We start from the raw sequence: 72089 nt of genomic DNA, 5'->3' as shown, positions 1-72089 counted from the left end.
GTATAGATGTGAATGGGAATGTGGATGTATGTATGTATGTGGATGTGGATGTATGTATGTATGTGGATGTGGATGTATGAATGAGGACGTGATAATGGATGTATGCATGTAGATGTGGATATATGGATGTGAATATGAATGTGGATGTGGATGTGGATGTATGGATGTGGATATGGATGTGTATGTATGAATGTGGATATGGGATGTGGATGTATAAATGAGGATGTGAAAATGGATGTATCCATGTAAATGTGGATGTATGAATGTGAATGTGAATTAATGTGTCGTCGATATGAGGAAATGGATGAGAATGAGTACACATTGAATGGAATGTGGAATAAGTAATGTGGACTAAGGAGGGATAATGTGGAAAGACGAGAGTTTGATTTAGAAACTGTATTTTGTGACTGTTTGTAAATGACTGTTTTATGTCAAGAATGCTGGGGAAGCATTTTGACCATCTTGTGGATTAAGGTCATGAAGACCTAACTGTTAAAGTTGCAACTGCTGACGGAGAGTCAATGGAGGACGTCTCGCGTAGCAAGGTCGACCGAGGTCTTGACCAGCCTCGGTTCGATTTAAATGGTGAGCTTCCAGTACGGTGGATGAGGGACCAAGGAAGCGGCCTATGAGTGAAGCGCTAGGTCACCTGCGAAGGATCCTAGAGGGTGCTGACCATACGGTGCTCGGGCTCTGGGTCGCCCAGGATACCCACGCGTGCGTCGAGGAAGCTATTGGAACAAGGAGTAAGAGTTGTTTTGTGAAACCGGGCATGGATCTGGTTGATTGACCTTGCTGGTCTTCAATGGATGAGTCCATGGCTCTTTATATGGATGTGTTGGTTGATCTTGCTGATCTTCAACGAGAGTCCATCTTGATTTTTATAAGTGATTATATTGCCGAGTATTATGGGCTAGGAACTATTGAAAAGGCCCCTGTGTGGACAGGTGGTGAGCGTTCTAGTTGCCAATGATGCCATAGATACTCCGATGAAGGAATGATGGGAAATTATGAATCAACCGGATAAATTGGAAGATTATGATCAGTGGTACTATGGTTTCATTAAAGGATTGTTTTAAAGTTAGTTGATGCTAAGAAAAAGGCAATTTCATATTGGGTGTGTAAGTGGTGTGGCTAGTTCTATGTTTGCATGAACTTCCGGCTAGGGGGCCTTGGAACTCTTTTCCTTGGTACCCGGGACAAAACCTAACCAAATTCCAAAATTGGATCCCATCACTACAGTGGTTGGGCGGTTGGCTAACCCATGGGATCGGATGGGGTTAGGCTGGACTGATGGATCCGTAAATCGAGATTTAATTTCTATTATTACGATAGATGAAGTAAATCCCGGATAGAAATTGTTCTATGGATAGGAATCAACGGCTGTGCCTCTTGATGGGGAAAAAAGCGTTGATCCCAATGATCCAAGTGCAAGTTTCTTCCTTGATTTGACCAAGTACCGTTAGAGGTGCAGTCAGATCAGTTGATCCGTAATGATCTTGACTACGTTAGAGTAAAGAGTTATCCTGGTGGAATCGCCCATGCTTTCCGGGTAAAGGAAGTTTTTCCGGTTTCGGTTTTGGACAAACCGACGGATTAGTCTCTTGTCCGGATATTCGTGGGCGAGGCCCCGAGTGTGAGACCCCTACCCGCGCATGATGTGTTACTTCCGCTGCCAGTATCCTGAATCCGTTGCTCAGTGGGAACAGGGATCTCACAGTTGGTATCAGAGCGGTTTTGAAAGCTAATAAAGATAATTAAATTCTTATCTGAAATTGGTAATAAGAATTCAGAAACAGCATTTTCATAATGTATTTTCATTCCGTAAGCTTCTTTAATGAAGAAATTTTAATCAAAGAAATTGTTTTTATAGATGGAAGTTCCCCATTTATTAGGTATTCCCGACCTCACCCAGTCTCAAGATATGATTGCATTTGCCTTCGAGCATCTCATCTCTTCCGCTTCAACACGAACAAGCCGAGCAAGACTCGCACGCCATTTTGAGGAATTATATTTTCCTAACCCAGTGGAGAGACAACAGCATAAGTGGGTTGCAGGGCTATATATATCCACGCCTCTTATAACCGGCGTGCAATGCTGAAGCAGAACCTCTCATTGGCCATGATTTTGATAAAGCTGAAAATGACGTGTGGTGTCATTCTATATCTTTCAACGCCTCAAAATTTCAGACATGCTTGCCGAGTTTATAGACTCCTTAGTCAATTTATCCCTAAGGAGAAAATAATAGCTCCCTTCGCAGTTAGAGAACTTATGTAACAGGGCATGACTATGGCCCAGTACCGTCGTCTTATGCATCTCTCGAAGAGATTTTGAATTTTGGAGCCGAGCCACTCTATGTAATTATTGCAACTTGTATATAAATATACAAATGTTTTTTTTTTTACGGACGATCGGATAACGAAAAATCTATTTATCAGACTTAAGTCATAGATCTCCAATAAGATCAACTGAGGAGCAAATTATGTCAAAAGTTTATCAAGACGCACAAAAAGGTTGTAATTGTTTGATATAATTCATACAAATTGTTAATTCAAATTGAAATTCGTAAATTAGTAATTGGGTCTTCAATTGGAAGTACCACAATTGTATGGAACCCTGACTTGCTTAAGACCTAGACATGATGGTATTTACCTTATAGTTTCGAGTATCATGACTATCCGTATATACCGAGGGTATAACTGCAGCTCTTTACCGACAGTATATACGAGTAAATCTAAGACTTGAAATTATAAGCGTTAATGCTATCCAGATGATGATTTTGAATGTGGTTGATATGATTTTTAATTCTGTTTGGGAACTGATGAATTGATTTGGATTCTGATTGAAAAATGATGATCCTTGAAAATGGGTTGAAATGTAATAAGCTGAGCGAAACCACAATGTGGATGATTGGGACGAGTCCCTGTAATGATAAATGATGAAAATGATTCAGCAAATCACTATGAGATTAGTGGATTATGTTGTCAAATTGCTACTGTTAATACTTGAGACGGTAGATCAAGTTAAGGGATGACAAATTGAGAACTTGCTTAACTTAAATTCCGTGGAGGAATGTTCAGAAGGAAATTTTCGGTCTAATGGACCATTATCGTGTTAAAGATATGAATGATATGATTTGAATGAATTGTTATTTAATGATGAATTCTATATAAGGGATATTTATCCCCATATTTTGTTGGGTTGACCGGAATATAAGGAACCCCAGAATAAATTGGATCTTAAGCAAAAAAGTTGTCCTCTACTTGCGAGATGAGGACATCTTGCACCTTTTAAGTGGGGTAGAATGTAAGATTCCTCCCCCAACCTTAGAGGTATACAGGAGTAAGAATCTCCCTTTCTGATCTTATAATTATTCTCTCTCTAAAATAAAAGAAAGATTCTGTTTAAAAAAGGAAGAACCTTTTTCCTGAATACTTCTCAAGAGTCCCACCTGTTTTAAGGATTCAGAACAACGAGTTCAGAAGTGAGAATCGATGTTTTGGATATCAAGGTTTTGGTCTCGAGTACGGCCCAAAAGAAGTTCTTTATCTCTTGGGAAGTATAAGAAGTTATCTCCCAGATATTGTGGACCAAAGAAAGTAGGTGATTTAGCTTACGAACTTCTTTTATCTCCTCATCTAAAAGTTCTGAATGCCTTCTATAGAAAAATGTGCCAAACCCAAATCATGGAAAGACGGTAAAACTTCAGTGGCAAGTTACCGTTGGCTTCTAAGTTACGCTAGCTCCTTCCTTTATATAAGTCGCAACTTTTACTTGTCGTTCACAGTAATCTTACTTCCATCGATCTTCTTTCTTTCTTAATCTCCTTCATGGCTTGGCAACAAGAATTAGTTTTATCCATGATGATTTCTCACCTTCAAGACGCAAGGGAGTCTGTGAAGAAAGATTTTATAGAGCAGTATGAGCGCTCACTTTTCCCTCACTTGGGAACTTCTGTAGCGCAGACAAAATGGCGGACCTATCAAGACATAACTAGGGTAACACCCTGGGGTCAGCAACACTTTCGTAACAATGTCCGCTTGACCATGGTTATTGAAGCTTTGGGTTTGGGTCCCCAATACTACTGCGTCATGAGATCAAGGCATCCTGGGTTTTCTGAGCGGGTCTTCTTACTGGCGTGTTTTCTTCCTCATGAGAAGATATGCCTTTACCCCGTTTTTGGCTTGCCTCTCAGAGGTCCTTTTGTTAGATCACCTCATACCACTGAGATAGGTGCGGCAATAACCAACAGAATTATTCCCATAGATGAGTTACCTTATACTTGTGCAGCTTGTGAGTGCTGCTTTTGTGATCATATGATGGACGGGCTTATGGAAGTGTAAAGAGTTCTTCTATCTTTACTGTATAAGTTCCGAGAATGAATAAAGTTTAAATCTTGTTCTTATCTTGAATCTTGCTCTCTTGAGACTTTTTTTAATTGGTGGTTAATCTTAATTAAAAAAAATTTCTCTCAGTCTCATACTTGTGCATCTTGCGAAATTACCCCCAGTTTGCGAGATGAGGGCATCTCGCGTTTTTTAAGTGGGGTAGAATGTAAGATTCCTCTCCCAACCCCTTTTTGATGTCTAGTATCTTCCCCTGTAATCAACCCCTCTTCAGAAATATAAAGACCTTGCTTCTGACTATTTTAGCCTAGAGAGAGAAAATATTATAGAGAGAGAATATTCAGATTTTGAATATTTTTGGATAGAAAAATATCTCTTATAATTCAGATGAGTTCCCCTGAAACAGAAATTCAAAAAGAATTTTCCAATGTGCAATTGGAATTAATTGGAAATAGGTATAAAGAACCTTAGTCTAAGGGTCTAGATTTTCAGAAATCTTTAGACTATGGTCCAATTTAGGTTCCTATGGGCCAATAGCATCAATCCATGTGTAGGGAGTAGATAAATCCAATTTGTAAAAAAGAAGATACCCAAAAATGAGTAAATGCTCACATAAGGTGAAGAGTTGAAAATGTACAAGGTTTATTAGTAAAAAACTATGAGCAATATTAAAAATATGAGATATTTTGGGAATAATGATTTTATTATGACACATATGTAAGGAAGGGGAGTCCCTTAAATGCTCACATAAGATGAAGAGTTGAAAATGTACAAGGTTTATTAGTAAAAAACTATGAGCAATATTAAAATGATTCCATTATGACACATATGTAAGGAAGGGGAGTTCTTTAAAGGATGTGCATATTTCACATAAGATGAAGAGTTGAAAATGTACAAGGTTTATTAGTAAAAAACTATGAGCAATATTAAAATGATTCCATTATGACACATATGTAAGGAAAGAGAGTTCTTTAAAGGAGGTGCATATTTCACATGCTTGAATGAGTTTTAAACTCATAAAAATTGAGATATTTCATCTCTCCTCTCTCCTCATTTAAGTCTAGTTCCAAAAAGTTAGCTTAACTGACCTAAAAATGGTCAAATATTGACCAAACTGATTTAGAAAATTCTAGAATCAGTTTGTTTGGTTAGGAGCTCAATTTTTCCTATAAATAGAAGCCTCCCCCTTGTTGAAAAATATATAGTGTTTATGCATCGTTACTCTACTCCACCTAAGCCAAGAACTGTGAATTCATTTAATAATTCACTAGTTTTTGGAGCTTCCCTCTTTCTTCAATCCCCATTAGTGGCTCCATCAACATACTTAACCAATTGATTGGTTGGGGGCCTCTACCGTGAACAAAGAATCAAGCAATTTGTAAGGTAATTAGTGAATATTGATCTTTCTATAATTTCTCAATGTTTCTCTCTTCTCAACCCCTCTCAAGCTTGAGAAGTTTAATTGGTATGGTTTTTTTTAAATGCTATTGAAGTTTGAATAGTAGTGAAGAGTTACATAATGCTATTGAAGTTAATTTTCATTTATGTTTAAATTCTAATGATTTTTATGTAAATTCTCTCTCTCACTCAAGAAATGGTCATACTCATGACCCATTCTCAATCCAAATCAAGCTTTTCATAAAGCTTTTCCTTAACCCAAGATTAAACTATGCTTGAGGCCAAATTAATGGCTTTTTTCTATGCTTTTAGTTTATGTATATTAATGATTCAATCCATTATGGATTAATAATCCAATTAGAGATTATTTTAATTATTTCCTTAATGATAAGCATTATCCCTTAGAAAAATTGAGATTTATCAGTCATAGCAGCGGAGCTATGGCAAAATTTTTATAAAAATTATGCATAAAATAATCTCATTCAAAGCATAAAAAGAGAACTTCCTACCATATTCTAGGAATTATCATCCTAGATTAATTGAAAGAATTTCATTACAATCATGGAGAAATTGAATTTTAATATCATGCATAAAGGATAAGTTTTTATATCAAAAGTGTTATTTTTACCATTTTTATTTCATGCATAGAAGTATGCATAATGGATAAATTTTTATATCAAAAGTGTTATTTTTACCATTTTCATTTCATGCATAGAAGTATGCATAATGGATAAATTTTTATATCAAAAATGTTATTTTTACCATTTTTATTTCATGCATAGAAGTATGCATAATGGATAAATTTTTATATCAAAAGTGTTATTTTTACCATTTTTATTTCATGCATAGAAGTATGCATAATGGATAAATTTTTATATCAAAAGTGTTATTTTTATCATTTTTAATTTTCATGCATAGAAGTATGCATAAAAGAAATTTTTTTTATATCAAAAGTGTTACTTTTATCATTTTTAATTTTCATGCATTGAAGTATGCATAAAAGAAATTTTTTTATATCAAAAGTGTTACTTTTATCATTTTTAATTTTCATGCATAGAAGTATGCATAAGAGTTGATTATTTTATTATAAAAGTGTGACTTTTATCATAATTGAATTTCATGCATAGAGGTATGCATAAAAGTTGATTATTTTATTGTAAGAGTGTTACTTTTATCATATTGGATTTCATGCATATAGGTATGCATAAAAGATATTCTTTTTATACTAAAAGTGTGATTTTTCTCATAAATGGATTTTATGCTTAACTTAGATGCATAAGAGAAATTCTTTTATTCTAAAAGTGTGATTTCCTACCAAACTGAATTTATGCATAAGAAGATGCATAAAAGATTGATTTTAATTTCGAAAGTGTTAGTCTCCTTAAATGGAATTTTTGTATAAATAAATGTGTAGAGAAATCTTATATCAAATATAAGAATTCTCTTTTAAAAAAAAAAAGATATGAAATGTGATAAGATGTGATAAGAGGTGTATGAGATGTGATAAGAATTGATAAGATGCGTATGGAAAGTGATAGGATGTGATAAGATGTGTATAGGATGAGGTAAGAAGTGTATGTGATAGAATAGGATGTATATGGGTTGTGATAGGGCGAGAATGGATGTGATGTAAAAGATTAGATGTGAAGACATATGGGGTTACATGAATGGGAATGTGGAAATGGATGTATGTATGTGGATGTGTGGATGTGGAGATGGGAGTATGGATGTATGAATGTGAAAGTGGATGTAGGAATGTGAAAATGGATGTATGCATGAAGATGTATATGCATAGATGTGAATGTGGATGTAGATGTGGATGTATAGATGTGAATGGGAATGTGGATGTGGATGTATGTATGTATGTGGATGTAGATGTAAATGTATAGATGTGAATGGGAATGTGGATGTGGATGTATATGAATGTGGATGTAGATGTGGATGTATAGATGTGAATGGAAATGTGGATGTAGATGTATGTATGTATGTGGATGTAGATGTGGATGTATAGATGTGAATGGGAATGTGGATGTATGTATGTATGTGGATGTGGATGTATGTATGTATGTGGATGTGGATGTATGAATGAGGACGTGATAATGGATGTATGCATGTAGATGTGGATATATGGATGTGAATATGAATGTGGATGTGGATGTGGATGTATGGATGTGGATATGGATGTGTATGTATGAATGTGGATATGGGATGTGGATGTATAAATGAGGATGTGAAAATGGATGTATCCATGTAAATGTGGATGTATGAATGTGAATGTGAATTAATGTGTCGTCGATATGAGGAAATGGATGAGAATGAGTACACATTGAATGGAATGTGGAATAAGTAATGTGGACTAAGGAGGGATAATGTGGAAAGACGAGAGTTTGATTTAGAAACTGTATTTTGTGACTGTTTGTAAATGACTGTTTTATGTCAAGAATGCTGGGGAAGCATTTTGACCATCTTGTGGATTAAGGTCATGAAGACCTAACTGTTAAAGTTGCAACTGCTGACGGAGAGTCAATGGAGGACGTCTCGCGTAGCAAGGTCGACCGAGGTCTTGACCAGCCTCGGTTCGATTTAAATGGTGAGCTTCCGGTACGGTGGATGAGGGACCAAGGAAGCGGCCTATGAGTGAAGCTCTAGGTCACCTGCGAAGGATCCTAGAGGGTGCTGACCATACGGTGCTCGGGCTCTGGGTCGCCCAGGATACCCACGCGTGCGTCGAGGAAGATATTGGAACAAGGAGTAAGAGTTGTTTTGTGAAACTGGGCATGGATCTGGTTGATTGACCTTGCTGGTCTTCAATGGATGAGTCCATGGCTCTTTATATGGATCTGTTGGTTGATCTTGCTGATCTTCAACGAGAGTCCATCTTGATTTTTATAAGTGATTATATTGCCGAGTATTATGGGCTAGGAACTATTGAAAAGGCCCCTGTGTGGACAGGTGGTGAGCGTTCTAGTTGCCAATGATGCCATAGATACTCTGATGAAGGAATGATGGGAAATTATGAATCAACCGGATAAATTGGAAGATTATGATCAGTGGTACTATGGTTTCATTAAAGGATTGTTTTAAAGTTAGTTGATGCTAAGAAAAAGGCAATTTCATATTGGGTGTGTAAGTGGTGTGTCTAGTTCTATGTTTGCATGAACTTCCGGCTAGGGGGCCTTGGAACTCTTTTCCTTGGTACCCGGGACAAAACCTAACCAAATTCCAAAATTGGATCCCATCACTACAGTGGTTGGGCGGTTGGCTAACCCATGGGATCGGATGGGGTTAGGCTGGACTGATGGATCCGTAAATCGAGATTTAATTTCTATTATTACGATAGATGAAGTAAATCCCGGATAGAAATTGTTCTATGGATAGGAATCAACGGCTGTGCCTCTTGATGGGGAAAAAAGCGTTGATCCCAATGATCCAAGTGCAAGTTTCTTCCTTGATTTGACCAAGTACCGTTAGAGGTGCAGTCAGATCAGTTGATCCGTAATGATCTTGACTACGTTAGAGTAAAGAGTTATCCTGGTGGAATCGCCCATGCTTTTCGGGTAAAGGAAGTTTTTCCGATTTCGGTTTTGGACAAACCGACGGATTAGTCTCTTGTCCGGATATTCGTGGGCGAGGCCCCGAGTGTGAGACCCCTACCCGCGCATGATGTGTTACTTCCGCTGCCAGTATCCTGAATCCGTTGCTCAGTGGGAACAGGGATCTCACATCAGCAATACAGCATCCTAAGTTTGCAAGACTTCGATCAGACATAGCAAAGCAATCCTTGCAGGAGGTGAGTGAAGCATTCACGCTTGCAGATGCACAAGGTATATGTGACATGGCTGGTATAAGCACAAAGTCTTACAGGATGTTGTTTAATAAAGTTAAAGAGGGTTTCAATTGCAAGCTTGGAAAAAAAACAGTAATTCCCATTCCAAAACCATTTCACGTAAACAAAGCTCGAAATATTCTCAACTTGGGAATGATCGAACTTGTTGGAGAGCCTTGTCACGTGTCTAGCACATTGACAGTGACTAAAAAGAGCGGGGAATAGAAAATTATAGAGCTTACAGGGTGGTTGCAAGATGAGGTTATCTAGTTTCATGGCGTGGGCGCCCTTGGCTTTAGCTGAAAAACAGGCATTTTTTCAAGAAGAATAGCCAATCTCTCATAGTTAGCCAAGGAGTTTCACTTCAAGGTCTTCTAATGAAACATCATATGCAAAGTTGGGCACCTAAAACTATAATCTGATCGAATATCCAATAATTGCAAATCCCCTTTTCTTTGGGAACCAAGTTTGTATACAGGCCCTGTCCTAGGTTTAGACAGGTATAGTGAATGTGAGTAAATTGCCTATAACTTTTACATTATTACTCATACGATGTTCCCACTTTGCATTTCACAAATACAAATAACATAGAGCTTAACTTGATTTATCGAGTAATTTTTGATGTGTTCTACTATTTTCTATATTATTTAAAAGATATTAGAATTGTTAAAAAACATACTATTTTATCCTCCCACCACATCTACCATTTAAAATGCTCAAATTGTATGGATCTAGTGATGATTAGATTGGGAAAGATTAGTATAATGTGGGTATAAGATAAAATTACAAATCTAACGGTTTGATTTTTGTAGATTTACTTTGGAAAATTTATTATGACTGTCAGAGGCCCATTAAATCAATAGTAATTTAATTCTAGAAAATTAAATATTGAATCTTTCAATCTAAAAACTCATGGGATCAATACTCTTGTTGCCATGAATTTATCAAAAAAAATTTGGCTTGATTTGAGTATGGGAAGGTCCATTTTCAATCCTCCCAAGTGAAAATTCCCATATTGTGTCCACTCTCCCCTTTTCAAGTCTAAAACCAATCCTAGTTAGGTTTGGAAATCTAGGCTTGGTAAACTTCACAGCTTAGGTTTCATTCCATGTGTGAGGCTTGGGTAGGCCCAAACCTTATACATGCATGCCACTTTATGTCCACGTGAGCATCGAGAGGATCCACATAAGCAGCTTGCCACCTCAGCTTGCCACCTCCACCTTCCATGTCAACATGGTCAACCTAGTTGACTCCCCACCTCATCATCCTAGTCATCATTAATGCCACATCATCTTGCCACCTTTGCATGCCACCTCGCACATGGTGACATGGCATGCCACATCATGGAATTGCCACATCAACCATAATAGTGCCACATGTCAAGAGAATGCCACGTGTCATGCACGCTTGTGACACGTGGCATCTCCTTCCCACCTCCCCTCTTTTTTCAAAAACATATTTTTGGAAAAGTTAATTTAGTAATTTAGAGAAATAAAATATAGAAATTTAAATAATAAAATATATGTAACTTATTAAATAAAAGAATTTAAAATCACTAATTTAAAAGGATTATATTTTGGGATTAGATCAATAAAAATATTATTAAAGATCATATTATTAATTTTAAAAAAATAAATTTTTTATTTTTATATTTCTTGAAAATTTTTTATGTAGAATAAACCTTTGAATAAAATATGAAAAAAATACTTTATTTAAAAAAAGCAGTTATATAATTATAAAATAAAAGATTTCTTTAAAGATATATTTATATATATTTATATATCTGGTAATGATAAATATTTAGACTTGTTAATAAATATTATAAATAATATTAATTTTTAAGTGGATAATAGTTTATCTTTAAATATCTTTATGTTTATCTTAGTTATCCAATCAATCTTAGATAGGAAATCCAGTGAGATTTGAAGTGGATAACCTATTTTTCCTATATAATCACACATCTCTAGTACTATCCCACACTTATCTGTAGTACTATCCCATCATTGAGCCCTTATAATATTTTCTCTCTTAGCTTCCTTGAGAATGGGTTCTCAAAGCCGTAGGAGTCGGAAACGTGATAGGACTAGACTCCCCCCCATCCACCAAGTTCAAGAGGAGGAGAGGAGAAGGGTAGCTCGTGAGAGAAAGAGAGAGTGGAGAGCACGTCAACGAGCAACACCTTCCGTTGGCGATGATCCAAGCCTTGCTCCTCCTCTTCCACTTCCTCTCCCTTCGCCCTCTTCCCCCCCACTACCCCTTAGTTTAGATAATCCACATGAACCCGCCCTTCTTGAGTCCTCTCTTCTACAAGAACCCACCCCCCCTCCTTTGGGCGCCCTTCGTGTGGATAGGAAAGAACTATCAAAGTCAGGGGCACATCGTCGTGCCCATGCAATCTTCCAATCCTATTTCAAAGACCTCACATCTTCATCACAGGCATGTGTGCTTGATGCTTTGATTGATCTGCCCAACATGGCCAACTGCAGGGCGCTTTCCGACATTGGAGGTCGAAGAGAGAGGAGAGCTGGCATGGCGGTGCTACAAAGTGTTCGTCATTCCTATATAGTTAACAAGAAGAGGAACTCTGCGGACGCTTTGGCTGCTCGACGGGCTATTGTGGCAGCCATAAGTAGCTCCCAAATGAAGGGTAAGGTTAGTGCCACATCTCGCATCCTTTCCATAGCACCACACGCACTTAGAGTTGGGTCTATTAGGCGACAAAGTTTAGATGCCAATGAGGTTGGTGCTATGTGGGCGAGTAGTGGTCGTGTAGCTAGGCATGATCGCCTACTAGATGAAACCACTAGAACCTTGATAGAAAGTTTTTGGGAGGAGAATTGTCGTGCATTGCCAGTTTTCAAGAAAGCTTTGCGTAAGAGAGTGACAAGAGGAGTGTTCATTGAGCACGGTGCTTGCTTTCTTGAAATGTCCCAAACTGAGTTGTATTCTCAGTTTGTAGCTTCGTATCCAGAGCTTAAAATTGGGCAAAGGTCATTTGAGGGGTGTAAGCCTTGGTTTGTGAGGTACTCACGTCAGCGTGACACATGTTGTTGTCGCTACCATGTTGAGTTCAATCTTTTTTATGATGTGTTCCGTTCTCTTAGTGGGCATAGAGAGTTGCCTCGTAGTCCACGTGATTTCATCCACTCTCTTTTGTGTGCACGCACGGAGGATGCCCAGTTCCATAGGATGCCTTGTGTGGAGAGCAATTGCACATCATGTGGTTCACTTGCACATCTACAGATGGTAGATCTTGATGCAAGTGACCAAGAGATAGTGGCATGGCAACGTTATGAGTATGTGACACACCAGCTCCAGAGTGGTGGACAGTCCAGGAAGTTGCAGCTCGTGGACAAACATACACCACGTTGTCACTTCACAGCCACATTTAGGGAGCAGATCTACCCCTACATACGGCACAGTCATTGTGCCAAGTGGCAGGATCGTCAGTTCCGAGCATGCCTAGCAGAGTTTCCTATTGGTGTGGTCGTCTCTGTGATTGATTTTGCAGAGAACTACACTTTCACACCTTTTCAGGAGATACAATCTGAGTATTACTTCTCAGAGCAGGTAATGGTTATATTTTGTACTATTTGTTTTATGTTTGAGCTTCATTACTTAATTGATTTTTTGTGTCCTAAACGTATGTATTGCTTCCCTCACCAGGTTGCTATTTTGGTCCACATTAGCTATCGACATGCAGAGGCTCATGTAGATGGGATAGCGAGTACCCCCGAGACCCGTGTCATTATTCGAGAGTATCATTTCTATATCAGTGATGATCGTTCACATGATGCACATTTTGTGCAACACTGCTTTCGTCTCCATGACGATTTTTTAGGAGATTGTGGGATCAGACATGTCCAGCGATGGGTTTGGTCGGATGGTTGTGGCGCACAGTTCAAGTCATCACGTCAATTCTATTGGCTCTACAGGTTGTACTTATGGCTTTCTTACATTTTCAATTAAACTAAATTCACTAGAACATCTTAAAGAAAACAATAACTAAGACTATCTTTTATGGATTTATAGGTGGCATGTGCAGTCTAGTATCCCAGTGATTTGGTCATTCTTTGAGACTGGTCACGGGAAGGGTGAGCATGATGGTGCAGGCGCGTGTGTGAAACGTGCCTTGAGGCGTCATCAGCTGCGACAGGATGCTCAGCGGTTCAGAGATGCGGGCCACGTAGTCGAGTGGTGCTCCCAACATTTGTGTGGGAGTGCAGCATCATCGTACCCCAGACGTGATGCTCGGATTGTCAGGAGATTTTTTTGGCATGTGGATGGTGGCACGATTGACCACAGAGCCTCCCATGATTGTGACACAGTACCTGGCACCTTGGGCTTACATTCCATCAGGAGCACGTGCATGGCGGCCCCCACGATTTACACACGACGGTTTGCATGCTTCTGTGGAGCATGTATGGATGGCGATTGGTCACATTGTGCCTCGAGAGGATGGGCAGATGCATGGATACAGACATTCCTCTCCCCCGAGCATCCTTCACATCCAGTGGTGTCTATTGAGCACACAGGTCCTGCGTTCATGGTCAGTTATGATGACCTGACAGATTTGCTACAGGAGGGTGATGTATTTGCTGTTATTGCCAGTGAGGGAAACAGCGAGGGAGTAGACTACTATCTGATGAGTTGCACTAGGCCAAAGTGCATGCTTGACCAGGATACAGTGGATGATCATGGGTTTTCTTATGACGCCCATAGCATGATTGTGGCAGGCCGGTTCTACCAGCAGATTCGACTTCATCGGGGGAGTCTTGAGTTCCAGCAGTGGAAGTGGGAGTTAGAGGCATTTCAGTTCTCTCATCTAGTGGTTGCTACCAGGCTCACTCTTGTTCGAGTACAGAGCCGAAAACACAGTTCTCACCCTCGTTTTCGGCTTCGAGTGGATGACCATGAGAGCATTCTAGAGCAGTTGAGAGCTAGAGAGGGTGCTGCTGACTAGATCTCTATCTTGATAGTGACTAAACTCAGACTAGCTGGGTTAGCTCACTTACATTGTACTTAGATTTTTGGGCAGTGACTAACCTCAGACTAGCTGGGGTAGCTCATTTTCATTCTGATGTACTTATTTGATGTTTATATCATTATGAGTTTTCTCATTATTGAGTATCATTACATTTTAGTTGATGTTCTTGATTTTATTATATTTTTTAACACTTTGGCTATCATATTGTTTGTTGAAAATCTCCATGCCATCGTACCCAAACATGCTCCGATGGGGACCAAACTTTGCAAGCGTGTGGGGGTGGGCCCCCCCCACATGCTTGCAAAGTTTGGTCCCCATCGGAGCATGTTTGGGTTGGCAATGGGCGCCCAGTGCGGTTTTTTCAAGTCTCTTGGTGCTTAAGAGGCCATGGAAAATCCGGGCCTTCCCCATACCATCGTACCCAAACATGCTCCGATGGGGACCAAACTTTGCAAGCGTGTGGGGGTGGGCCCCCCCCACATGCTTGCAAAGTTTGGTCCCCATCGGAGCATGTTTGGGTTGGCAATGGGCGCCCAGTGCGGGTTTTTCAAGTCTCTTGGTGCTTAAGAGGCCATGGAAAATCCGGGCCTTCCCCATACCATCGTACCCAAACATGCTCTGATGGGGACCAAACTTTGCAAGCATGTGGGGGTGGGCCCCCCCCACATGCTTGCAAAGTTTGGTCCCCATCGGAGCATGTTTGGGTTGGCAATGGGCGCCCAGTGCGGGTTTTTCAAGTCTCTTGGTGCTTAAGAGGCCATGGAAAATCCGGGCCTTCCCCATACCATCGTACCCAAACATGCTCCGATGGGGACCAAACTTTGCAAGCGTGTGGGGGTGGCCCCCCCCACATGCTTGCAAAGTTTGGTCCCCATCGGAGCATGTTTGGGTTGGCAATGGGCGCCCAGTGCGATTTTTTCAAGTCTCTTGGTGCTTAAGAGGCCATGGAAAATCCGGGCCTTCCCCATACCATCGTACCCAAACATGCTCCGATGGGGACCAAACTTTGCAAGCATGTGGGGGTGGGCCCCCCCCACATGCTTGCAAAGTTTGGTCCCCATCGGAGCATGTTTGGGTTGGCAATGGGCGCCCAGTGCGGGTTTTTCAAGTCTCTTGGTGCTTAAGAGGCCATGGAAAATCCGGGCCTTCCCCATACCATCGTACCCAAACATGCTCCGATGGGGACCAAACTTTGCAAGCGTGTGGGGGTGGGCCCCCCCCACATGCTTGCAAAGTTTGGTCCCCATCGGAGCATGTTTGGGTTGGCAATGGGCGCCCAGTTGGATTTTTTCAAGTCTCTTGGTGCTTAAGAGGCCATGGAAAATCCGGGCCTTCCCCATACCATCGTACCCAAACATGCTCCGATGGGGACCAAACTTTGCAAGCGTGTGGGGGTGGGCCCCCCCCACATTCTTGCAAAGTTTGGTCCCCATCGGAGCATGTTTGGGTACGATGGTATGGGGAAGGCCCGGATTTTCCATGGCCTCTTAAGCACCAAGAGACTTGAAAAACCCGCACTGGGCGCCCATTGCCAACCCAAACATGCTCCGATGGGGACCAAACTTTGCAAGCATGTGGGGGGGGCCCACCCCCACACGCTTGCAAAGTTTGGTCCCCATCGGAGCATGTTTGGGTACGATGGTATGGGGAAGGCCCGAATTTTCCATGGTCTCTTAAGCACCAAGAGACTTGAAAAACCCGCACTGGGCGCCCATTGCCAATCCAAACATGCTCCGATGGGGACCAAACTTTGCAAGCGTGTGGGGGTGGGCCCCCCCCACATGCTTGCAAAGTTTGGTCCCCATCGGAGCATGTTTGGGTACGATGGTATGGGGAAGGCCCGGATTTTCCATGGCCTCTTAAGCACCAAGAGACTTGAAAAAACCGCACTGGGCGCCCATTGCCAACCCAAACATGCTTCGATGCGGACCAAACTTTGCAAGCATGTGGGGGGGGCCCACCCCCACACGCTTGCAAAGTTTGGTCCCCATCGGAGCATGTTTGGGTACGATGGTATGGGGAAGGCCCGGATTTTCCATGGCCTCTTAAGCACCAAGAGACTTGAAAAAACCGCACTGGGCGCCCATTGCCAACCCAAACATGCTCCGATGCGGACCAAACTTTGCAAGCATGTGGGGGGGGCCCACCCCCACACGCTTGCAAAGTTTGGTCCCCATCGGAGCATGTTTGGGTACGATGGTATGGGGAAGGCCCGGATTTTCCATGGCCTCTTAAGCACCAAGAGACTTGAAAAAACCGCACTGGGCGCCCATTGCCAACCCAAACATGCTCCGATGCGGACCAAACTTTGCAAGCATGTGGGGGGGGGCCCACCCCCACACGCTTGCAAAGTTTGGTCCCCATCGGAGCATGTTTGGGTACGATGGTATGGGGAAGGCCCGGATTTTCCATGGCCTCTTAAGCACTAAGAGACTTGAAAAAACCGCACTGGGCGCCCATTGCCAATCCAAACATGCTCCGATGGGGACCAAACTTTGCAAGCGTGTGGGGGTGGGCCCCCCCCACATGCTTGCAAAGTTTGGTCCCCATCGGAGCATGTTTGGGTACGATGGTATGGGGAAGGCCCGGATTTTCCATGGCCTCTTAAGCACCAAGAGACTTGAAAAAACCGCACTGGGCGCCCATTGCCAACCCAAACATGCTCCGATGCGGACCAAACTTTGCAAGCATGTGGGGGGGGCCCACCCCCACACGCTTGCAAAGTTTGGTCCCCATCGGAGCATGTTTGGGTACGATGGTATGGGGAAGGCCCGGATTTTCCATGGCCTCTTAAGCACCAAGAGACTTGAAAAAACCGCACTGGGCGCCCATTGCCAACCCAAACATGCTCCGATGCGGACCAAACTTTGCAAGCATGTGGGGGGGGCCCACCCCCACACGCTTGCAAAGTTTGGTCCCCATCGGAGCATGTTTGGGTACGATGGTATGGGGAAGGCCCGGATTTTCCATGGCCTCTTAAGCACCAAGAGACTTGAAAAAACCGCACTGGGCGCCCATTGCCAACCCAAACATGCTCCGATGCGGACCAAACTTTGCAAGCATGTGGGGGGGGCCCACCCCCACACGCTTGCAAAGTTTGGTCCCCATCGGAGCATGTTTGGGTACCATGGTATGGGGAAGGCCCGGATTTTCCATGGCCTCTTAAGCACCAAGAGACTTGAAAAAACCGCACTGGGCGCCCATTGCCAATCCAAACATGCTCCGATGGGGACCAAACTTTGCAAGCGTGTGGGGGTGGGCCCCCCCCACATGCTTGCAAAGTTTGGTCCCCATCGGAGCATGTTTGGGTACGATGGTATGGGGAAGGCCCGGATTTTCCATGGCCTCTTAAGCACCAAGAGACTTGAAAAAACCGCACTGGGCGCCCATTGCCAACCCAAACATGCTCCGATGGGGACCAAACTTTGCAAGCATGTGGGGGGGGCCCACCCCCACACGCTTGCAAAGTTTGGTCCCCATCGGAGCATGTTTGGGTACGATGGTATGGGGAAGGCTTCATTTTCCATGGCCTCTTAAGCACCAAGAGACTTGAAAAACCCGCACTGGGCGCCGATTGCCAATCCAAACATGCTCCGATGGGGACCAAACTTTGCAAGCGTGTGGGGGTGGGCCCCCCCCACACGCTTGCAAAGTTTGGTCCCCATCGGAGCATGTTTGGGTACGATGGTATGGGGAAGGCCCGGATTTTCCATGGCCTCTTAAGCACCAAGAGACTTGAAAAAACCGCACTGGGCGCCCATTGCCAATCCAAACATGCTCCGATGGGGACCAAACTTTGCAAGCGTGTGGGGGTGGGCCCCCCCCACACGCTTGCAAAGTTTGGTCCCCATCGGAGCATGTTTGGGTACGATGGTATGGGGAAGGCCCGGATTTTCCATGGCCTCTTAAGCACCAAGAGACTTGAAAAACCCGCACTGGGCGCCCATTGCCAATCCAAACATGCTCCGATGGGGACCAAACTTTGCAAGCATGTGGGGGGGGCCCACCCCCACACGCTTGCAAAGTTTGGTCCCCATCGGAGCATGTTTGGGTACGATGGTATGGGGAAGGCCCGGATTTTCCATGGCCTCTTAAGCACCAAGAGACTTGAAAAAACCCGCACTGGGCGCCCATTGCCAACCCAAACATGCTCCGATGGGGACCAAACTTTGCAAGCATGTGGGGGGGGCCCACCCCCACATGCTTGCAAAGTTTGGTCCCCATCGGAGCATGTTTGGGTACGATGGTATGGGGAAGGCCCGGATTTTCCATGGCCTCTTAAGCACCAAGAGACTTGAAAAACCCGCACTGGGCGCCCATTGCCAATCCAAACATGCTCCGATGGGGACCAAACTTTGCAAGCATGTGGGGGGGGCCCACCCCCACATGCTTGCAAAGTTTGGTCCCCATCGGAGCATGTTTGGGTACGATGGTATGGGGAAGGCCCGGATTTTCCATGGCCTCTTAAGCACCAAGAGACTTGAAAAACCCGCACTGGGCGCCGATTGCCAACCCAAACATGCTTTGATTGTGACCAAACTTTGCAAGCATGTGGGGGGGGCCCACCCCCACACGCTTGCAAAGTTTGGTCCCCATCGGAGCATGTTTGGGTACGATGGTATGGGGAAGGCCCGGATTTTCCATGGCCTCTTAAGCACCAAGAGACTTGAAAAAACCACACTGGGCGCCCATTGCCAACCCAAACATGCTCCGATGGGGACCAAACTTTGCAAGCATGTGGGGGGGGCCCACCCCCACATGCTTGCAAAGTTTGGTCCCCATCGGAGCATGTTTGGGTACGATGGCATGGAGATTTTCAACAAACAATATGATAGCAAAAGTGTTAAGAAATATAATAAAATCAAGAACATCAACTAAAATGTAATGATACTCAATAATGAGAAAACTCATAATGATATAAACATCAAATAAGTACATCAGAATGAAAATGAGCTACCCCAGCTAGCCTGAGGTTAGTCACTGCCCAAAAATCTAAGTACAATGTAAGTGAGCTAACCCAGCTAGTCTGAGTTTAGTCACTATCAACAGCAACCCAATCAAAATCGTCATCTCTAACTGCCGGTCGACGTGCGCGTCGAGGCTGCTGTGCACGTCGAGGCGGCTGTGCCGGCTGCGGGGGTCGTCGAATGTCTGCGGGGAGGTCTGCCTCAAAGGAAGGATCGTGAGCTGGTGCCGGTATACTCGGGAGCTCACGAGTCCCAAAAGCTGCTATGGCCCTCTCTCTCTCTCTGCGTCGTGCTAATGCAAGACGCCTCTGTCTGTACACCCAAAATCTATAATCTGCAATGGTGCGTGTCTGCCACTCTGCTCGTGTAAGCTCCTCTGCTGTAAGGACACGCTGCTCATGAGAAGCAGCACTGCTGCTAGCACCATCACCCGCTGTGCCACTAGGGCCAGCACCACCCACGCGCTCAAATGCTGTCACCTGGCTCTCATGTAGCACTCTCTGGTAAGCGTCGAACTCATGTGAGCTCCACTCTATCTCAGGAGGCACCTCAGGCTCCTGGGCTCTATCGTCGAAGGCGTCGAGTCCCAAGTCCATAGCTGATGTAAAGTCGACAGGCCTCCCAGTCCTGGCATCTACTCGTACAAGGCCTGGGTGAAGATCATCGATGCCCAATACCCTGTACGTCGCTAAGTCGACGCGTGCACGGCAGGATGGGCATGCTGAGAACCGGACGAGCTCCTGGGTGATGCAAGACAAGTGGAAAATATGTCCACATCCTAGGGCATATCCTCCTGTACTGTCAATGTCCTCGATGCATAAACAGCAGCACGCATCCCGTAGGAAGGGAGGTGCATCCTGAGGGAGAGGTCGTCGAAAAACCTCTGTGATAGGCCGTGGATATAACGGTAGGTAAGGCACTGTCACATCGGATGATCTACGATACTCTCGAACATGCAGCATCAGCTGCTCTGCCCTGTGCTGGGCAATCTGCTCCATGATCTGATGATGCTGTGCCTCAGCTCTGGAGCTCTCTACCTCGGTCCGAGCCTACGCAAAAAAGTAAAGCATTAAAATATTTGGTTAGTCTCTCATTAGGTATTACTTAAAGAAATTTGTAACTTAAACGTGCAAGAGAAACCTACCTGCTGGATGTCGGACTCTCTCAGATGCTGTGCCTCTGCAGTAGCTGCCTCTGCCATCTGTAATGCAGCTCGGAGGCGGTCTATCTCCGCTCTCGCCTCTACCAACTCCTGAGTGAGCCTCTGAGTGGCAGGTGTGGGAACCTGCGTGACACAATCAACCATGCTGCTCATGTAAAAATATAGAAAAGTACATATAAACATGAAGATAAATGACCAAAAAAACTTAAGACGTAATCTATATGTAAATACCTCCACATCTGTCGTCGGTATAGCTCGTGAGAATAGGCGCACCACGTGCTGGATGCTCTCCGTGGTACTCCGTACGTCAATGCCGACCTGCGTGCCAAGAGCCTCTACTGTCGACAATGGCACAAAGGAAGGATCTGTGGCGGCAGGTGCTACACGAAGTGCTGGTGGAGGCCGCCTACCCTGGTCCTGGAGACGGCCTCGGCCAGCACCACCACCCGGACGATGGCTGGTGTAATCGACCTCCTCCCCTAAGACAAACTCCGCATATAACTGCTTTGCGAAGTATATGGGGATCTGGCGGTTGTTCGGCATCCTCCCATATGCGGCAACATATCGACTATAGATATGTGCCGCCATACGAGGATGCGAACACCGCGAAATAGTGAGGGGCTTCCCCGCCCCGGGCCTCATCCCACGACTATCGAGGAAAAGATCTAGGAAAGCCCCATCCCTAATAGGAGCAAGATCACAGACCTGACGATATGTCAGGCCATGTGACACCGGAGCAGCGCGATGGTGGGCTATCCACTCATCTACATAAACAATATCGTGAAGGCTACGAAGGGACGCAAGCATCGCCTCCAAGTCTGCCACGATATGTAATGTAGACGGAGTGTCTCTAGCACTCCTACGGATAGCCGCTAGCTCACGGTCTATCTCCGCGATGAGGTCCGCAATAGATGAGCGGCCCTCCTCGTGGCCCTCCTCGTGGCCCTCCATGCTAAAACCTAAGCCCAATGTGAAGGGTCCAATGTGAAGGGTCTAATGTGAAAGGTCTAATGTGAAAGGTCTAATGCTTAGTGCTAAGTAGCACTAATGAAGCTAAAAACAAAGCTAATGGGCTCACTAACACTAATCCAAATCAAGAGAGAGCAAGGGAGTGAAAACGACTTGTGAAAATGAGCCAAAAAAAAAAGTTTTCCGGTTTTATAACCTCGATCGAGGTTCGGTAACATCATGCAATTTAGGGTTTGCAAGATTAACGCTCTGGATATTAGGGTTAGTGCAACATACGGCCAAGATACACACCTAATTCTAGGGTTGGGGAAGGATCGACGGCTGAGATTTGATATTAATATCTCGATCGAGGTAATTGGACGGCCACGATTTAGAGGCATTACCACGAAAAGGTATCTCGACGGTCAAGATTCATTATATACCTCGATCGCGATATTTAAACGGCCGAGATCGCATCTTCCAGCGTACGTGAATGGACGGTATAGATTGCGTTTCCTTATCTCGATCGAGATAATTGGACGGTGGATATTGCATCTACGTATCTCGATCGAGATATTCGGACGGTGCAGATTGAATCTCTATATCACGATCGAGATATTCGGACGGTGCAGATTGAATCTCTATATCACGATCGAGATATTTGGACGGCTGAGATTTGAACTCAGTATCTCGATCGAGATATGGGGACGGTGGAGATTGTATCCGATTACCTCGAACAATGAATGGTCGCGATTGGATGTATATTTCTCGTTCGAGATACGTGGACGATGGAGATGTGCTAGTCAAATATGCCTACGTGGATACAGCGTGGCCCTGATGTGGATCCGAGTGGCATAGATATCTCGATCGAGATATTGTGGTGGCGGTGACATGTATTGGTGACATGGATGACGCCTGGAAAGCCGGACCTGCTAGCGTGGCATTAGTTGGCATCTCGATCGAGATATGTCGATTTAGGCTCGGGAGCCACGTGTGGTCTTTTGATTGGCGGCACTATCACGATCGAGGTACTCCGCCCGAGATGGATGGATGTCCCAATTTTGGAGAGAGTGAACGAAAGTGAGTACCCTCATCTTGCAACCACCCTACAGAGTTCAACAATTTCATCATGGATGTTCGAAAATTACAAATGGCTATGGTGAAAGTTTATGACATCAGTGTACATGAGTGCAATGGAAGGTTGAAATTTGTTTTGAAACTTGATGAGAGTGAGGTGATCAAAGGACAGAAGCTGGAAAGGGTTAGCATTACTTTAATGAATAGAGCTTTGGATGCAAGTATCAGTAATGCTGATGAGAAGCACTTTAGTGTACAATCCGAAAATGAGATTTGGTGGCTGGCTGCATTTGAGGTGACGTGTTATCCATTTTTAAAAAAAGAATATTATGTTGCTATCCTCTTCTTATGATGTTGTAGACAATCTAACAGTTGTTGTTAACAGGTTCCAACAGAGACCCATGAAATTCTGAAGTGGTACTTCAGTCAGACTGAGCTTCCTTCCACTATCCAGCAGCAGTCGAATGGCGAAAAGCTTTATGTAGAAGGATATGGTGAATATGAGGTTGAATGGCACCTGGCTGCAGATCTTAAAACCTTGAAATGCATGTTTGGTATTTCCCAAAGAGCAATGGCCAAGTATCCTTGCCTGTATTGTATGACCGAACGAGGTGTCTCCAAAGGAGGAAAAGAGAGAGAATGGAAATGCCTAAATGCAATCAGTAATAGGCGTGAACCCCCAAATCGTGATGCTCCAAGAGTGGATCCTAATTGGGATCCAATTCTTCCTATCCCTTTGATCAGAGTTCATATTTGTGTTTTGCATGCGCTGGTTAGAATAATTGAGAAACTAGTCTACATGTACATCGAATTTTCATGGAATATGAAACCAGTAGTAGACAGTGAAAGAACTATTAAAAAAATAGAGCAAGTGCTTTCAGATGCAGGTTTACATTGTGGTCAAGTGAAGATTGAGAAGGACTTGAGAAGATCAGGGAAGACCGGAAATGTTCCTAGCAAACCATGTTTTGGAGGTGCAAAAGCCAGAAAGTTCTTATCTAATCATACCCAGAGAGGTCATCTGGGTACAGATTTTGAGGTGTGGAGGAAGCTTCATGCAGCTGTACCTGATCAAGGCTCTTCAGGACAAGCAAGGGTGGCAAAGGCCAAAGCGTGGTTGGCACTTGATCGCCTAGCACCTTTGTTGCAAAAAGCAAGGTTTGAAGATGGGGATGTTGAGAAATTTGAGGCAGTTGTGACAAAGTTCTACACTAGCTATGAAAAGGCATGGGGTGCGACAAACTTGACACAATACATGGTTATTACTTGAAAACCTACAGCTTTGAGTATTTTTTGTTGTTCAAAAAATATTGTACGATACTAAATGTCTTGTTGTTGTTGAGCATTTGTAGCACATTTTGCATGCACATGGAACCTTATTTGCGGAAGAGTTTGGAAGCCTTGGGATTTGGTCTACCCAAGGCATGGAAAGATCTCATTGGCAAGCACGTTGTGCCTATCAAAGGGCCACTCAACATGGAGGAGGAATAAAGAAAAGTAATCCCATGAAGCAACTATGTCAGTGGTGGTATAGGCGGATTCAAGTGAGGGCTCGTGTGAAGATCAAACATGCTGAATCAGCTGTGTCATGTGCAATAAGAAAGGTTCAGGCTGAACGGAGACATTCAATATATGTCTCCTCTCACAGGGAAAGCAGAATCATGCTGAATGGCTAAGACAACGACAAAGACAGGGCAGAGTGTGGAAGAAAATTGATCATTGAAATATATATTGTAAAACAATGATGTAACTGTGAAAGATTTTAAAAGAACAAGAGCTTTCATCTATGTCCCATATAAATGTTTCCAATATATATACATTTCATAGTTTGTAATGGTAAACAAGAAGAGTATTGAGAAATATGACGAAACTTCTTAGCAACTGGAACAATCTAAATTTGTTAATCTGGAGCAGAGACCCCCCAGCCGAGCCTTTTTTGATGACGTTTCTGCATCATCTTCTTCATCCTCTATCAATGGCACAACAGGGACCTTTGGCCTTGCTGTTCTAAGAAGATGCTTCTTCCCGCAATCACTCAACAGATTAGGATATGTGATTCCACATGCCAACCCGTAAGCAGCATATGTTAAATAATATTTACATCTTAACAAATATACTCCAGGTCCCTCTCCAAAAATTCGAACAGCTTCTTGCCGCTCCAGAAGTATTGCCTTGTTTGCATTCAGCCTTAAGTGATAGCCACCTAAATACCTGGATAGAGTCTTTATCGCCATCAGAGGAAAACTGTCATTGTCCTTGGAGAAGCTAGCGTGAAATATCACAATTTGAGGGAATTTTAGGCGATGTATATATGTTCCTAGTGTCGAATCGTGGCCCAATCCCGCCATACGCTTGCCTGAAGCACGTTTGAGGAATGTGTCTTCATATATTTCCAACTGAAAAAATAAAGGAGCATTCCAGAAACAACATCACCAAACATTTCAGGACAAAGTTGATAAAGCCAAATCCACAACAAAAAAAAACTAACCTCTTGGTTCTCATCTGCTTCAAGCAAGGCGTCTTGCCATAAATTAGTGCTCGAACTAGGAACGGTTTCCGCTGACTTATTTGGCACATCCCTACACCCTCCCATGTTGGTGATATTCAGTCTGTCCCTTGCTTCTTGTAGCTCTTCCTCTGTGGCATCTTTTCCTTCATATCTAAGGGCATCAGCATAGATCATCTTTAGTGTTGCTGCAGCAGATAGGAACTCGGTGTCTTTCACATGGCTATCCACTAGTAAGTACTTGTCTATCCCATCATCATCTACAAAATTGTCATCGACCTTCAGATTTTGGGCTATGAAAGCTATGCAATGGTCCTCCCTTAAGTTAAATACATGTTGTATGTCTGTCAGCAATATATACTCTGAATCTCCTACTTGGTAGGAGGGGAGTAATGGCGTTGGAATGGGGGAGGAGTCATCTGATTCAATCACAAGCTGACCTACATCACTGTTTTGTTCTCTAACTGCCTTAATATCAACCACCGAACTGAGCTTCCTCTCTTCTTCAACATTGAACTCCTCAATTACATGAGGAGTGTCCTCCTCTTCAGCAACATCCTCAATGGTGGGAATAGCCTGACGAGAAATCGTGTCTTCACTTTCATTTGTTGCATGCGGCTCTGTACATTCTTCATCTGTTAATTGCACGTTCATGTGCAAGAAGCATAAAAAGGCATAAGAGTATTTCATCAAGCGGCATTTTCTTTTGTGAAAAGGGCATAGCAAAGCTCTCTTCTTATCACATGGCACCTTGTGCCAATCCCTGTTTAACCTCTGCTTCTTCTCCGGCGACACCTTGAGATTAAAATGAATGTGACTTTTCCCATCAATCATCATTGGTTCTTCATTTGTGAGCTCGTCAAACTCTTGCTTTGCCTCTTCGAAGTATCCATGATGGCTAGAAAATGTATCCTCCAGAGAAAAATCGCAATTGAACATCAACGAAATTGCAGGGTGCAAATCATGATGTCGACATTTGTAGAGGAAGTCATATAATAGAGTTGCAGGTGTTTCTTTAATCTCTTCGTCCACATCAAATTTGACTTGAACTTGCACCATGGCTGAATTCAAGTCTGTAGATAAGACATGGAAAATATTAGTTCAAGCAATGAATCAAGAGACAGTCGATCTTAAACAACAAATCTCTGTGTGGTGTAAATGGATTCAACATAACGCGAGAGGAGATGCCAGAGGAATCCAGGTATTCCTCCTCGCGTTGTAGTGAATCTATTTTCCCTAACGCAAATAAAATTGCAGCTAAGTCAAGGACCTCTTCTTGCGTTATGGTGAATCGATTCAGCATAATGCGAGGAGGAATATTATGCTTCCTATGGGACCTTCGCTCGCGTTATGGTGAATTGATTCACCGTAACATGACGACTTTATCATCCTTTGGCAACGCCTCTAACGTTATGGTGAATTAAAAATAAAGATAGTTCTCCAGTACCCATACTGAGAGAGGAGGTGTCAAACGAATTAAAATACTCTTCTTCGCAGTTAATTCACCATAAGGCGAGGAGTCATAGGTTTTCAATTCACCTTAACGCAATGAAAAGACAAAGCAAGAAGTTCTCCACGACTGAAACCAAAACAACGAAATAACAAAAGAAGAAGGAAGCACAAAAGAGATAAAAATACCAGGAAAACGAATTAGGTTGGAGGTTTGTCTTTGAGGTTGGATACAGGAGGATGATTGATGAAGGAGGGTTGGAGGAGATAGTCAGTCGTTGATGGAGATGAAGGCCGTTGGTGGGGAGATAAATGAGAATACGAACTCCAAGAGAGGAAATAAATGAGATGAATATCCTAGAAAATCTGTTTTTAATGCTACGCGACACGTCAGCGCCGCGTTTTCACCCGCCATTCCATGAATGCCACGTGGTAGCCCGCCGTGTACCTAGCACGTGTACAAGCTATAAAGTTTAATCAAAGCCCTTTTTAATGCTATGCGACACGTCAGCGGTGCCTAGTCGCCCTGGCAGCCCGCCAGCACGTGTGTTCGCTCTAAAGACTAATCAAAGCCGTTAATCACGCCACCTTTTCGTCCTCTTATCGATTTTGCCTTGTCCGTCCTCCTGCTTGCCTCCAGGTGACTTCCGACTACCGCCACAGTACTGAACCGATTTTCCACCTCCTGCACGACAGTCTCCATCCATTCGCACGCAAGAAATGTAAGTTTTTGTATACTACTTGATTGTTTTGTAAGTTTCTTGTATATTGCTTGTTTGTTTTGTTTTTTCTTCGATTGTTTGCCCTGTGCCATTGTTTTTTCTTCGACTGTTTGCCTTCTGCCGTGGTGATTCGATTCACCTTAAAGCACACGACGGGCCATTAGAATCGCAATAAGCTCCATGTCTTATGGTGAATCGAATCACCATGGCAGAAGGCAAACGTAAGAGATTCGCGATAATCCTCCTCCCGTTGTAGAAAATCGATTCACTATAACGCGAGGAGGATTGTTTTGCTTTGACTGGCCCTTAGACTCGCGTTATGGTGAATCGATTCACCATAACGCATGACCAAGGGGCAAAGGATTCACGATAATCCACCTCTTATTGGTGTCAATTATTAATTCACCTCCTACACGACAGTCTCCATCCATTCCCACTCATAGAATGTGATGAAAGTGTATTACTTGATTGTTTTGTGAGTTTCTTGTATAATACTTGATTGTTTTGTTTTTCCTTTGACTGTTTGCCCTCTGCCATTGTTTTCTCTTTGACTGTTTGCCCTCTGTAATGGTGATTCAATTCACCGTAAAGCAGACGACGAGTCATTAGAATCTCAATACTGCTCTATGTGTTATGGTGAATCGAATCACCAAACTGCAAGACGGAATGGTAAGAGATTCGGGAGAACCCTCCTCCCGTTGTAGTAGATCGATTCACAATAACGCGAGGAGGATTGTTTTTCTTTGACTGGCTCTTAGTCTCACGTTATAGTGAATCAAATCACTATAACGCAAGATCGAAGCTCAAAGAATGCACGATAATCTGCCTCTTATTGGTGTCAATGAATTCACCATAATGCGAGAAGGATTATTGTGTTTCTGTGGGCCTTCATCTCGCGTTATGGTGAATGGATTCACCATAACGCGAGGAAGTGCATATTGCTTTCTTGGCCCCCCTCTCTCGCTTTATGGTGAATTGTTAATCGTGTACTACTGAATAGCAAAGTTTTCTGCTTTTTCTTGCGTTTTCAGATGGCTCGTGTAAGGCATACAGCTAGACCCATTGACAATGCAGCTCCCTCATCTACTGGGAAGAAGATGGGCATTCTGAAAGCCTCAAGATCAAGGAAATCAAGCAGTCCTTCTCGATTGTCCAAAACGCAGCCTAGACTAAGGCGTTTCGCAGAGCATTTGGCAGCCTTGCGAGAAATCAAAAAGTTTATGAAGCACCCGACAGCTGCTATTCCCAGATTGCCTTTCCAGAGGCTTGCCAGGAGAATTTGTGAGCAGAATGGAATTTTGTTTAGGTGGAAGGCATCGGCCTTGTTTTGCTTGCAAGAGGCCACAGAAGATTGGATGATCGAAATTTTTTTTGGATAGTTACGTTCTTGCTGCCCACGCACACAGGGTGACAGTAAATGAACAAAGATTTTTTCAGCCTAGTAGCCCTTCGTTTCAGATACGATAAGTTACTTAGACCAGTTACGTTTACTGATGAACGAATGTTACAAATTTTGGATGTCCGTCCTGTACAAAAAGTGAGAATTGAAGAGGTGACCGAGGGAGGTCCAGATCATGAGCATCAGACTCGGGCAAATTTAATGACAAGCGCTCAAAGGGAACATCAAGCTGCAATGCTTGCATTGCAAACAAAAAGGGAAAATGTTCGCGCACTCCACGCCATGAATTGGGAGGCGCTGCAATTTTTGTTGCCGGAGTTCGATGTACCCTTTAATATTAGAGGGCATAGATGTTATTTCCCGATTCATGCTGAAGAAATCAACATTTTGTTTGATCCCAAAACTGAAGTCAACCACAAAGTGCTCAGATGTGTTTTAAGGTATACTCTTTTCTCTGTCCTCCCACAATTTTTCATTCTTGGCTCTTAAAGTTGATGCCTCACTCTTGATATGTTTCCTTGTGAAGTTTTGTTATTTCGCTATTGCCCGAGGATGTACAACAACGAGTGTTCCAAATTGATTCACTGGTCTCAACATTGTTGCTAGTAGAGTCAGTTCTGTACCTCGATGTGCTGAACTGGTTTTGGGAGGTCCAGCTGGACGATGCCCGAGTATTTTTTTTGGCATATCATGAAAAGTGAGTTTGTCTCTCTCTCTCTCTCTCTCTCTCTCTCTCTCTCTCTCTCTCTCTCTTGCATGATGTTTATAGGAATCACCGTACACGAGTTATATAGTGCTTCCTTTGGATTGAAACTAATAGAAATCTATTGTGCAGTTCCCATTGGAGTCTTCTACTAGTCGACGTGCAAGAAAATGTCATTTACCTTGCAAATTCGACATTTGGTGTCCATGGAAATGTTTTGCTGTAAGTAAAAATCATTAAGATACATATCATTGTTTGAGTTAGAAGTCCGGATTGATCAGGATAATGATTGGTCTCTGTTTACAGTGGAGTCAGGAAACTAATGGCAGCTTACGAGAGCCTCAGCATGGACATCGACACCCTGGATCGATCGACCATCCGAAGGGTTAGTGTCCCCAAACAAGAAGATGGCTACAGCTGTGGGTGGAGGGTTGCACTTAATGCAATGTTGCTGCTACGAAGCATTTTTCAGCTCCCTTCAGAGGATGTAAGCATTTTCAGCTCCCATACGCATGCGTGCTCTTGTTTATCTTCTTATATATTGTCATGTTGATCTTATTTATGCCTTGATGAATTGTGATGGCAGTTTCCATCAATGTCTCGCTACGTGGACCTAGACGTCCAAACGTTTAGGGAGGAAACGATTGCGAAATTGATCGAGGTCGCTGAAGTTATGCCTCCAGACGGGCCAGTGGACTTCATCCCGCCCAATCCACGAGGGGGGATAGGCCCCCTTGAGCCTCTTACATGGGCTCCATACTTGGGAGAAGAGCCATGGCTCCATCCTGAAGCCGATACCTATGGGTTCCAGTAATAAATAGTTTTTTCCTTCTTCCAACAAATGTACGTTTGTAAATATGCAGCTATACATATATTGGAGAGAGAACATCAATTGTAAATACACTTTTCATTTGAAAATCAGAGGATCAAATTTGCTACTGTGTTCCTTCACTGCTTGCTTTCTTACTTTAAGCCTTTTTTGTGTACATAAAAATTCAATTGGGGAATTCTTGCCTTCATTACATTGTTTTAAACAATAAAGCATTACAAAAGCAATGTTCTGAATAGATAAGTTTATTGCATATGGAAAATACATTGTCACCGTATACATGGTCACATCATATATCATCTAGTGCCTCCAATTCATGTGGGGCTGCAACATCTTTACAAATGATCTGATGCTCTCTTCTTTTACTTAGCTTTCGACCATCGAGCTTGAAGCAAAATTGATCTGGAGGATTCTGAATAGCTACTTCTAATTCCTTCCTAACATATTCGAGAGTCCAATTCTCTTCCACTTCCAATGTCAAAGATGGGTGACCCTGTCGAATCATAACTATATCTATCAAGCAAGAGTGGTTGCCATCTCTTGTATCTTGGTCCATGCTTTCCCAGTTGTTGTTGATCCATCGCCACCTTCTATAAGTAAATGACATGCACAGATGTTGCCTGGCAATATAGTATCTGATTCCAAAATATCATTAGGATAATTTTTCGAGTATAATCAAATAAGCGTTGTAACTGTTTCACAAAAATACATTATAATGTTTTAACACTCACCGAAATGCAATGTCGGAGCTGTTCAATCGACATTCGATCAAATCATCTCCCTTTGATGATTTCACTCTCCAACCTTTGTCAAACAAATGATCAAGCCAGGCTTCATCTACATCTTTGCACACAAAAGTTGTTCTAGTTTTTCTCAATTGTTTACAATCAGAAAATAAATGAACAAAGCATGCAATTGGAACAAACAAACTTAAGTGCACATTTCTTGCACCAATGCTAGGCTTCATAGCACATTTAATATCATTAAACATTTTGGTCCTGTATGACTCTATCACTTCTGTGTCAAGCAATGGCCACTCAGGACTATCAAGTGCGGGCAACGGAATACGTTCCAACTTTCCATGTCGACTGGATTCTGTGGGCAAGGTATAAAATGAGTCATAGAAATATGTTCTACTTCTTGCGAGATCACTTGGTGCACGACCTTCATATTGAAGTTTCCCCACCTCACCATGTACGACATTCAAGAATCCCGTCAAGCATTGTGCAGGCTCCCACTCCTGAAGATTGGATGGGTACAAATCTGTGCAAGGCAAAAAAATGTATATCAATCACCTTATTTGCAACATTGAAATACAAAACACAAGCACTTACAATGTGGTCTGTGTCTTGGGAAGTCCTTCCAATGGTCCCACGTTGATCTCTTTTTGCATGAATACATGCTCGATCAACACTTCTTTGACAGTTTTCCCTCCTGGTGCCATCTTAAAGTCAAGGATCCTTCCTTTCCAATGTTTGGCCAAGTCTTCAGATGCCTTTCCCTTCACTCGGTAGTGGCCTTGTTTTCCTGGCTGCATAGTGACCCAAGAGTACTTCCTGTATACTTGGGGAATCCATTCTTCGTTCTCGTCTTTTATGTTATACAACACAACAGATGAGATACTGCTCCTTGCTTGTTTCAGTCCACTTTCGGGTGCCATGATAGATTAACAGACGTATGAGAAAGAAGAAGTAGTAGAAAGTGGATGACTGGGCTAACCGCTTTTGTGGATCAAGGAGGGAGGATGAAATGAGGGACGGTGTGTTCTTTTGGGCACCAAAGATGTTTTGAGATTCAAAAGTGAAACTAAGTTGAGGGAATAACCGGGAGAATGTGTATCTATCTATTCCAAGCATTCAAGCTTCATTAGTTCTAGGGGTGGTGGAAAGAATTTTTTAGTGCTCCACGTCGAACACAGGAATGTGGAAAACATTGTTTTATTGTGTTAGTTTCTGACAAAAAAAACGGTTTTAAATATTTTAAGACAAGGTGATGGTTTTTTTTAATATTTCATGAAGATAAGAGTTTCTCCACGTTTTGGGTGGGTTACAGAGGTCCCACCACCGGTGAATCTCGTTGGTAGATTACATGTCACTCAATCTATGTGTCTATTATTATATTATTGTTGAAACAGCCCTCTTTTGATTCCAGAATTTTCCTAATGGCGCTGTCAAATTGCTACTATTAACACTTGAGACGGTAGATTAAGTTAAGGGATGACAAATTGAGAACTTGCTTGACTGAAATTTCTGTGGAGGAATGTTCAGAAGGAAATTTTTCGGTTTAATGGACCATTATCATGTTAAAGATATGAATGATATGATTTGAATGAATTGTTATGAGTTCTATATAAGGAATATTTATCCCAGTATTCCGTTGGGTTGACCAGAATATAAGGAACCCCAGAATAAAATTAGATCTTAAGAAAAAGAGTTGTCCTCTACTTGCGAGATGAGGACATCTCGCACTTTTTAAGTGGGGTAGAATGTAAGATTCCTCCCCAGCCTTTGAGGTATACAGGAGTAAGAATCTCCCTTTTGATCTTATAATTATTTCCTCTCTAAAATAAAAGAAAGATTCTGTTAAAAAAAAAGATCCTTTCCCTAGAATACTTCTCAGGAGTCCTACCTGTTTTAAGGATTCAGAACAATGAGTTCAGAAGTGAAAATCGGTGTTTTGGATACCACGGTTTTGGTTTTCATTCGAGTACGGCCCAAAAAGAAGTTCTTTATCTCTTGGGGAGTATAAGAAGTTATCCCCCAGATATTGTGAACCTTATCTGAATTCAATGAAAGTAGGTGACTTAGCCTACAAGCTTCTTTTATCTCCTCATCTCAAAGTTCTTAATGCCTTCTATAGAGAAATGTGCCAAACCCAAATCATGGAAAGACGGTAAAACTTCAGTGGCAAGTTACCGTTGGCTTCTGGGTTACGCTAGCTCCTTCCTTTATATAAGTCGTAACTTTTACTTGTCGTTTACAGTAATCTTACTCCCATCGATCTCCTTTCTTTCTTAATCTCCTTCATGGCTTGGCAACAAGAATTAGTTTTATCCATAATGATTCCTCACCTTCAAGACGCAAGTGAGTCTGTGAAGAAGGATTTTATAGAACAGTATGAGCGCTCACTTTTCCCTCACTTGGGAACTTCTGTAGCTCAGACCAAATGGCGAACCTATCAAAACATAACTAGGGTAACACCTTGGGGTCAGCAGCACTTTCGTAACAATGTCCGCTTGGCCATGGTTATTGAAGCTTTGGGTTTGGGTCCCCGATACTACTGCGTCATGAGATCAAGGCATCTTGGGTTTTCTGAGCGGGTCTTCTTACTAGCGTGTTTTCTTCCTCATGAGAAGATATGTCTTTACCCCGTTTTTGGCTTGCCTCTCAGAGGTCCTTTTGTTAGATCACCTCATACCACTGAGATAGGTGCAGCAATAACCAACAGAATTAATCCCATAAATGAGTTACCTTATACTTGTGCAGCTTGTGAGTGCTGCTTTTGTGATCATATGATGGATGGGCTTATGGAAGTGTAAAGGGTTCTTCTATCTTTACTGTATAAGTTCCGAGAATGAATAAAGTTTAAATCTTGTTCTTATCTTGCTCTCTTTGAGACTTTTCTTGGTGGTCTCATATTCGTGCATCTTGCGAAATTACCCTAGTTTGCGAGATGAGAACATCTCGCGTTTTTTAAGTGGGGTAGAATATAAGATTCCTCTCCCACCCCCTTTTTGATGTCTAGTATCTTCCCATGTAATCAATCCCTCTTCAGAATTATAAAGACCTTGTTTCTAACTATTTTAACCTAGAGAGAGAAAATATTCTAGAGAGAGAATATTCAGATTTTGAATATTTTTGGATAGAAAAATATCTCTTATAATTAAGATGAATTCCCCTGCAACAGAAATTCAAAAAGAATTTTCCAATGTGCAATTGGAATTAATTGGAAATGTGTATAAAGGACCTTAGCCTAAGGGTCTAGATTTTCAGAAATTTTTGGATTATGGTCCAATTAAGGTTCCTATGGGCCAATAGCATCAATCCATGTGTAGGGAGGAGATAAATCCAATTTGTAAAAGAAGATACCCAAAAATGAGTAAATGCTCACATAAGATGAAGAGTTGAAAATGTACAAGGTTTATTAGTAAAAAAATATGAGCAATATTAAAAATATGAGATATTTTGGGTATCCAAAAATGAGTAAATGCTCACATAAGATGAAGAGTTGAAAATGTACAAGGTTTATTAGTAAAAAACTATGAGCAATATTAAAAATATGAGATATTTTGGGTATAATGATTCCATTTTGACACATATGTAAGGAAGGGGAGTTCTTTAAAGGAGGTGCATATTTCACATAAGATGAAGAGTTGAAAATGTACAAGGTTTATTAGTTAAAAAAAAAACTATGACACATATGTAAGGAAGAGGAGTTCTTTAAAGGAGGCGCATATTTCACATAAGATGAAGAGTTGAAAATGTACAAGGTTTATTAGTAAAAAACTATGAGCAATATTAAAAATATGAGATATTTGGGTATAATGATTCCATTTTGACACATATGTAAGGAAGGGGAGTTCTTTAAAGGAGGTGCATATTTCACATGCTTGAATGAGTTTTAAACTCATAAAAATTGAGATATTTCATCTCTCCTCTCTCCTCATTCAAGTCTAGTTCCAAAAAGTTAGCTTAACTGACCTAAAAATGGTCAAAAAGTGACCAAACTGACTTGGAAAATTCTAGAATCAGTTTGTTTGGGTAGGAGCTCAATTTTTCCTATAAATGGAAGCCTCCCCTTGTTAAAAAATATATAGTGTTTATGCATCGTTACTCTACTCCACCTAAGCCAAGAACTGTGAATTCATTAATAATTCACTAGTTTTTGGAGCTTCCCTCTTTCTTCAATCCCCATTAGTGGCTCCATCAACATATTTAACCAATTGATTGGTTGGGGGCCTCTACTGTGAACAAAGAATCAAGCAAATTGTAAGGTAATTAGTGAATTTTGATCATTTTCTATAATTTCTCAATGTAGAGATGGACGCATTGGTCCATAATGATACATGGGACTTGGTTGCACTACCAAAGGATAAGAATGTTATTGGATGTAAATGGGTTTACAAAGTGAAGTGCAAATCTGATGGTTCTATTGAAAGACATAAGGCAAGATTGGTAGCAAAGGGTTATGCACAGACCCATGGATTGGATTATGATGAGACGTTTAGCCCAGTGGCTAAGATGGGCACAGTTAGAGCAGTCATTGCTATGGCTACAGCAAATGGCTGGGAAATGCATCAGATGGATGTTAAGAATGCATTTCTGAATGGAGACTTACAAGAGGAAGTGTACATGGCACAGCCAGAAGGGTATGTACACCCTAGATATCCCACTCACGTATGCAGGTTGAAAAAGGCATTGTATGGTCTAAAGCAAGCACCTCGTGCTTGGAGTGATAAGATGAGCAGATATCTTATCTCACTTGGTTTTCAGATTTCTACAGCAGATTCTTCACTCTATGTGAAGAAGACACAGCATGGGATTGTTTTACTAGTCATCTATGTGGATGACTTGATTATCACAGGTGATCATGGTGCAGATGTGATGCAGGTCAAGAAAGCTTTGAGTGGGCAATTTGACATGAAAGATCTTGGTGAGCTGAGATACTTCCTTGGCATTGAAGTGGTGAAAGATCATGCAGGTACTTACTCATAGGCTTATACCCTATCATGCCATATGCGCTACTTGCCCAATCAGCATCATCTGTGTAGCCATGTATGTCCAAGCTTTTACCACTCTCATAGAATAAACCATAATGTGCTGTGGTTTTCACATATCTCATGATGCGTCTCACTGCATCCAAATGTGGTTTCCTGGGGCTCTGCATAAACTGGCTAACTAGCCCCACTGCATAACTCAAATCCGGGCGTGTGATAGTCATGTATATGAGACTGCCAACCATCTTCCTGTACATAGAAGGATCATCCAATTCCTCGCCATAATCAGCCCGCAACTTCACATTTTGCTCCAATGGTGTACTCATAGGCTTACACCCTCTCATGCCATACTTTGCCAACATATCCAAGGCATATTGGCGCTGTACTAACCAAGTACCTGCATGATCTTTCACCACTTCAACGCCAAGGAAGTATCTCAGCTCACCAAGATCTTTCATGTCAAATTGCCCACTCAAAGCTTTCTTGACCTGCATCACATCTGCACCATGATCACCTGTGATAATCAAGTCATCCACATAGATGACTAGTAAAACAATCCCATGCTGTGTCTTCTTCACATAGAGTGAAGAATCTGCTGTAGAAATCTGAAAACCAAGTGAGATAAGATATCTGCTCATCTTATCACTCCAAGCACGAGGTGCTTGCTTTAGACCATACAATGCCTTTTTCAACCTGCATACGTGAGTGGGATATCTAGGGTGTACATACCCTTCTGGCTGTGCCATGTACACTTCCTCTTGTAAGTCTCCATTCAGAAATGCATTCTTAACATCCATCTGATGTATTTCCCAGCCATTTGCTGCAGCCATAGCAATGACTGCTCTCACTGTGCCCATCTTAGCCACTGGGCTAAACGTCTCATCATAATCCAATCCATGGGTCTATGCATAACCCTTTGCTACCAATCTTGCCTTATGTCTTTCAATAGAACCATCAGATTTGCACTTCACTTTGTAAACCCATTTACATCCAATAACATTCTTATCCTTTGGTAGTGCAACCAAGTCCCATGTATCATTATGGACCAATGCGTCCATCTCTACATCCATTGCTTTTTCCCATACATGCTCTCCAATAGCCTTTGTATAGCATGTAGGTTCCACATGCTTCACCATAGATGTCATGTATGCATAGTGCATAGCAAAATCTCTGTATGTCAACCTGTCAACAGGATATCTGACCCTCTGGGATCTCCGCAATGCATGCGGGTCACTCTGTACACCTGTGACTCTAGCATGCGGTGGCACATATCTGTCCTGTCTAGCACCAGGTGTGCGTAAAACAGGTATGCCAAGCTCCTCATCCAAACTTTCAGAACTGGATGACTCATATCCTATGATTCCAATTCCTTCCACTTTCTTTTTGCCTTTATCCATAGCACTACTCCCAGTGCTTACACTCTCATGCCTCAAACGTCCTGACCATGGACGTACACTGCTGCTCTTAGCTTCTGCTCTGCTGCTGCTGGCCCAGACATAGTAGTAGAACTAGAACTTGCTTGTGATGGCAAGTTCACAGGCACATCTGCTTCCAGTGACTCAATAACACCTTCATCTTTTGCTTTATACCAACTAGCAAGCTCATCAAACACCACATCACGTGAGATGACCACTTGTCTAGTTTGTGGATTATAACACTTGTAGGCTTTTCGATCCTTTGCATATCCAACAAATATACATTTCTCTGCCTTATGATCCAACTTCCTTCTTCTTTCATCAGGTACATGCACATAGGCTATGCATCGAAAAACTTTAAGATGTCCAATGTCTGGCCTGTAACCTGTGAGCCGCATCTCTGGCGTGCTTCCATGAATGGCTGCTGTAGGTGTTTTGTTCAATATATAAACTGCAGTAGCACATGCTTCTGCCCAATAGTAATCTGGCATGCTCTTTTCATTAAGCATCGCCCTTGCCACTTCACATATAACTCTATTATTTCTCTCAGCCACACCATTCTGCTGAGGTGTATACCTGCATGTCAATTGTCTCCTTATTCCATGCTTCCTCAAGAAATGCTCAAAAGCTTTTGAGGTGTATTCACCACCTCCATCTGTCCTCAGACATTTAATCCAACAGCCATACTGCTTTTCTGCAAAAGCTTTGAAATCCATGAATTTTTCCAATACTTCACTCTTCTCCCTGAGAAAGTATATCCATGTCATCCTGCTAAAGTCATCAATGAATGTAACATAGTATAAGCTGCCTTTGATAGATGGGTTTTGTGCAGGACCCCATACATCACTGTGTACTATCTCAAGTGGCCTTACTCATATTTCCTTCTCTAGGAAATCTCAATCTTGCCTGCTTCCCAAACTGACAGGCTTCACAAACATGCATATGTCCATCATATTTGAACCTAGGCAAACCATTGACAATGCCTCTTGTTTGCATGTTCTTTAATCTCTGTATATTAACATGGCCAATCCTCTTGTGCCACATATCAATATCCCGTACCACATTCCTGCTCTTTGAGAACATGGCTGATTTTAGCTCAGGATTTCCAGCATCCAGCTTAAACAGTCTTCCTTCTTTCTTGCCTTTAGCAATCACTCTACATCCATGTTTAAAGTCTTCAACGAAGCATCCATGCTCATTGAATCTAACCTGTAATCCCTGTTCTACCATTTGACCAACTGAGGCCAAGCTTTTAGTGATCGAAGGCACATACAGCACATCTGACATAGACTTTGTCTGACCATTATGCATGACCAATGGTACACTTCCAACATGTGCAGTATACAGTTGGCAAAGAATCCAGTGTTTCATGCGAGGACCAAACACATAGAGGTCCATTATCACTTTGTCAGAGAGAAGGTGCTGGATGGTACAGTTGATCTTCACTATGTGAAGACTGATGAGCAGGTGGCTGATATCTTCACGAAGCCACTTAGCAGGGAGAAGTTCGAGTACTTCCGGACTATGTTGGGAGTACATGGGATGAGCTTGAGGGGGAGTGTTGAGAGTGTTGATATCCCAAGCTCATCTACATCTTCATCGGCAGTACATCATGAGCTTGAGAGGGGCTGTTGAGATTCAAGCTCGATGTCAGTGTGAGCCAGCTATGCTATGTGCTGGCAGATTAGGTAGGAACATGTGTGAGACATAAATGACCGCGTGTCCAGCTGGTCATAGTGTGTGGACATTAGCTAGGGTTAGTAGAGTGTGGACACAACTCATTGTGTGTTGTGTGGATTATGGATTAGTGCATTATGCTTTGTGTGAGAGTGGACATGGCTTCCCTCCTTGGTTAGGGTTTGCAATATACATTAGGGTTTGCTCCTGTGTGTGTGTCTCCTCCTCCTCTACCGTTCTTTCAAAACAGATGTGTGAATGTGGAGATGAGAGTGTGGATGTATGAATGTGAAAATGGATGTATGCATGAGGATGTATATGCATAGATGTGAATGTGGATGTAGATGTGGATGTATAGATGTGAATGGAAATGTGGATGTGGATGTATGTGAATGTGGATGTAGATGTGAATGTGGAATGTGGATGTGGATGTATGTATGTATGTGGATATAGATGTGGATGTATAGATGTGAACGGGAATGTGGATGTGGATGTATGTGAATGTGGATGTAGATGTGGATGTATAGATGTGAATGTGAATGTGGATGTGGATGTATGTATGTATGTGGATGTAGATGTGGATGTATAGATGTGAATGGAAATATGGATGAGGATGTATGTATGTATGTGGATGGGAATGGGAATGTGGAATGGGAATGGGAATGTGGATGTGGATGTGGATGTATGTATGTATGTGGATATGGATGTATGAAGAGGATGTGATAGTGGATGTATGCATGTGGATGTATGGATGTGGATATGGATGTGTATGTATGAATGTGGATACGGGATGTGGATGTATAAATGAGGATGTGAAAATGGAGGGTAAGCATGTAGATATGGATGTATGGATGTGAATGTGGATGTGGATGTGGATATGGATGTGAATATATGATATGTGATGTGAAGGAATCTGAAGTGAAGAGATGGAAAATGATGTGATTGGATGAGTACATATATAAATGGAATGTGGAATAAGTAATGTGGATTAATGAGGGATAATGTGGAGAAATGAGAGTTAATATAGAAACTGTATTTGTAAACTGTTTCGAATGCTGTTTGTAAATGGCTGCTTTATGTCAAGAATGCTGGGGAAGCATTTTGACCGTCTTGTGATTAAGGTCGTGGAGACCTAGCTGTTAAAGTTGCAACTGCTGACGGAGAGTCAATGGAGGACATCTCGCGTAGCAAGGTCGGCCGAGGTCTTGACCAGCCTCGGTTCGATTAAAATGGTGAGCTTCCGGTACGGTGGATGAGGGACCAAAGAAGCGGCCTATGAGTGAAGCGCTAGGTCACCTGCGAAGGATCCTAGAGGGTGCTGACCATACGGTGCTCGAGCTCTGGGTTTCCCAGGATACCCACGCGTGCATCGAGGAAGATATTGGAACAAGGAGTAAGAGTTGTTTTCTGAAACCGGGCATGGATCTGGTTGACTGACCTTGCTGGTCTTCAATGGATGAGTCCATGGCTCTTTTTATGGATCTGTTGGTTGATCTTGCTGATCTTCAACGAGAGTCCATCTTGATTTTTATAAGTGATTATATTGCCTAGTATTATGGGCTAGGAACTATTGAAAAGGCCCTTGTGTGGACAAGCGGTGAGCGTTCTAGTTGCCAATGATGCCATAGATACTCTGATGAAGGAATGATGGGAAATTATGAATCAACCGGATAAATTGGAAGATTGTGATCAGTGGTACTATGGTTTCATTAAAGGATTGTTTTAAAGTTAGCTGATGCTAAGAAAAAGGCAATTTCATATTGGGTGTGTAAGTGGTATGGCTAGTTTTATGTTTGCATGAACTTCCGGCTAGGGGGCCTTGGAACTCTTTTCCTTGGTACCCGGGACAAAACCTAACCAAATTCCAAATTGGATCCCATCACTACAGTGGTTGGGTGGTTGGCTAACCCATGGGATCGGATGGAGTTAGGCTGGACTGATGGATCCGTAAATCGAGACTCAATTTGTGTTATTACGATAGATAAAGTAAATCCCGGATAGTAATTGTTCTATGGATAGGAATCAACGGCTGTGCCTCTTGATGGGAAAAAAAGCGTTGATCCCAATGATCCAAGTGCAAGTTTCTTCCTTGATCCAACCGAGTATCTTATAGGTGCAGTCGGATCAGCGTGATCAGTAATGATCTTGACTACGTTAGAGTAAAAAGTTATCTTGGTGAAATCGCTCGTGCTTTCCGGGTAAGGGAAGTTTTTCCGGGTTCGGTTTTGGAAAACCGACGGATTAGTCTCTTGTCCGGATATCCGTGGACGAGGCCCCGAGTGTGGGTCCCTGCCCCGCGCATGAAGTACTACTTCCGCTGCTAGTACCCCGAATCTGTCGCATGGTGGGGACAGGGATCTCACAGGTTCCCCACCTTCTCTCTCCTCATTTTACCATGACAGCATGGAAACCTCCCACATGCACACACACGTTTCTTTCTCTCTCTCACAGTCTACCATGGGCGGCCTTCCTAGGTGTATGCTTGCTCTCTTCATGAGCATCCCCTTAGTGGCCTGACCAAGGGCTGCTATTATGGACCTTGCCTATGTGTGTGCCTGCCTGCTCCAAGACTCACGCATGGCCTTACTCCAAGCCACATGCACAGCCGGCCTCGCTTTCCATTGCGTAGGCTAGCAATCTGCCAACCAACCCTCATGCTAATGAGTCGGCCCTGTGAGGCTCACTCACCTTTGGTGGTCAATCCCAGCAGTGGCGCATGGCGCACAACCCCAAGTGCACCATGCTTGGCCTACTTGCGTGCAAGGCCAAAGACCTCAAGCGTATCCGCACGCTAGGTGGTCTAGCCGCATAAGGCGACCACACCACTACCCTCCACGTGCTCTTTGTGTAGGCCTATGCCCACTAGGCGACCAACTCTGTGGCGCACGGCACACAGCCCTGCCGGCGCTCCATTCTCTCATGCTTTCCAGCGCCACCTCCAGCCGAGTGAAACCTCAAGGCTCACTCCATCGAGCCCCTCTCCAAGGCACGTCGTTGAAGGATCTCCATTGCTAAAGCAACTCGCCAGTCTCATACGTTTACGACCGTGGCCTCCTGCCAACCCGTCAAGCCACGAGCAGCAGCGCAAGTGCCATGAGGCACTCCCAGCCTGTACCCCGACGCGGCCTTGCCTAGGCACACTCAGCTGCTGCAGATGACTAGCCCGCTCACGCGCAAGGGCTTGGCCTCTCTGTGTTGTGTAGGCCGACTTGGCCAAGGAGCCTACGTGCAACGGCCGACGCTCTTCCTTGTGATACGTAGGTGGCCAACCTGCCTACTCCATGCGTAAGAGTTCGGCCCTATTGTGTTGCGCTGGCAGCCCAGGCCATGGTTAACCCTATGCGTAGGCCTGCCTCATGCGCTCAAGGCACGGTGCCCTCAACACCCGCCATCGCTAGCCATCACCGTCGTCGACCGCGCAGAGCCTCCGCCATCTTCTACCTGCACCTACGCAAGCCCTCATACGCCTCTCTCTCTCTCTTTATGTACAGAATTCACACAAACGCATTAATCAACAAGCAAATAAGCAGGCTTACCTCCTCCTCCTCCTCCTCGTGTTCTTCACGCCAGCCAGAGAAAGAAGCGCTTCCTCTCTCTCTCTTCTATTTTATTCTCTCAAAAGGTTGGCGGATACCAATGGGTGCTAAAACTACCCACCCCTCCATTTTTTTAATTTGGAATTTTTCATTTGTAACCACATTAAGGTCTCCAAACTTGCATTCCCACCTAACCATCCTCAAAGCTTGAGCTCGAAACTCATCATACTAACCCTCGTTCTCTCCCCTCGATCTCTCTCTTCTCTCTACCCACTTACATACAACCTCCTCTTTATATACAAAATAATATTAATCGTCACCATTCCCATGCAATGTGCTTACACCAATGGACAACATCGACAATCATGATGCATGCAAATACTATGACATTCCACACACATACTCTTTCAAATACCATGAAAATTCACCTAAAATAACCACAATTGACCCTATGTAAACCCTAAAAATTGCTAAAAATGGCTTCGATCCAGGGGTCATCAGTATTGTGTAAAAAGGCTGTTTTTTAACAAACCTTGTGAAAATGGCCTTAATTAAGGAACATGCTTATTTATGTCAAACAGTGTGGTAGGATTAATTAGAAAATAAATTAACGCGTGAGTAGGGTGGAAAGTGGGAGGATGGAATGCCCCGACGACACCATCCTACGGATGGGTGGACCCGATTAGTCGGGTAGCTTTCCAATAGATTAAGTGAAAGCCCTACGCTAGATAAATAGGTTCTTGGGTAACTCTATTCTAGAAGACTAGGCCAGCGGTTGTGCCTTGCATGGATGAGGAAAGAAGCGTTGCCTCTAGAAATCAAGTCTTGTAGTTGCCCAATTTATGATCAATTACCCTATGGGTAATTTGATTTTTAGAAGACCACGTTCCCTCTTGCGGGATAGAACTAGGTCTTACCTATGAATCGTATCCTTGAATCTCTATATGGTCAAGGTGTCGATGAGTAGGAAATTTTCTCTAAGATAAGACTTAGTGGACTATCTTAAGTGTTTCCCCTATTTTTGGAAGGGGGGAACCTTACAATGGAATTGCAAGAATTCCAATACTCTTTCAAGGTAGAAGATAGTGTGCGTGCACAATTGGCAGGGATTCTCACTTATAGAGTGCATGAAAAGGAGATTAAGGTACCTGAAGTAAAGACCCTACCATTGCCACCACCCAAACTAGACCTAATGCATTCACCTTGTTCTTTGATGGAGCTTTTAGAAAAGCCACAAGTAAAGCAAGGGGAGGGCTGGTGCTGCTCAACCCAAGTGGAGAGGTGGTTATGAAGGAGAAGGACAACTTGCCAAGTTCTACTAGCAGCAAGCAGAGTACGACATACTACTCCATGGCTTCTTGAAGGTGTGCATCAATCAAGGGATACAACATCTCCTGGTAAAAGGGGATGCACTTCTTATTGTAAGGCAAATTTTAGGCATTTGGGCATGCAAGAATGAAAGATTAAGGCAAAAGTTTCATGCTATCCGTAGGTTGTTTAATCAATTTGATGAGGTAAAATTGTATCATATTCCTAGGAAACAAAATGAGGATGTTGATCTACTTGCACAACAAGCTGTTGCATGTGTTAAGAAGGAAAAGCAAGTAGTCTTGGGCTGCAGCGGCTATTAACCAACCATGGTACCAAAGAATGGAGACACTGGCTCCCATAGTGAGCTACATCTTGGAAGGTGAATTCCCACAAGACTTCACAAGGGCACAAAAGAAGAGGCTCATGAAGAGGGCAAAATCTTTCTTGTTCTTAGAAGGTGCCCTCTACCAAAAAGGAAAAGATCAAGTGTGCAGAAGAGTACCAACAACCAAGGAGATTCCAGCCATTTTAGAAGGTCTGCATGAAGAAGCATGTGGTGGCCATTTTGCTCAAGAACTAACTGTGAAAAAGATTTTGCTTGCTGGGTATGTTTGGCCAAGCTTACATGTGGATGTCCAACATTGGTGTAGGAGCTATCATAACTGCCAAGTCAATGGTAATAAGAGGTTGCTACATGGTCCATGCCAATTAGTCATTGAGTGGTCCATTTAAAAAATGGGGCATTGATGCTATGGGTCCACTACCTAGAACTAAAAATGGAAAATTGTACATCTTAGTGGCCATAGACTACATGACTAGGTGGGTGGATGCTCAAAGTGTGGCAAGGGTGAATGAAAAGACAGTAAGCAAATTTGTTTACACTCATATATGTTGCAGATTTGGCACACCCTTCGAGATTGTTTCTGACAATGGTCTAGGTTTTAGAAAAGGTTTGCTCACCAAAGTTTGTGAGAGCTTCATATTTAACATCGTCATAGCACACCCCACTATCCCCAATCAAATGGGTTAGTAGAGAAGGCTAATGGTGTCATTGCAGGAATCATAAGGAAGATGGTGAAGAACAAGGCAAAGCTTTGGGACGAGTTCCTTGATGGAGCACTATGGGCATACCGGACTACCTACCGAGAAGCAACGGGGTTTACGCCCTTTCACTTGGTTTATGGTCAAGAAGCATTGCAGCCTATTGAGCTCAACATTCCAACAATGCGGCTACATGGAAAAGGTGGACTAGGAGATCAAGATGCATGGGTGGATCAACTTCTCACTTTAGTTGAGCTAGAGTGGAAAAGAGAAGCTGCATACGAGTGTTATAGAAGAAAAGCCATGCAAGCAGCAGAGAAGTTCAATGCAACTTTAAAAGATAAGGGCATCAAAGAAGAAGATCTTGTGCTAAGGTATGACAATCGACTTGATAACCGGTTTGATGCCAAGTTTGAAACTAGATGGCAGGGACCATACATTATCAAGAAGGTTTTCAACTCTAGCTATTATCAGCTCATAGATTTAGATGGCAAAGAACATTCTAAGAAGGTTAATGGCTGCAGACTCAAGCCATACTTGAGTCGCATTCTATCGACAGACTTACAAAAGCAACCACTAAAAGGAGATAAAAGGGCATGTAAGTTCAGTTGTTTGAGTGATGTCTGTGGTGCAAAACACGAGGAACATAAGAAAGATGGACAAGAGAACTACATTACACCACTTTCTTTAGAAGGCCTACTTTATGATGGTACATGAATATACCATCATCTAGGGGGAGGGCTAAATGATAGCCGTTTTTTCGACTATCCACATTACCATAGGGAGCTACCTTGGCCAAGGAAAATCACATAAACTCTTTGTCATAAATACCTTTTCACTGTAAATAGGCGTGTGTGCATTAGGGACTTTACCCATATCTTCTATATATTTTTATATTATTAAAATTTTTTTTTTGCTAGCTACTTATCAAAAATAAATAAAATTATTATGGCCCATTTTGTGTAAATATTTCATTTCATATAAGGGCCTAAATATGGGGGTCTCTATTTTCTCTAATTATGTAAATACTTTATTAGGTGTGTGTATTACAAAACCTAAGTATATTTTTTTTATTTTTTATTTCTTTTCTTCATAATACTTTTGGACCATCATTGTACATATGCTTCAACTTCACCATGCATAAGTAAATCCTATGCCCTCACATTTTTACCCACACCGTGTAGAAAGTCTTAAAAAAATTTAAAAAAAATAAAAAATCTACTACCTAAATCACTTTTTCCCTTAGACTATTTCATCTTTTATTCTCTCATCTACCCTAAAATAACGAGGGTCTCCCTCCCTTTTGACTTCCATAGTATAGTATTTTTGTTTTTCATATATCAATTATTTTTGTATATTTTATTTTAGTATTTTTATTCACAATTAGATCTTTTTGTTTATTTTATTTTCCTATCATAATAACCATATTAGCATGATATGTTGACTAGTTAAAGTACTCGCGTGTTTTTTTCTTATTATGTAAATCCTTCTATAAAGTGGAAAAAATCTCCTCCATGCAAGTGTCCACATACACTTGAGTCTCTAAGGTCAGGATATGATGTATTGGGGGCTCACTCTTAGAGCTATCAAGAAATTCCACCCATGGGGACCCACACAAAGATTTTAAAAATTCAAAAAATATATGATTCTGCTGAAATTTTTGCGCCCACTTCCACTCCGAATTTGGATTGGTCATCAAGAGACAAAACTCCTGAGCTCAGGAATATGCTCACATTTTTTGAGAACTTTTGGAGCTAATGGCGGTGAGATATGAACTTTTTATTGGACCCCAGTCTGCCCACTTTTCGACAAGGTACACCTAGTCTCTTCTCACCTCCCTTACACATTCATCACCTACACACTTACTCATTCCTTTATCACTCCATCAAACCTGTAAACTTCATGTCCTCTCTCACCCTCTTCACCTTTGCCCTCTCCTTCCATCTCCATTTGCTCTCATATCTACTCTACACCCATACCTCATCTCCATTTCTCTCCGTACCACTCCCATATTACTAAATTATTTTCCCAATCTCATAAAATACATAAAAATCCAACATGACTATATCATATTAACCTCTGCAAATATGGGGTTTTCATCTATAAAAACCCCCATGTTCTTCACCTCAATCAACTTTTGTGGCGTCGAATGCAAGAAGGAGACCAGCGCGATTAACTTAAAGATCTACACATGGGAGAGTCCAAGCTTCTTTGACCTTTCAACCACACAAAGGATATTTCCAAATCATTACTCCTCTCACTCAACCTCTCAGCCCTTCTCACCCATTTGTACATTGTACTACCATCTTTTATAGTGATTACTAACTACTAACAACTAAACATATGTAAATAAGCACCCTTTCTACTACTTTTTGAGTAGGCATTACTACAAGTTATTTGCTCAAACCTCTACATCACACTCTCCGCTCACCTTCAATAATTCTCTCACTTTGAGCCCACATCCATGAGACTCAAGGGATAAGAAGAGGCCCACTCTCATTTCAAAATAAAAAACCCATAATCTATGATTTCTCATAATAAAATTGATTAGGCTTAATCCTAATTGGGGCTTCTCAAACCTATAAATAGAGCCCTTCCATTCCTTGTGAAGGGGGATTGCACACATTGGACACCACTCCCAACTCTAGTGTGTAAGGAGATAGTGAACTTGTGAGCTCTCTCTATACATCAATACCTTTAATTGCATAGAGAAGCTTGAAGCTAGCTATGTCATTGTGTGAGGGCTTAAGTGATGCCATACTCCCTATCATAACTGTATTTTGCCTTTGTTGCATAAATAAGATTAGTAGTTTGGCTGCAATTGTGTACAAAATCTTGGACTCCTACATCTCCAAAGTTGATTTAGCAAAGCGGTCGAGCGTTTGATTTAAGGTTAATTCGATCCTTGTATTTTGTGGTGTGATTTTATGCTTGGCGGCTTGAGGGCTTGTTTTTGATTTGTTGCCTTTCAATCCATGGTAAGAGGGTTGTATGGTGAGAGGGCTCGTGTAACCTTAAGACCATGTGTATACCGACAACAAAATCAAGCTTATATTGTCTCTCTAAGTTCTTCTATTGTCTCCAAGTTTCTGTTTGTGTTAGTATCGTTATTTTCCTAGGGAGGGGGTGTATCGTCGTTTTGTGCAAGAGGATGAGATAACTTCTATCTTACGTGCACTTCATGATGAGCCATGTGGAGGTCATTTTGCAGGGGAATTAACTGCTCGCAAAGTATTACTAGTAGCAGGGTATTGGTGGCCAACTGTTTATAAAGACTCTTTTGAGCATTGTAAACGTTGTGATAAGTGTCAACGGGTTGGTCGACCCACACCACAATTTGCGACCCCTTTAAATCCAATCTTGGCTTTAAAACCTTTTGAGAAATGGGGAATTGATTTTGTGGGTCCGATTGATCCACCCACTCGTTATCGATCCAATCGATACATTCTTGTGTGCACAGATTATGTGACTAAGTGGGTTGAAGCTAAACCTTTGAAAACGGATAGGGCATTGGATGTTGCCAAATTTTTATATGAAAATATCATTACTCGTTTGGTTGTCCATTGGAGTTGGTGAGTGATCGTGGTTCTCATTTTTTAAATGAGACCATTACGGAATTAACGGAACTTTACAAAATCAAGCATCGAAAATCCACTCCGTATTATCCTCGAGCTAATGGTCAAGTGGAGGTGACCAATCGAATACTGGAAACAATTTTAACCAAGACAGTATCGAAAAATCGACGCGATTGGGATGAGAGATTGTTTGAGGCCTTGTGGGCATACCATACCACATTTAAGGTTACGACTCAAAATACACCTTTCACTCTAGTGTATGGTACAGAAGCAATTTTCCCAATAGAGAAGGAAATACCCACATTATGCGTTGCCTTGGAATCTCGACTAGGTGAGAAGGAATCTTTAGAGGCTTGATTACTGGCCTTGGTGAGGTTGGATGAGATATGTTTAACGGCTCTGCAAAATGTTGAGGCAATGCAACATAGACGAAAGGCTTGGCATGATCGTCACATTAAGGTGAGGCAGTTTCAAAAGAATGATCATGTTTTAGTCTATGACAATCGATATTATTTGTTTGTTGGCAAATTACAAATGAGGTGGTTAGGCCCTTTCAAGGTGTTAGAAGCCTTTAATAATGGTTCTTTGATTGTCCAAGATCCTGATGCTGTAATAGCTCCTTTTCGTGTTAATGATCTTAGGGTGAAACATTATTTTGTTTAAGTTGGTAATTATGTGGGTCAAGTTGGTTCATTGTATATTTTTCACATGAGTTTTGCTCTTTATTATTTTGCATTGTTTTGATGGGATTGGTGGGTTTATCAGGTTTTGGTGCGATCGATTCGATTTTCTTTCATACAGGTGGTATACAGGTGCAAGGAGATGGGGGAGTAACTTGGGAACAATGATATCATAGTATTGAAGATTGTTTCTGGACATGCAATTTTTGCTACTCAGAGGATATGCAGTGTTCCACAGGTGTATTTTCTCCAATATATTTGGTTATTTTTTTGTTATCACTTGCATGGTGTGTGTAATAATGGGGATTGTGAGTTGTGTTAATCCAGTTGCAATTGCTTGGTACTTGACTTATATGATTCTTTCTTTTGGAAAGATTTGGGGTTTATTAGTCAAGGATACTAATTCTATGAGTTTCTTGCTGAGCTCTGTAGTAGAAATTGGTCATTACCACATTCATCTTAACTAGGCATGTGCCGCATTGACTATATTTTTTCTCTTTAATGGTAGGTAACAGCTTGGAAGTGCTTAAGAACTCTAGTGGAAGGAACTTTTCTCCCTTATTCCTGGGTTATAATGACCATAATAGTCTCGATTTTCATGATGAGCCTGGGGAGGGTTTTCAAACCATTGCCTTTGAAAAATGATGAAAAAAAAAGAAAAAAAAGAAGAAAAAAAAGGAAGGAAGAAAAATAAAAATTCAAATGTATGTATGTGGTATATGCGGTCTATCGCCTTAATGGTTCTTGGTAGGTGAGGAGAGTCATGCTGGCAGGGTTGTCAGTACTCTAAACCGATGCCTTGGGCTGTTTTGGGATAGCCATCGTCATGTGAGCTTGGTAGGTTCTTGGAGTCAACCTAGCCGGGTGGCAAGGTCTGAGAATCGCAGCCTAGTTTCATATGGGGTGGTTGCCATTGTGGTGTGCATTTGGTGAAAAAAAAAATCAAAAGAGAAAAAAAATGAAACGAGAAAGGCATGGTTCTCATATAAGGGAATTACAATCAGGCAATGACTTTCATGGTTAGTTGTGCTACTATTGTCTTTATGAAATATGGAAGTGAGTGGAAGGTAGTTTTCCTAGAGTTTTGTAGTTATGGATGGGTTGTTTCCTATTTGTTAAAGTGGAAATATTATAGACATAGTGAGGATGTTGTGGTAGTTGCTAATTTTTACTGTTTTTTTGGGATTTGATGTTTGCTTAATAAACCTTTTTGGTTTATCTATTGGTTAGTGTTATATAAGTCTTGTAGTGGTGTTTGCAACTTGGATTTTCATTCACTCATTTATGTGTGCTGATGTGAAGGTGTTGAAGGTTTGTTTTTGTTTTTGTTTATTTGTTTGGTATGGTATAATTCTAGTGTATGGTTGGTGATTGTTTCAGAGTGATGAAGTGGAGATGTGATGCTAGGCAGTGATGGTGAAGAAGTTAAGTGTGGGGGAAGCTATAAAGTGAAGTTGCTGCTGTGTTCGGGAGGACGCTCACATTTCAGTGTGGGGGGAATGATGACCCCTGGATCCTGTTGAGAGTCTTGATATCCCAAGCTCATCTACATCTTCATCGGCAGTACATCATGAGCTTGAGAGGGGCTGTTGAGATTCAAGCTCGATGTCAGTGTGAGCCAGATATGCTATGTGCATGCAGATTAGGTAGGAACATGTGTGAGACATAAATGACCGCGTGTCCAGCTGGTCATAGGGTGTGGACATTAGCTAGGGTTAGTAGAGTGTGGACACAACTCATTGTGTGTTGTGTGGATTATGGATTAGTGCATTATGCTTTGTGTGAGAGTGGAGATGGCTTCCCTCTATGGTTAGGGTTTGCAATATACATTAGGGTTTGCTCCTGTGTGTGTGTCTCCTCCCCCTCTACCATTCTTTCAACATGGTATTAGAGCCTTGTGCTGTTTATTAGGGTTTATGAATGAGTGAAGAGAAGAGGGAAAAGAAGCTGTGAAGAGAAGCTATGAAGCTTGCCATTGGAGCTGTGAAGTTTGCGAATCTTATCAGATCTGAAAGCTTGGCCTACCGGGTAAGGTCCTCTAAACATCCTTGAGCGGATTGCAGGTGAAACAGGCAAAAGCAAAGCAAAATAGAGCAAATCAAAGCAAAGCAAAATTCTGGTTTTTGAAGCTTTCCATTAAAGCTTGGGAATATTGATGTATGGTGGAAATACAAGTGATTCTGGCAAAAAACATATGTATTTGACAAAGAGGGATGTATTGGCAACCCATGTGCAAGCCTTGAACAAATTTTGGAGCATTTTGGAAGCATTTAAATGTATGGAAATCTGTGATTTTTGAGCCCTCACAAAACAGAGAAAGAGGAGTCAAAAATTGAAGCATTTGGAACACATTTTTGGTAAAAACCAAAGCATTGATGGGTCACACACATGCCTAGGTGTCTTTGGGACTTATAATAATCTTCAATTAGCATCACAACTCCTCCCAAATCCCCCATTTGCAGGCGGCGTAGCCCATACAGAGGAAACAGGGCAGATTTCTGGTTTTTTCACTACGAGGAGGTCAATTACTCATTGGATGCTTGACATATTTCAAGTTTTTTTTAGCAATTGGATGCTTTACACTTTGGAGAAGAGGGCTATGTGATTTGTTTGGTCAATGATGCCTAATTGAGCTGGGAATGAGCTAATTAAAACAGGCTGTCCACTGGTGGTTGCAGAGAAACGGAGCATTTTAATTGAGCAATTAATCTTTGGTGTTTTACAATTGGACAAATTCCTCTTACATGGAGTTGATGTACACTATTGCTAAGCTAGTGAATGCCTGGTTGCTCAATTTGGACAAATATTGAAGGAATTAGAGCAAATTTTCTACTGGTGTTTCTGGTTTTTCCAAAAACAGAGAAAGGGGTTTTCAAAAATTGATAATTACACATGTCAGATGGAGTTGATACTCAACATTGAGGTTCATTAGGTGTCAATGCAAGTTGCCTAGACTTGATTGCACCATTACATTGTGATTTGGAGCCTTGGAAGGCGTGTCAATTCAGGGTATCCCGCACTGAGTGAGTCAGTTCATCTTGGATGATTACAGGTTGATTTTCTACATCAAATTTGGAGTTTGTTGGCTACCTTGGAGTATCTAGAACATTCATTGGAGTGTGGTTGAGCTGAGGAAGGCTCATTTATAGATTTGAAGTGTGCGGAAGGTGTACGCATTGAGCAACATGTCGGACAATCCAGTTCAGATTGTTGGTGAAAAGCTGGATAGGAAGAACTTCCAGGCATGGAAGTACAGGATAAAGAGTTTCTTGAAAGGAAAAGGATTTTGGAATCTCATTACAGGTGCTGAGCCTGAGCCTGAGCTACCTCGGCAACCTACACAGCAACAGCTTATTGCTCATAAGCAATGGTCAAAGAGAGCATTCAAAGTGCTGCATTATTTGTCTATATGCATTTCTGATGCTATGCTCATACACATTCAGGATGCTGAGAATCCCAAAGATGCATGGGATACCTTGGTCAAGATGTTTGATACAGATACCAGTGCTCGCAAGTCTCAGTTGCGACAGCAGATACACAATGTGAAAAGGAATAAAAGGAGCATACATGATTATGTGCAAGAAATCAAGAAGTTTGTAGATGCATTGGCCACAATAAATGCCCCCATGCCTGATGATGATTTGGTGGATATTACCTTGCGTGGTCTTGGTGTGAGGTGAAAAAAAGAAGAAAGAACCTGCCTCTATAGCCCTTCCACCTCGCAAACTTGGAATAACACACACGAACGGGGCACCACCAGCCACCGGCTGGAACACTCTCTCAACATTCGCCACCCACCCACACCATAAGACAGCTCAAAACCACGAAGGACAGATGATCATTCAACAAAACACACAGCACCATACACACTGTATAAACACAGCAAATACACCAAAGACCAGGACTCTGGCCAGGATTTACTGCCAAGGGAATACACACCCTTGCGTCTGACGACCAAGCCTCTGTCTTCCGGTCCCTGTAATCTCCAGAGGGCGCCCACACCAGCAACCCTTCTTCACTTCCTCTGTAGCCTGGCTACTCTCTGTCTGCTGCTATCTGCCAATTGTCGTAGGCGAGCCCCACTGTCTCCAGCCCACACATCAGCACCACTTCTGCATCCAACACACACAAAAACCCAAGGCTCCCTCTCCGGTCAGCATCCACGCACTGCCTGCAATCACCGCCCACACAAGACCAGCTACTTTCACTCAGCAGCTCCCACTCTCTGTATGTCGTGACCAGCAGCTCACCAACCCCAGAGCCTCTGCAAATCCCTCAACACCACAAACCACTGCTCACCGCAGCATCCTCAGATATCTAGCCCAAGCCACATCTCATCACTTCGATCTCATAGCAGCCCTCTCTGCTGCTTCAATCATCAACCCTCGACCCAACAACCAAGAGACCTGCAGCCTCTTTCTCTGTTCACCCGGCTGTACTCCAGCCCTCTGCGCCTGTGGCACTTCACACACAAGGCAGCCGTTCGGCTCCACTCCAGCCTCGCCCACTGCTCATAGGCTCACCAGCCTTCACGACATTAGAGCTGCCTCACTGTCCTCTGACAGCACTTCCAGCTCTCCCTCCAGCAAGCGCCCCACGCATCCACAACTACGAGGCCCCCAGTTCTCCTCAAAGCGGCTGACGACCTGGCCTTCTTTAGGAGCTGCCGCAGCTTATCTACTCTCTGCGCTGTTTGCACTAAACAAAGGGGAGGCCCCACACACGCTGCGCCAACCAGCCTCTGCAAATCCCTCAACACCACAACCCACTGCTTCACAGCGACTCACACTTGCGCTTCGCAGCTGCACCTCTTTGCACCAACTCTACGCTGTCAGCCTGGCCGTCGCCTCCACTTTCCAACCTGCAGTGCCTACAATACCCGCCAGCCTTCAAGCACACAAGGCCTCTTCTTTACATAGGCGAGTGTCACCTCTGTGATTAGCCCCTCACCCTGACCGGCTACTCTCTCCTTTTCGTCTCTGCAGACCTACCATCAGTCAGCCAGCCGTCGCTTCCAAACACCCGGCAGCCACTACCTGCAGCGCCTCCTTCCTTTAACCATCAGCCGGCTGCGCCTAGTTGACCAAGGCGGCCTTTCTCTTTCCTTCTGCAGCTTTTTTCTGAGCCAGGCGACCACTCTCTTTCTTTCGGTGACGACCCCTTCTCCCACGCGGGCCTTCACACACACAAGGCAACTACTCTCAACACCACTGGCGTCTCTTTTCTGCAAAGCCTCGACCCTCCTGGTTTTCCCTTCGTCTTGCGTCTCTGCACTCTCCTACGCCAGCTTGTCACCTCTCCAGCTAGCGGCCACAGCCCATAGGCTCACCGCCTTTTCGACCCAGGCTGCTCCCCCCTAGCCCTTGCCAACTCAACTCGTCTTCTTTTTCCACACGATCCCACACTGTCCCGAAGCGGCCAGACCTCCACATGTTCGCCACCATCTAGATAATGCGTTGGCAGCCAGTGCTAGTTCCACGTGGCCATTAGTATAATGTTTATAGCCACCTTATTATGTTTTATATCATTCTTTAGCCTCAAAATGATGGCCACCCTCAAATAATAAAAGAGACCCTCCTTCTCCTTTCTTCTCCAGAAAATACGGTGCCCGCTCAGCTTCCAAATATAATGCGAGAGCTGTCTACATCCTCGTCATCAGCATCATTATCATACTGAATCCGTCAATTCTCCAGTCGGTACCCAGCTTTTAGCAACCATCAGCACACTACACAATTGCCATAAAACTCCCGGATCACCAGCATCTGCTCTGGAAAATAAACACGTGCATAAACCAACTTTCTGCCAAACCACTCGGCCTGTACACTTGCCAGGGCATTCAGGGCAAAATTTATTCACACACCACACGCACCATATGTACATTGACCAAAAAACCCTCTCAGATTTTAGCCTGACATACTTTGCCCAACCCCTAGCCTGCTGAATCATTTATGATCAGCAGAAAGCATATAACCATGTTTTCCTCCGATGACCACGTTTCCCTCCATCAATTCTCTGAGCATCATACAGTGTAACCAGCACATCTCTGTTCCAGGTGATCCAAGAAACTCTATCATCCTCCACAGGCATGTCTTGCCATCCCATATCCCATAACACAACACTATAGCTTCTGGAGACAAAGCTCCTGACATACACACCATCCCGTCTCATCTCAAACCCAAAATCCCTGATACGATCAGCATCAATAGCGGAGAACCAATGCAGCAGCTCCTGCTGAGGGTAAAAATTGATGAAAACTTCATCAAGAAAAACCTGTTGTGCCATAACACTTTCCTGTCCACCATCAGCATAAGAAGCTTCACCATCAAAACCGGCCACCACAGGCAAAACAAACTCCCCTTCAACAGGCACCATTGCCAAAGCATCCACCTCAGTTCCTGTATCCTCATCTTCATCAAGGCCACCAAGAGATTCATCCATTACAGCATCCCTCTCATCCATAGCAGCAACATCATTTAAAGTCTTCTTCTGCTTCTCTTTCTTCATAGCTTCAATTCTGATCATGGCTTTCTTAACATTCATACACATCTCATCATCCAGCTCCAACTCAGGCTCATCATCCTGTAGACTTTCTATTTCCCATTCATCCCACACAGGTTCATTATCCAAAGACTTAAGAGCAAGTTCTTTCACATCACAGGCATACCTTTGTTCAGGATCCACTTGCACCTCCTCGCATTCCTCATGTATGGCTTCTTCCCGTTCAGCAACTTCATCAGCAACTTCCTCATCAATAACCAGGGCATCCATCTCTGCATCCTCCTCACTCGATGAAGTATCCTCTGTTCCCTCACTAGTAGTGGTACTGGTCGTATCATCACTCGAATCAGCTTCACTCTCTTCTTCATCATTGACAGGCTTCTGGTTATCCATATTAAACTGCTTCTTATCCCCTCTCCTGTCATACAGAGTAATAACCCCTTTCCTCCAATCCTGAACAGCCTTCACTGCTCTCAGCCATGGTCTTCCCAAAATAATGGGGAATGCACCCATTCCTGCAGGCATAACATGACAATCCACAAGCACCTTCACATCAAAAGCTTCCAATTCTAATTCCTTAACCATACCTAAGCATTTGACTTTCTGATGATTGGCCAACCGAATACGAAATCCAGATGCTTCAGTAAAATCAAGACCAAGCCTCTCCACAGCAGCTAATGTGATCACACAAATCTGTGCTCCACCATCTATGTATGCTTCTCCCAGATTCTTCCCTTTATACCACACATTCACCACAGGACATATGTCAGGTAACTCCTGAACAGATAGAACAGTCACTATCCCTTTAGCCGGCTCCTTCTCTCTCGGGTTCACAAGTCTCTTCCACTGACGCTTCAAATTGGGAGCTAACTCTATCAATTGCCCAAAAGTAATGTTAGCCTTCCTTCCAGCCATGTCCTCCTGCAAGCTATAGCTATCCTGCCCACCCCCTAGTGGAAAATCAGTTACCTGAAACTTCCTACGAGACCTCCTCTTCTGCTTGACCTTCACATCCTCTCCTTCCTTCATTTTTCCTTTCTTCTTGCTGGGTCCTGCAGCATCCTTGCTTTCCCTTTCCTGTGGCATCCGCTTCCCCAAAGGCATCAAATCAGCTTCTCCCTCTTTCGTCTTCTCAAGGGTGACCACATCTATCACCTTAGTTTTTCCTTTCTCCTCAGCTGTAATTCCACTCGGACCTGCTTGATCCCTGATATCAATACCATAATCATTCGACCTATCCGGTAACTGTGAAGGTAGTGGGTACATGTCACCACCCATACGTTGAGGCTTATCACAATCTGTACTCAGATGACCTAGCTCACCACAATTCCAGCATGTAGGAATGAAATGACGGCCCCTACCGCGTCCACCACCTGTACTTCCCATTAAATTTAAGCTCAAATTCTTCATAAGATCAACCATCTGCTTCATATCCTGCCGCAATCCCTCATCAGAACCTGCAGAAACCATAGGTACTCCCTGACTAGCTTGAGGCATCATCTGCATAGCTTGACCTTCAGTGGGCTTCATCCTCTCCATCACTGCACTCATGGGTGTAGCCTCCACTCTCCGAATCTCCGGCTGTGCTACAACTGGAATCATCCCCAGCTGATTCATCCGCTGCAGTTTCCAATCTTTTGACTTAGCAATCTCCACCGCATCCTCAAAAGACCTGGGCTTCTTCAATTCCACTTTCCAGCGAATACTCCTCTTAAGTCCAGCTACAAACTTATTCTTCTTCATCATATCAGGCGGCACCTGATCTTCTCCCAAAGCCCTGCATAGAGTTTCCCATAGCAAAGAAAATTTCTTCATATAATCATCTATTGATTCAAACTCACCTTGTGTCAGAGCTTGCACCTCATGCCAAACCTTGTCGGGGTCTTCCACTTTCTTGAACCTGTTACTGAGTGCTGTCTTCAGTCCATCCTCAGTCATCTCAATGCGTGGAACAGCATCCCTCAATGACTCCTCATAAGCCCTGTACCAGGTCCTTGCATCTCCCTTCAAACAGATGCTCAACAGCCGCAACACCTGTACCTGTTCACTGATATGGTTGCTTATACATGCAACCTCCATCCTTTCCAAGAAATCTGCCACATCCTCATTCGGACCACCATAAAACTCTGGGTAAGCCATCATCTTAACCCCCAAACTTCACTTCAATCCCAAGCAAAAACCCAAAAACACCTTCCTTCAATCTCTCACTCTGGGGCATACACCCTCGTAAGAGAAATCCCTGAGCTATCCTCTGTCACACAATGTCTGAGCAAATCCTCAGTCACACAACACCAGAAAGAGCCACTCCTCAGTGGCACAAACCTTGAGAAATTCCTCAGTGGGGGCACCAGAAGGATGTGAGGTGAAAAAAAGAAGAAAGAACCTGCCTCTATAGCCCTTCCACCTCGCAAACTTGGAATAACACACACGAACGGGGCACCACCAGCCACCGGCTGGAACACTCTCTCAACATTCGCCACCCACCCACACCATAAGACAGCTCAAAACCACGAAGGACAGATGATCATTCAACAAAACACACAGCACCATACACACTGTATAAACACAGCAAATACACCAAAGACCAGGACTCTGGCCAGGATTTACTGCCAAGGGAATACACACCCTTGCGTCTGACGACCAAGCCTCTGTCTTCCGGTCCCTGTAATCTCCAGAGGGCGCCCACACCAGCAACCCTTCTTCACTTCCTCTGTAGCCTGGCTACTCTCTGTCTGCTGCTATCTGCCAATTGTCGTAGGCGAGCCCCACTGTCTCCAGCCCACACATCAGCACCACTTCTGCATCCAACACACACAAAAACCCAAGGCTCCCTCTCCGGTCAGCATCCACGCACTGCCTGCAATCACCGCCCACACAAGACCAGCTACTTTCACTCAGCAGCTCCCACTCTCTGTATGTCGTGACCAGCAGCTCACCAACCCCAGAGCCTCTGCAAATCCCTCAACACCACAAACCACTGCTCACCGCAGCATCCTCAGATATCTAGCCCAAGCCACATCTCATCACTTCGATCTCATAGCAGCCCTCTCTGCTGCTTCAATCATCAACCCTCGACCCAACAACCAAGAGACCTGCAGCCTCTTTCTCTGTTCACCCGGCTGTACTCCAGCCCTCTGCGCCTGTGGCACTTCACACACAAGGCAGCCGTTCGGCTCCACTCCAGCCTCGCCCACTGCTCATAGGCTCACCAGCCTTCACGACATTAGAGCTGCCTCACTGTCCTCTGACAGCACTTCCAGCTCTCCCTCCAGCAAGCGCCCCACGCATCCACAACTACGAGGCCCCCAGTTCTCCTCAAAGCGGCTGACGACCTGGCCTTCTTTAGGAGCTGCCGCAGCTTATCTACTCTCTGCGCTGTTTGCACTAAACAAAGGGGAGGCCCCACACACGCTGCGCCAACCAGCCTCTGCAAATCCCTCAACACCACAACCCACTGCTTCACAGCGACTCACACTTGCGCTTCGCAGCTGCACCTCTTTGCACCAACTCTACGCTGTCAGCCTAGCCGTCGCCTCCACTTTCCAACCTGCAGTGCCTACAATACCCGCCAGCCTTCAAGCACACAAGGCCTCTTCTTTACATAGGCGAGTGTCACCTCTGTGATTAGCCCCTCACCCTGACCGGCTACTCTCTCCTTTTCGTCTCTGCAGACCTACCATCAGTCAGCCAGCCGTCGCTTCCAAACACCCGGCAGCCACTACCTGCAGCGCCTCCTTCCTTTAACCATCAGCCGGCTGCGCCTAGTTGACCAAGGCGGCCTTTCTCTTTCCTTCTGCAGCTTTTTTCTGAGCCAGGCGACCACTCTCTTTCTTTCGGTGACGACCCCTTCTCCCACGCGGGCCTTCACACACACAAGGCAACTACTCTCAACACCACTGGCGTCTCTTTTCTGCAAAGCCTCGACCCTCCTGGTTTTCCCTTCGTCTTGCGTCTCTGCACTCTCCTACGCCAGCTTGTCACCTCTCCAGCTAGCGGCCACAGCCCATAGGCTCACCGCCTTTTCGACCCAGGCTGCTCCCCCCTAGCCCTTGCCAACTCAACTCGTCTTCTTTTTCCACACGATCCCACACTGTCCCGAAGCGGCCAGACCTCCACATGTTCGCCACCATCTAGATAATGCGTTGGCAGCCAGTGCTAGTTCCACGTGGCCATTAGTATAATGTTTATAGCCACCTTATTATGTTTTATATCATTCTTTAGCCTCAAAATGATGGCCACCCTCAAATAATAAAAGAGACCCTCCTTCTCCTTTCTTCTCCAGAAAATACGGTGCCCGCTCAGCTTCCAAATATAATGCGAGAGCTGTCTACATCCTCGTCATCAGCATCATTATCATACTGAATCCGTCAATTCTCCAGTCGGTACCCAGCTTTTAGCAACCATCAGCACACTACACAATTGCCATAAAACTCCCGGATCACCAGCATCTGCTCTGGAAAATAAACACGTGCATAAACCAACTTTCTGCCAAACCACTCGGCCTGTACACTTGCCAGGGCATTCAGGGCAAAATTTATTCACACACCACACGCACCATATGTACATTGACCAAAAAACCCTCTCAGATTTTAGCCTGACACTTGGCAAGGAATACAAATCTTTTGATACATCTATCTCAGTGAGGAGTACAGGTCTACCCGACTTTGATGAGTTGCTTTCACTCTTGTTGGTTGAGGAAATCAAGCTTAGTGATTCATTTTTGGATGCATCTACTAGCCATGATGATGGTAGAAATTAGGCTTTCTACTGGCAGAGAGGCTTTAGAGGCAAGGGGAGATTCACATCACGTGGACGTGGTGGTAATGGTCGTGGATGGCAGGATAGGCCTCCACAACAGAATTTTCAGCCTTCATATGGTGCTCAAGGTGGTCGTGGATATACCCCTCAAAGAGGTCGTGGTAACCCCCGTGGAAGAGGACGTTGGCAAGGTCAACAAAATTCTATGCAAGATGTTGAATGCCATTATTGTGGGAAGTATGGTCATATGGCGAGAGATTGTTTCCGCAAACAGAATGATTTGAGAGGGGGTAGAGCACAGCATGGTGGTCATTATGGTGGAAACTATGCACAACATGGTGGTAACTATGCAATGATGGAACTGCAAATCATTTGTTTGCCATGAAGCATGTTGTGGGTTCAATGATGACAAATGCTGAGAATGATGATACATGGTATATGGACTCAGGAGCATCAAACCATATGACATGTCATGGAGAATGGTTTGAGCATATGAAGCCAATGGATGTCAAAGGCTATGTGGAAACAGGTGATGATACCCAGCATGTCATTACACATGTCGGTAGTGTACCATTGGTCATGCACAATGGTCAGACAAAGTCTATGTCAGATGTGCTGTATATGCCTTCGATCACTAAAAGCTTGGCCTCAGTTGGTCAAATGGTAGAACAGGGATTACAGGTTCGCTTCAACGAGCATGGATGCTTCGTTGAGGACTTCAAACATGGATGTAGAGTGATTGCTAAAGGAAAGAAAGAAGGTAGGTTGTTTAAGCTGGATGCTGGAATTCCTGAGCTAAAATCAGCCATGTTCTCAAAGAGCAGGAATGTGGTACAGGACATTGATATGTGGCACAAGAGGATTGGACATGTCAATATACAGAGATTAAAGAACATGCAAACAAGAGGCATTGTCAATGGATTGCCTAGGTTCAAATATGATGGACATATGCATGTTTGTGAAGCCTGTCAGTTTGGGAAGCAGGCAAGGATGAGGTTTCCTAGAGAAGGAAATATGAGTAACAGGCCACTTGAGATAGTACATAGTGATGTATGGGGTCCTGCACAAAACCCATCTATCAAAGGCAGTCTATACTATGTTACATTCATTGATGACTTTAGCAGGATGACATGGATATACTTTCTGAAAGAGAAGAGTGAAGTGTTGGAAAAGTTCATGGATTTCAAAGCTTTTGTAGAAAAGCAATATGGCTGTTGGATTAAATGTCTGAGGACAGATGGAGGTGGTGAATACACCTCAAAAGCTTTTGAGCATTTCCTGAGGAAGCATGGAATAAGAAGACAGTTGACTTTTGCAGGTATACACCTCAGCAGAATGGTGTGGCTGAGAGAAAGAATAGAGTCATATGTGAAGTGGCAAGGGCGATGCTCAATGAAAAGAGCATGCCAGATTACTACTGGGCAGAAGCATGTGCTACTGCAGTGTATATTCTGAACAAAACACCTACAGCAGCCATTCATGGAAGCACGCCAGAGATGCGGCTTACAGGTTACAGGCCAGACATTGGACATCTTAAAGTATTTGGATGCATAGCTTATGTACATGTGCCTGATGAAAGAAGAAGGAAGTTGGATCCTAAAGCAGAGAAATGTGTATTTGTTGGATATGCACAGGATCGAAAGGCATACAAATGTTATAGCCCTCAAACTAGACAAGTGGTCATCTCACGAGATGTGGTGTTTGATGAGATTGCTAGTTGGTACAAAGCAAAAGATGAGGGAGTCATTGAGTCACTTGAGGCTGATGTGCCTGTGAACTTGCCATCACAAGCAAGTTCTAGTTCTACTACTATGTCTGGGCCAGCAGAGCAAAAGCTGAGAGCAGCGATGTACGTCCATGGTCAGGACGTTTGAGGCATGAGAGTGTGAGCACTGGGAGTAGTGCTATGGATAAAGGCAAGAAGAAAGTCGAAGGAATTGGAATCACAGGTTATGAGTCATCTAGTTCTGAGAGTTTGGATGAGGAGCTTGGCATACCTGTTTTACGCACACCTGGTGCTAGGCAGGACAGATATGTGCCACCACATGCTAGAGTTACAGGTGTACAGAGTGACCCGCATGCATTGCGGAGATCCCAGAGAGTCAGATATCATGTTGACAGATTGACATATAGAGATTTTGCTATGCACTATGCATATATGACATCTATGGTGAAGCATGTGAAACCTACGTGCTATACATAGGCTATTAAAGAGCATGTATGGGAGAAAGCTATGGATGTTGAGATGGACGCATTGGGCCATAATGACACATGGGACTTGGTTGCATTACCAAAGGACAAGAATGTTATTGGATGTAAATGGGTTTACAAAGTGAAGTGCAAATCTAATGGTTCTATTGAGAGACATAAAGCAAGATTGGTAGCAAAGGGTTATGCACAGACCCAAGGATTGGATTATGATGAGATGTTTAGTCCAGTGGCTAAGATGGGCACAGTGAGAGCAGTCATTGCTATGGCTGCAGCTAATGGCTGGGAAATGCATCAGATGGATGTCAAAAATGCATTTCTCAATGGAGATCTACAAGAGGAAGTGTACATGGCACAGCCAGAAGGGTATGTACACCCTAGATATCCCACTCACGTATGTAGATTGAAAAAGGCATTGTATGGTCTAAAGCAAGCACCTCGTGCTCGGAGTGATAAGATGAGCAGATATCTTATCTCACTTGGTTTTCAGATTTCTACAGTAGATTCTTCACTCTATGTGAAGAAGACATAGCATGGGATTGTTTTACTAGTCATCTATGTGGATGACTTGATTATCACAGGTGATCATGGTGCAGATGTGATGCATGTCAAGAAAGCTTTGAGTGGGCAATTTGACATGAAAGATCTTGGTGAGTTGAGATACTTCCTTGGAATTGAAGTGGTGAAAGATCATGCAGGTACTTGGTTAGTACAGTGCCAATATGCATTGGATTGACAGGGTGTAAGCCTATGAGTAAACCATTGGAGCAAAATGTGAAGTTGCGGGCTGATTATGGCGAGGAATTGGATGATCCTTCTATGTACAGGAAGATGGTTGGTAGTCTCATATATATGACTATCACACGCCCAGATTTGAGCTATGCTGTGGGACTAGTCAGCGAGTTTATGCAGAGCCCCAGGAAACCACATTTGGATGCAGTGAGACGCATTATGTGAAGACCACAGCACATTATGGTTTATTTTATGAGAGTGGTAAAATCTTGGACATACATGGCTACACAGATGCTGATTGGGCAAGTAGCGCATATGACAGGAGGTCTACTAGTGGATATGCTTTTACACTTGGAAGTGCCGTGGTGAGTTGGAGTAGCAAAAAGCAACCTACAGTTGCTTTATCCAGTACAGAGGCTGAGTACAGGGGTGCAGCCACCATTGCTACTTGTGAGGCTATATGGTTAAAGAGTCTCTTGGCAGATTTATGTGAGCCTCTTGATGGGAAAGTTGTCATTCATTGTGACAACATGAGCAGTATACAGTTGGCAAAGAATCCAGTGTTTCATGCGAGGACCAAACACATAGAGGTCCATTATCACTTTGTCAGAGAGAAGGTGCTGGATGGTTCAGTTGATCTTCAGTATGTGAAGACTGATGAGCAGGTGGCTGATATCTTTACGAAGCCACTTAGCAGGGAGAAGTTTGAGTACTTCCGGACTATGTTGGGAGTACATGGGATGAGCTTGAGGGGGAGTGTTGAGAGTCTTGATATCCCAAGCTCATCTACATCTTCATCGGTAGTACATCATGAGCTTGAGAGGGGCTGTTGAGATTCAAGCTCGATGTCAGTGTGAGCCAGCAATGCTATGTGCTGGCAGATTAGGTAGGAACATGTGTGAGACATAAATGACCGCGTGTCGAGCTGGTCATAGGGTGTGGACATTAGCTAGGGTTAGTAGAGTGTGGACACAACTCATTGTGTGTTGTGTGGATTATGGATTAGTGCATTATGCTTTGTGTGAGAGTGGAGATGGCTTCCCTCTATGGTTAGGGTTTGCAATATACATTAGGGTTTGCTCCTGTGTGTGTCTCCTCCCCCTCTACCGTTCTTTCAACAAATCGAAGCCATTTTTAGCAATTTTTAGGGTTTACATAGGGTCAATTGTGGTTATTTTAGGTGCATTTTCATGGTTTTTGAAAGCATATGTGTGTGGAATGTCATGGTATTTTTATGCATCATGATTGTCGATGTTGTCCATTGGTGTAAGCACATTGCATGGGAATGGTGACGATTAATATTATTTTGTACATAAAGAGGAGGTTGTATGTAAGTGGGTAGAGAGAAGAGAGAGATCGAAAGGGGAGAGAACGAGGGTTAGTATGATGAGTTTCGAGCTCAAGCTTTGAGGATGGTTAGGTGGGAATGCAAGTTTGGAGACCTTAATGTGGTTACAAATGAGAAATTCCAAATTAAAAAAATGGAGGGGTGGGTAGTTTTAGCACTCGTTGGTATCCGCCAACCTTTTGAGAGAATAAAATAGAAGAGAGAGAGAGGAAGCGCTTCTTTCTCTGGCTGGCATGTGAAGAACACAAGGAGGAGGAGGAGGAGGTAAGCCTGCCTATTTGCTTGCTGATTAATGCGTGTGTGTGAATTCTGTACATAAAGAGAGAGAGAGAGGCATATGAGGGCTTGCGTAGGTGCAGGCAGAAGATGGCGGAGGCTCCGTCGACGGCGGCGATGGCTAGAGATGGTGGGTGTTGAGAGCAAACATGCCTTGAGCGCATGAGGCAGGCCTACGCACAGGGCCTGGGCTGCCAGCGCAACACAATAGGGCCGAACTCTTACGCATGGAGTAGGCTGGTTGGCCGCCTACGCATCACAAGGAAGAGCGTTGGTTGGCCGCCTACGCATCACAAGGAAGAGCGCCGGCAAGGCTGTGTGCCATGCGCCACAGAGTTGGTCGCCTAGTGGGCATAGGCCTGCACAAAGATCACGTGGAGGGTAGTGGTGTGGTTGCCTTATGCGGCTAGACCGCCTAGCGTGTGGATACACTTGAGGTCTTTGGCCTTGCACGCAAGTAGGCCAAGCATGGTGCGCTTGGGGTTGTGCGCCATGCGCCAATGCTGGGATTGACCACCAAAGGTGAGTGAGCCTCACAAGGCCGGCTCATTAGCATGAGGGTTGCTTGGCAGATTGCTAGCCTATGCATTTGAAAGCGAGGTTGGCTGTGCATGTGGCTTGGAGTAAGGCCATGCATGAGTCTTGGAGCAGGCAGGCACACACATAGGCAAGGTCCATAATAGCAGCCCTTGGCCAGGCCGCCGCTAAGGGGATGCTCATGAAGAGAGCAAGCATACACCTAGGAAGGCCACCCATGGTAGACTGTGAGAGAGAGAAAGAAACGTGTGTGTGCATGTGGGAGGTTTCCATGCTCTCATGGTAAAATGAGAAGAGAGAAGGTGGGGAACCATAGCAAGTAGAGGAGACATTGTGTGTGGGTAGAAGAAGAAGGAAAGAAGAGAGAGGGCAATATGGCTACGCTATGTGTGTACATGCAAAATAGGAAAGAGAGAGAAAGAGATTTGATCACTTTGACATGGTGCATACTTAAAAGTAAAAGCATGAGATTGTGAGAGAATGTATTAGATTGTATGCATTATTCTTGTGTTTGTGTTTTAGGAGGAGAAAGAGAAAGAAAGAAGAAGAAGAAGAAGAGAGTTCACGAGAATAATGAGTAGAGAGAGAGAAGAAAGAAAGAAAGAGTTTTGAAGTGTGAAAGAGAGAGAGAGTGAAGAGTGGAGTGAAGTGAAGATTAGCCAAATGTTGAATGCAGTGATGCTGTTGTTGCAGATTGACTGAAACGTGGAAGTGTTGGAAATATCGGTTCTTTTTCATTAAATTCTTGGAAACAATTTACACAAAACCATTTTGACATTAAATTTCTTTATTCAGTTTAGAATGGTGAAGTTGTGTCTTGATGATCTGTTGGGTCGTAGTAAGGTTAAAAGCCATGGTCTATGTATGCACAAAAATGAAAGCTAAGCCTAAGGTTTCAAAAATCTTATGTAACAAACTTTTCAAATTCAATAAAGAAAGAAAGAGAAAGGAGTCGTGTGATTTGGGAGGTTTGGGAAGTTGGAAGTTGGTTACAACCTCTCTCTACCTTTATCTACCAATCTCACGGTTCTTTTCAATCTCTCTCAATTGGCACAAACTCTTGCTTTCTTCTTTCCTCCATCTCTCTTGTGCTTCAACGCCATATCCATGGAGGAAGAGAGTGAAGAAGAAGATGGTGAGGATGATCTCCATGTTTATCTTTTGTGTGCCATAACCTAGGTCTAGTTTCTTTTTGTGTGTGCATGGCTGTAGCTTCCTAGAGAGAGAGAGAGAGAGTGTGTGTGCCATTCTTGAGTGTATTTGAGTGTTTCTTGCAGTTTTTATGGCAATGGGCTGAGCCCAATGCATATATTTTGCATGCTTGAGTCCGGGATTTGTTGTCTGTCTGTGTGCTTGGAAGGCTATTTCATTTGGTGCGTTCGCCGGGAGGGGCTAGCCATGGAACTTGCAAGAAGAAGCTTCAAATGAGGAGGGAGGCGGCCTTGAAGGAAAGAAAGGAGCAAGTTGGACATGAAATTAGGGTTTCAAACTCTGCCTGTTTGGAGACAAGAACGGTGTTTGAACAGCCTTAGTGTTTCAATTTTTTGAAGAGGTTGCTGAGATCAAAAGCTTGATGGCACAGATCAGGAAGAATCTACAGAAGCTACAGGGAGCTCATGAGGAGTCGAAGTCTGTTACAATATCAGTGGCTATGAGCCTTAAAGCAACGCATGGAGGCTGATGTAGATGAAGTAAGCATTATGGCAAAGAACATCAAGGAAAAACTGGAGGCACTTGATAGTGCGAATCTGGCAAACAGAAAAAAACCCGGTTCTGGAGAGGGTACAAGCATTGACCGCATTCGTATGTCAATGACAGCAACATTGAAGAAAAAGCTGAAGGAGCTAATGGCTGAATTTCAGACATTAAGGCAGAAGATCCAGGATGAGTATAGAGAGGTGGTTGAAAGGCGTGCTTTTACAGTCACTGGGAAGAAGCTTGTTGATGAAGAGACCATAGACCGCTTGATAGAAATAGGGGACAGTGAGCAGATTTTTCATAAGGCTATCCAAGAGCAAGGACGTGGGCAGATACTAGATACATTGGCAGAGATCTAGGAGCGGCATGATGCTGTAAAAGACATTGAGAAAAAGCTTCTCAAATTACATCAGATTTTCTTGGATATGGCTGTGTTGGTGGAGGCACAAGGTGAGATGCTGGACAACATTGAAACACAGGTCACAAATGCCATGGAACACGTGTAGGCTGGAACGGCAGCTCTGCAGCAGGCCAAATTTACTTTCTTTCTTTAATAAGCATTAATTGAAACTCCTATGAAGAGCTGGAGATTTTTGGCACAGCAAGGGTATGTAGATGCGGGTGGCAGATTTTTATGCAGATTTTGAGTGAGGGAGAGCTATGAAACTATGATCTTTTGATGGGGATTATTTTGGTGTTTGAAGTTAGGAGTTATTATTATTTCCATAGGATGTTTGTGGGTTTTTTGTGGGGGATGTGTTGATGATTTTTTCACCTCATTCTATGTTTGATTGAGTATGGAGTAAGTGTAGGAGAGTAAGTTAGGAGTTTGAGGAGGTGTGATGAAGTTTGTGGAGTTTTTGAAGGAGTGATTTAGTATGTGAAAAGGGAGAAACTTTATTGATATTTTGTTCGCGGGAGCTCACAAGCTAAGTGTGGGAGGAATGATAGCCTCCAATTTTGACATCAAATAGGCTAAGAAGATGCACCTTTTCTCAAATAAGAATGATGTTATCCTATGTTTATTTTGTATCCAAGCCTCGACATACACTTGTTGCCGTATGATTTGTACGCATGTCCAACTTTGTAAATGCTTGGCAATTTAGCGGGTCCGCACTTGTAAAGCCAAAGCATGGAAACTCTCTCTCTAGCTATTTTGTAAGGTTAAAAGCCATGGTCTATGTATGCACAAAAATGAAAGCTGAGCCTAAGGTTTCAAAAAGCTTATGTAACAAACTTTTCAAATTCAATAAAGAAAGAAAGAGAAAGGAGTCGTGTGATTTGGGAGGTTTGGGAAGTTGGAAGTTGGTTACAACCTCTCTCTACCTTTATCTACCAATCTCACGGTTCTTTTCAATCTCTCTCAATTGGCACAAACTCATGCTTTCTTGTTTCCTCCATCTCTCTTGTGCTTCAATGCCATATCCATGGAGGAAGAGAGTGAAGAAGAAGATGGTGAGGATGATCTCCATGTTTATCTTTTGTGTGCCATAACCTCGGTCTAGTTTCTTTTTGTGTGTGCATGGCTGTAGCTTCCTAGAGAGAGAGAGAGAGAGTGTGCGTGTGCCATTCTTGAGTGTATTTGAGTGTTTCTTGCAGTTTTTATGGCAATGGGCTGAGCCGAGTGCATATATTTTGCATGCTTGAGTCCGGGATTTGCTGTCTGTTTGTGTGGTTGGAAGGCTATATCATTTGGTGCATTCGCCGGGAGGGGCTAGGCATCGAACTTGCAAGAAGCAGCTTCAAATGAGGAGGGAGGCGGCCTTGAAGGAAAGAAAGGAGCAAGTTGGACATGAAATTAGGGTTTTAGACTCTGCCTGTTGGAGACAAGAACGGTGTTTGAACAGCCTTAGTGTTTCAATTTTTTGAAGAGGTTGCTGAGATCAAAAGCTTGATGGCACAGATCAGGAAGAATCTGCAGAAGCTACAAGGAGCTCATGAGGAGTCGAAGTCTGTTACATTAGCAGCGGCTATGAAAGCCTTAAAGCAGCGCATGGAGGCTGATGTAGATGAAGTAAGCATTATGGCAAAGAACATCAAGGAAAAACTGGAGGCACTTGATAGTGCGAATCTGGCAAACAGAAAAAAGCCCGGTTCTGGAGAGGGTACAAGCATTGACCGCATTCGTATGTCAATGACAGCAACATTGAAGAAAAAGTTGAAGGAGCTAATGGGGCTGAATTTCAGACATTAAGGCAGAAGATCCAAGATGAGTATAGAGAGGTGGTTGAAAGGCGTGCTTTTACAGTCACTGGGAAGAAGCTTGATGAAGAGACCATAGACCGCTTGATAGAAATAGGGGACAGTGAGCAGATTTTTCATAAGGCTATCCAAGAGCAAGGACGTGGGCAGATACTAGATACATTGGCAGAGATCTAGGAGCGGCATGATGCTGTAAAAGACATTGAGAAAAAGCTTCTCAATTTACATCAGATTTTCTTGGATATGGCTGTGTTGGTGGAGGCACAAGGTGAGATGCTGGACAACATTGAAACACAGGTCACAAATGCCGTGGAACACGTGTAGGCTGGAACGGCAGCTCTGCAGCGGGCCAAATTTACTTTCTTTCTTTAATAAGCATTAAATGAAACTCCTATGAAGAGCTTGAGATTTTTGGCACAGCAAGGGTATGTAGATGCGGGTGGCAGATTTTTATGCAGATTTTGAGTGAGGGAGAGCTATGAAACTATGATCTTTTGATGGGGATTATTTTGGTGTTTGAAGTTAGGAGTTATTATTATTTCCATAGGATGTTTGTGGGTTTTTTGTGGGGGATGTGTTGATGATTTTTTCACCTCATTCTATGTTTGATTGAGTATGGAGTAAGTGTAGGAGAGTAAGTTAGGAGTTCGAGGAGGTGTGATGAAGTTTGTGGAGTTTTTGAAGGAGTGATTTAGTATGTGAAAAGGGAGAAACTTTATTGATATTTTGTTCGTGGGAGCTCACAAGCTAAGTGTGGGAGGAATGATAGCCTCCAATTTTGACATCAAATAGGCTAAGAAGATGCACCTTTTCTCAAATAAGAATGATGTTATCCCATGTTTATTTTGTATCCAAGCCTTGACATACACTTGTTGCCGTATGATTTGTACGCATGTCCAACTTTGTAAATGCTTGGCAATTTAGCGGGTCCGCACTTGTAAAGCCAAAGCATGGAAACTCTCTCTCTAGCTATTTTGTAAGGTTTAAAGCCATGGTCTATGTATGCACAAAAATGAAAGCTGAGCCTAAGGTTTCAAAAAGCTTATGTAACAAACTTTTCAAATTCAATAAAGAAAGAAAGAGAAAGGAGTCGTGTGATTTGGGAGGTTTGGGAAGTTGGAAGTTGGTTACAACCTCTCTCTACCTTTATCTACCAATCTCACGGTTCTTTTCAATCTCTCTCAATTGGCACAAACTCATGCTTTCTTGTTTCCTCCATCTCTCTTGTGCTTCAACGCCATATCCATGGAGGAAGAGAGCGAAGAAGAAGATGAGGATGATCTCCATGCTTATCTTTTGTGTGCCATAACCTAGGTCTAGTTTCTTTTTGTGTGTGCATGGCTGTAGCTTCCTAGAGAGAGAGAGAGAGAGAGAGTGTGTGTGCCATTCTTGAGTGTATTTGAGTGTTTCTTGCAGTTTTTATGGCAATGGGCTGAGCCCAGTGCATATATTTTGCATGCTTGAGTCCGGGATTTGCTGTCTGTTTGTGTGCTTGGAAGGCTATTTCATTTGGTGCGTTCGCCGAGAGGGGCTAGCCATGGAACTTGCAAGAAGCAGCTTCAAATGAGGAGGGAGGTGGCCTTGAAGGAAAGAAAGGAGCAAGTTGGACATGAAATTAGGGTTTCAGACTCTGCCTCTTGGAGACAAGAACGGTGCACAATCATTGGACGGTGCATACGGAAAAGAAAGCTTAAAAACGTCAAGAACTTGAGGCTCGGTATTTGGGGCAAACTGAAGAAGAGAATCCAAGCCATAAGGTAAGATTGCACTGAATGAATTCCCATTCACATGTCTTTTGTGTTAGCAATTAATATTATTTTATTTGCTGGGCTTCTTTGGGGTTTACATGTTCTCTATGTTAGTAATGAGTAGTGCTGTATTTGTAGGGTTGTCATACATATCCTAAGACAAAGAGAATATTAATCCCAATCTCAATCCAGCAAAGCAACTAAAATTATTCGTGGACATCAAGAATGGTAAGAGAAACGATAAAAGAGAAGAAGTTCAAGGTGGTTCAACGAGATATAGTGGATGAATTTGTAACCAACAATACAGTTTCAGCCCTGTGCGATATTCAATACGCCATGGATTCAAGTGGAGTGAGTCATAAGGGTTATAGTGCCATCTACAATTCAGTCTCATCCCTCCTTGAGGCCAAATGCATTAAAGAAAAGCTACTTCCAACACCTACAAAAGTTTGGAGACATAGGGAGGAATTAAACACAGAATAACTTCACTATGTTAGTCACTCATACCACATTGTAGGAGAGTTTAAGGGAGAAGGTGGCAGCATATTCTACAATGAACACAACAATATATTCATGGAATTGGAGCTCTTGAAAAAGAGAATGGTGGAGTTCTATGATATTACATTTGAGGAGGTAAGAGGTGTACTTCAGTTTGTCATCAAACTTGATGAGTGCGAGATTATCAAGGAGAAAAAGACGAAAAGGGTCACAATAACACTTATGAATAGGGCTCTTTGTAATTGCAGTAGGGATGATCCAAAGTATTTTAGTGTGCAAACCGAGATGAACATCTAGTGGCTAGCTTCATTTGAGG

At 43.2% G+C, this 72089-nt stretch overlaps 1 protein-coding gene and 2 pseudogenes across 2 annotated transcripts; 2 read left to right on the top strand and 1 right to left on the bottom strand.

The window, feature by feature from the left end:
- Positions 1 to 19548: 19548 nt before the first annotated feature.
- Positions 19549 to 22007, bottom strand: LOC147612105 (uncharacterized). The gene is made up of 3 exons (XM_086784259.1): positions 20918 to 22007; positions 20669 to 20809; positions 19549 to 20573 (listed from the first exon to the last, which is right to left on the bottom strand). Exons 1-3 carry the CDS (start codon positions 21635 to 21637, stop codon positions 19590 to 19592), a joined length of 1845 nt encoding a protein of 614 aa, XP_086640385.1. The 5' UTR covers positions 21638 to 22007; the 3' UTR covers positions 19549 to 19589.
- A 4267-nt stretch (positions 22008 to 26274) lies between these two features.
- On the top strand, positions 26275 to 67861 carry LOC147612104 (putative syntaxin-131; annotated as a pseudogene). The gene is made up of 6 exons (XR_015263682.1): positions 26275 to 26288; positions 29314 to 29484; positions 29623 to 29712; positions 29797 to 29977; positions 65552 to 65612; positions 67154 to 67861. The product of XR_015263682.1 is annotated as a putative syntaxin-131 (transcript).
- A 39-nt stretch (positions 67862 to 67900) lies between these two features.
- On the top strand, positions 67901 to 69908 carry LOC147612103 (putative syntaxin-131 pseudogene; annotated as a pseudogene).
- The last annotated feature ends 2181 nt before the right edge of the window (positions 69909 to 72089 follow it).

This window comes from Cibotium barometz, chromosome 46, assembly GCF_041138505.1.
Source record: "Cibotium barometz isolate CiBa-2024 chromosome 46, ASM4113850v1, whole genome shotgun sequence".
NCBI classification, from domain to species: Eukaryota; Viridiplantae; Streptophyta; class Polypodiopsida; order Cyatheales; family Cibotiaceae; genus Cibotium; species Cibotium barometz.
This window is presented reverse-complemented; position numbering and strand designations above follow the sequence as displayed.

Excerpts from the sequence above, each read along its gene's own strand:
- LOC147612105 (XM_086784259.1), bottom strand. The coding sequence starts at position 21,637 with ATGGAGGGCCACGAGGAGGGCCACGAGGAGGGCCGCTCATCTATTGCG. Across the intron at positions 20,810-20,917 it reads TACCGACGACAGATGTGGAG|GTTCCCACACCTGCCACTCA; the intron begins GTATTTACATAT and ends TGTGTCACGCAG. Across the intron at positions 20,574-20,668 it reads GAGAGTCCGACATCCAGCAG|GCTCGGACCGAGGTAGAGAG; the intron begins GTAGGTTTCTCT and ends TTTTTTGCGTAG.